This window comes from Diceros bicornis, chromosome 20 (assembly GCF_020826845.1).
Source record: "Diceros bicornis minor isolate mBicDic1 chromosome 20, mDicBic1.mat.cur, whole genome shotgun sequence".
Lineage (NCBI taxonomy): Eukaryota > Metazoa > Chordata > Mammalia > Perissodactyla > Rhinocerotidae > Diceros > Diceros bicornis.
In genome coordinates, this window is record NC_080759.1 from 61,948,455 (window position 1) to 62,020,543 (window position 72,089).

The 72,089-nt window shown below is 46.2% G+C and overlaps 2 protein-coding genes across 2 annotated transcripts in view; one reads left to right on the forward strand and one right to left on the reverse strand.

The window, feature by feature from the left end:
* Positions 1-1,309, forward strand: part of TPPP (tubulin polymerization promoting protein) — a 10,570-nt gene extending 9,261 nt beyond the window's left edge. Inside the window, exon 3 of the mRNA XM_058564413.1 lies at positions 280-1,309. Within this exon, the coding sequence (XP_058420396.1) occupies positions 280-474 (195 nt within the window). The 3' untranslated portion in view covers positions 475-1,309. The remainder of the gene's footprint in view (positions 1-279) is intronic.
* Positions 1,310-9,811: 8,502 nt separating this feature from the next.
* On the reverse strand, positions 9,812-56,200 carry CEP72 (centrosomal protein 72). Its single transcript, XM_058564411.1, is given in 12 exon segments — positions 9,812-10,345; positions 12,891-13,002; positions 15,909-16,035; positions 22,721-22,917; positions 24,389-24,527; positions 32,509-32,813; positions 35,341-35,553; positions 37,136-37,314; positions 45,080-45,188; positions 48,771-48,963; positions 50,024-50,151; positions 56,098-56,200. Coding segments are annotated over 12 exon segments (1,941 nt in total). The 5' UTR covers positions 56,180-56,200; the 3' UTR covers positions 9,812-10,188.
* Positions 56,201-72,089: the final 15,889 nt, after the last annotated feature.

A 72,089-nucleotide genomic window follows, 5' to 3' on the forward strand; every position in this document is an offset into this window, starting at 1 on the left:
GGGAGGCACAGCCGGGGGGCGGGGTAGGGGAAGGATGGCGGCATCAAGACTAGGCAGAAGCATTAACCCCCGGGCGTGGGCTGACCCAGGCCACCTCCCTAGCCAGGTGCCAGGAGGCAGAGTCCAGGACTATTAGCGCCCGCCATCCCCCAGGCCCTGCCACGTTGGTTGGAGTCTCCCCCTTCCCAGCTCACCTGGACACCCCTTCTTTCTCCTGCGGGACTGGCAGTTAACCCCTTCACCCCCACCCTCCCTGCATGCCCTGCTCTCCTCCTGCAGAAAGCCATCTCGTCGCCCACCGTGTCGCGGCTCACGGACACAACCAAGTTCACCGGCTCCCACAAGGAGCGCTTCGACCCGTCGGGCAGGGGCAAGGGCAGGGCAGGCCGTGTGGACCTCGTGGACGAGTCGGGCTACGTTCCGGGCTACAAGCACGCAGGGACCTACGACCAGAAGGTGCAGGGAGGCAAGTAGCCGGTCCCCAAGCGGGGCCTTCCTGCTGTCACCGAGGCCCCGCATCCTCGCACATCCTTACATTCCTGTGCTCACTTGGGCTGAACTCAGACGCTGGGCTGGGGCGGCTGTGGGGTGATGCCCGGGCTCCGGCGTGCTTCTCTCCGACCCCAGGTTTGACCCCCGACCTCACTGACCTTTTCTAACACACCTGCCCCGTCCAGTGCTGGAAAGTTGACAAATGACTGTTTCCAGTGTCTCCCAGGACCAGACTATACCTGCCACCTGGTTTGCAGGCGAAAGGGGAGTTTTAAAGGAGCTGGTGGGCCTTGGGGATGAGAGCAACAGACCCTGTGAGAGGTGGCGCTGACCTCCTGACCCGCAGACCCTCCCAGGATCCGTGAGGGCAGCATGCGCTAATGCACTAACAAGCAGCACCAATAAAACAGAGTGAACCCCAAAAGGACGCGGCGGTGTCTACAAGGGCACCGTGCAGGTGTGCAGATGGGACACGTGGGGACACGCTTGCACACTCATGCTCATGCGCGCACACGCTTACACACGTGCAGCCATGCACGCACACACACTCATACTTGCTCACATATGTTCATACACACATATGCGCGCACACACACACGCCTACAGACCAGGTCTGTGCTAAGGGCAGTCGTGTAACCGAAGGCTGATGTGCAAAGGAAGGTGAGCCAGTGAAAGAAGGTTCCTCAGTCAACCAAAGGAAAGTGATCTGAAGTGTGAAGTTAGAAGTGTTTATAATGGAAACTAAAGACATTTCATTTTGCTTTTCTAAGAAGAAATAAGAAATGGTGACAGTACTGTAGGCATGTGCATGTATGTGTGTGTGTGCACGCATGTGTGTGACGGCGCACGAGCACGTGTAAGGGAAGATTCCGAATCTCCTGTTTCTGCTGTCCAGAGTCTCCAGGTCAGGAAGACCCTGCTCGCTTTGAGGCCCTCCCAGGTGGGGGCAGGCAGAGCCCGCACAGCCCCTTTGCCAGCACGGGACTGGGCGTCTTCTGCCTGGGGCCCCTCTGGACTCGGGGCCTCGAGGCTGCAGGTCAAGGCGGCTGCTCCCTCTTTGCTCACAGCGCAGCACAAACCTCCCCGGCTTCGGCCTCTCGGGAGCCTTTTGTCAGCGGCTTCCCCTCACCTCTCCAGACCCTCAGGAGTGCAGGAAACCTCACAAAGCCAAGCCAGAGGAGGCCCTGCAGGCCTGCAGCCTTTGCAGGGGTTTGGTTTCTCTGCCAGGCCAAAAGCAGGGCAGGGTGGTGGGGGCCTCCTGCTGTCACAGCGGCCCAGCTTCGAGGCATGCCGTCCCTTTGCAGAAATGCAGCCACAGCCTGGCATGTTGACCTGCTGGGCCGTGTGGTCTCAGAGTCAGTCCTGTGAAAAGCCCATGGCCACCTCAAGGAAATGCTTCCTGAAGCCTGTCTGCCCTGGCCACTGTCTGTTGTGTGTCCAGGGCAGCGGGCTGTTTGTGGGGCACCCGCTTCCTGGACACTCAGCCTGGCCCGTAGCATAGACAGCCAAAATACAGACTGCCACTGCCGTGGCATGCACAGCCCCGCCTCCCTGAGCCCGGAGGGCTCACTGGTCATTGCTGGAGCCAGGGCAGCCCCCCCCCCCACCCATGCAGAGAGGGGCTCTGGGCCAGCGATCCCAGCCGACCTGGCCCCTTGCACATGGGCCTCCCCTCACCCCCGCAGGGAGGCCTCAACTCATGGATGGCGGTGGCCTCCGCAGGCAGCTTCATTCTGAGGTTCTGGGACTTCAGTGTGTGGCATTAAAACCGAGGAAATGATGGATGGCAGGCTTCGAGAGTCACTTTTAGGACCTAATCTCACTACTGTCTCAGAAGTTTCTAACTTGGGATCCTAAGCTGCCTGGCCTGGCTTCCACTCCACAGCAGGGAAACCGAGGACTGAGGGCTGGAGATAGGCAGGCAGGACGCCGGACCCCCGCCCTGTGCGCCTCTCTCCTCCCCCAGGCTGGACCTTCGTGTGACACCCGGAGGCCAGAGTAATACGTGGGAACGGGTCTGAAGACAACTCTGAACCTGCAGTGTTTCTTGACCAGAAGCTGATCATAAACCAGAAAGCCGTGATCCAATGCCAGAAAGTTTTTCATTCGTGGTCACAGAACAGGGTTCCTCCTCAGGGCCCCGAGCCATCTGCTCTGCCCTAGACCCTGAGAGGACCCACTGTGGAGGAACACCCAACACTGGAGGCCTCAGGTCTCCTGGTCTGAGGCTGCTTTGCTCCTTCTCCTGCCTGTGAACAGCCCAGTCCCCACTGTTACAGCTGAGTCACATAGCACAGACACTGGAATCCAGCAGGACCTCAGCCATGAGAGTGTGCACTGTCAGCAAGGGTAGAGGAACAGGGTCCCCATGCTGCAGCCCGTAGAGGGACGGATGTCACCTGGGCCCGCCATGGTTGGAGAGGACGCAGGCCATTCTCAGCCATTCCTCGCCTGCAAGACACTCGAGAGAGAGGTGTCCTGTCCCAGAGCGTCGTCTTCAGGCCAGAGTGGCCTCCACATGAGGGTTCCGACTCCAGTCAAGGGCTGGCCTGCCCGGGAGCACACTGGGGAAATGGGGACAGAGCAGAAGAAACAGCACCACTGCCTGTCCTCAGACACCCTGCCACACGCCTGTGGTGAGCACCCTTCTCACATGGCGCCTCCCCAGAACTGGAGACCCCATCTTCCCATGAGGCAGACCTGGCCTGTGGAGGCTCATGGAGATGAGCTCCTTGATAAACTATCAATTCCCTCCTGATGAAAATTTCAAAGTGCATTCATTGTAACAGCACTTGCTCTTTGGGTTTGTGAATGAAAATCAAGTGCACACAGCTGCTCCCCCTTGGTGGTCCTCCCCTCCCCAGCCCAGCACCTGCAGGCTCCTGGAGGGATGACCCCATGCCCTGGGCCCAGCCTCCCCCACGCGCTGGGGCCAGGGCGTCGGGGTCCCAGGGGCGTCCCCTGCCCGTCCTCGGTCAGTCTCAAGGCTTCCTCAGGCACACATGAGGGCCAGAACGGACTCCTTCCCCAAAGTGGGGGCTTTGAAAAAACCCCCTCCCCTCTCATCTCTTTCCGGGAAGCGGGAGGAGGTGCTAACATTCTGTCATGAGGACTTAGTGGTCACCATTCTGTCAGCTTAAAATCATCTGGGGAATTCATCATTGTATCTGTGTGTAGCCTTTGACCAACACAGAACACTTGTTTGGACTCCAACTTCACTGCACAAAACAGACACACACGTGCACGCTCCTCCAGCGGGTCCTGGGTGTTGTGAATATACAGGCAGGTGTGTGTCCTCGTTGTGTGTTTTATACAATGCCAATTCGCTTCTGCTCACCATGGTTAAAGAGAAAGTCAGTGTCTATCTGTGAATAGAAGAGACTGCACAGCATGGACCCAAGGAGACAGGACACGTCTGTCAGGGGAGGACAGCGCTGATGGTGTCTGAGCGTCAGGAAAGAACAGGAGAGGATTTGAGTACACTGATCATACCAGAACACTTAATTTATTTCTATTTAACGCTATAGGATAAGCAACTAGGCAGTGGTCAGTAACCCAGAGCTAACTTTACCAAAATTGACGTTCAAATTATATAAGTTTAAAATATTATAGCAAAAGATATATATTTATACTGGAGTATTTTTACACCTTTAATATCCTCAGTCTTAAGTTTTGAGGCAGATGAAAATAGTAGCAGAAGCCGATCAGTTGGGAAAAGGCATGTGGAGGCACTTCATGGGCATCGTTTCTTGTCTGTGCAGCTCCGTCGCCATGTCCCAGCGGCTGAGAGCTCAGGGCAGGCCATGGGTGTCCCCGTGGCAGCCCGGGGCAGAGGCCCACACCCTGGGCCTGCTACAGCCGCCTGTTTTTGTGAGTAAAGTTTTAATGGCACACAGCCACGCCCATGTGCTTACGCACCGTCTTTGGTGCTTTTGTGCTACATTGGCGGTGGGGAGGAGCTGAGACACAAAGGCCACGGGCCTGTGAAACCTAAAATATTCTCATCTGGCCCTTTAACGGGAAAGTGTGCTGGCCCTGCCCTTGAGGCCCAGCGCAGCTCATCCCCTCCTGCGGGTATTCACACACACACACACACCCCACCCACCCACACGCTGGCCACGCCCCGCCCTGCAGCACTGTGAAGTTATCAATAGGCTACAATGTCCTCAAAACACTGACCCTGAATAGCTTCCCTCCACTGTTTTACTACTGAACACTCCGTGAAACGGTGGTTCAGGGGCGTGGGCATATGGAGAGCATGGCCTCGGGGGGGTAGCCCCAGGCAGTGCTGGGAAGTAGTCACCCTGTGCTTTGAGATGCTTTAGTTAACTCTCTTACTTTAGACTCTTGAAAAACCAAATCAAGCCAAACAACAAAAGAAACCCGCACAACTTAAAAGAAACTTGAAAGGGATCATATACTACTAGTTTGTACTAAGTTCTTTTCAGGAAAGGGAAATAAATTTATATATATATATGCAATATATTTTTACACTGTTTATTAATGTTAGGGAGTACTGAGTATATCACTTTATCAGTGTGATGGGTAAAGCAATGTTGATGTCATGGGTGTTCTGACTCAGAAGGGCACTTCTGCTGATGTCCACACCGCACTCACCAGGAACATCTGTGGGGTCAGGGCGGCCTGCTCTCCCTCCCGCAGAGCGCGAGGCGCGGTGTCACCTCTCAGACTCGCTGTCAAGGCCTGGCTTGCAAACCTTTAGTGAAAGAGCTCATGTGTGTCTGCATATCGCTCCTCATGTGTTCGCTGTTGTTAACACTGTGTGTCCAATTGGTAAAGTGATAAATAAAGGTGTTAAATCGTGGATCTCGGTATCCTCAAAGTGCACTATCTGCACCAGCAGTCGCCCACGGGCGCTAACACTGCACACAGGACAGACCCTGGGAGGGGCAGCAGGGCAGAGTTAGAGCCACAGCTCACGGGGCTGAGAGCCTCAGGTCACCTCCTCACTTAGATGGGACAACTACTGACCCAGCCCCGTGAGGCGCAGGGTTTGAGACCTGGTCAAGTTCTTAGTTCTGGTGCCGCCCTTGGGTGGGGTCTAGATCAGGGGGACTGGGCATAAACTGCAGTACAGACAATCAGAGCAGCCCCAAAGACAGAAATGACATCATCAAATAAATGCCAATCTGAAATCCTACCCCAGGGAAATCGTTTCCAGAAATAAAAATAAAATAAAGGCATTTTTCAGACTATAATGGGAATTTCCACCATTATTAAAAGAAATTCTAAATGTAGAAGCAAAGTGATCACAGATGGAATGTCTGTGATGTGAAGAAATAAAGTGGAACAAAGAATAAACAGTAAATAGCTTACAAACAGTGACTATGTAATACTTTCTGTGGGATTGAAAACATTTCATTAAAATACTTGAAAACCATCACATGTGAGCCAGAAAGTGCACAGGGATTTATGTGCTTATGGCTCTTGTATGATATCAGAGGAGGGAAGAAGTACTGATTAAATAAACCAACATGTTGTAATAATACATCAGAGACAGAGTACACAGCTTCCAAACTAGCACAGGTGCAAATGTTGAATGATAAAAAGTAGTCTAAAAACAGCAACAGTAGAGAAGGAAAAAAATCATAGAAGAAATAGAACAAACAGCACAAAATGAGATGGCAGATTTAAACCAAAATATATCAATTACATTAAATGATAAAGCAAGAGAAAGAAACACAGAACAGGAAAATTGATAAGATAACATTTCTAAGCCAAATGTATCAGTAATTTCAGCATGGCTAAAAATAGAACAGAAATTGAAATGAAGAAAAGGAAACGAAGACCAAGGTTAGTTCTCTGGAAGGACAATCAACTTGACAGACTTCTGGTGAAACTAATGAAAGAGAAAGTTCCAACAACCCATAAGAAGAATGACCAGGGGATGAGAGCCACCCCAGGAAGCAGACACTGAGGCAGAGTCAGCTGTGTTACTAGTGAGTAACACCTGTGAAGGACAGGGGACAACGAAGAGCAGGGAGGCCTCCAGACCACGATGCGACCTGACAAAGTCTCAGTGACGGCCTGTTAGAGGAATTCCTGGCAGGAGGGCCAGGCCCCGGGGCCCCGCCTGCTTGGTCACTGGCCAAGGCTGCCTGGATGAGTGTCCTTGACTCGAAAGCTGAGGCAGAGCCTGATGCCACGAGCAGCTGGTGGTCGTCTCTTGCCTGCATCCCCTCCCTTGAACAGCAAGGTCTCGCTTGAAGGGACTCAACTGCCCCTACATCTCTGCCACAGGGACACAACCTCGAATGCTAAACCTATTAAAATGCCATTAAAAGATTGAGTGTTATGCCAAAAAATTTGAAAATTAGGCAATATGAACAAATTCCTAGAGATATATAACTTATGAAACTAACTCCAGAAGAAATGGAAAGCCTGCAGATCCTGTGATTTGGGTAGCTACCAACTACAGTGGGAAACCCCTGAGACACAGTGACTGGACACAACGCAACTTATTTCTCACTCACACAAAGTCCTACTGGGGTGGAGGAGGCATCTCTTCCAACACAGCAAGGCTTCCAGAGGCTGTGACAGGGCTGGCAAGGTCAGAGGGAAGGGAAGCCATCAGAGCGGCCCACCAGCTCTTCTCTGCCCTGACCCTGCAACGGCACACCTCAGCTCCATTCTCAGACTGTTGCTCAGAATTAGTCACATGACCCCAAACCAACTGTAGGGAGGCTGGTGAATGCAGAGGGGCATTTGGGTGGTCTGTAAGAACAGGCTCTGCCACAGCCTGTAACCATTAATTAAACTGAATCAATAGTCAAAAGTCTCCCCACAAAGAAAATTCCAGGCCCAACTGACTTCATCAGCAAGTTCCACCAAACACTTGGAAAAACTAATTACAATTTTATATAAATCTTCCTACAGAATAGAGAAGAAATGCAAAACCAAACTCTTAAGAGGAAAGCGTAATGACGCAAATCCTGACAAGAGCAGCATTATACAAGCAGATCCCAGCCCATAACACCCATGAAGAAAGAGCTAATTATTCTTACTAGAGCATACAATCCCACAGTGCTGGGTCAGACGCTGTCCTGAGACTTTATTTGTAATAACTCAATTAATCTTCACCACAACACTATGAGGCAGGCACTGTTATTACCCCGTTTTACAAATGAGGAAATGGAGGCCCAGAGAATTTAAATAATTGCCCAAAGTTAGACATTAAGTGGTGTACCTGGAATATAAAATCCTAAACAAAATATTAACAAACCAAATACAACAATATGTATGTAAAGGAAAATCCACCCTTACTAAGTTGTGCTTATCCCAGAAATTTAAGATTGTTTTTACATTAGCAAATTATTGCAATTAACCACATTAACAGAATAAAGGAGAAAAGTCATATGCTCATCCCAATAGTTGCAGAAAAAGTGTTTGATAAAATTTATCCATTCATGATGAAAAATTCTTGGTAAATTAACAATTGAGGAGCTTCTTTAACATGAGAAAGGCCATGTACAAAAAACCCCTCGCAAATTTTGTTGTGAAATGATGAAAGTCCCCTCTTATTTAAAATCCAGAATAAGACAAAGATGCCCCCCCCCGCCCCCACCACTTATAATCAACACTGTACTAGAGATGTGAGCCAGCATGGAAAAGCAAAACGCAAAACAAAATGAAAAACATAAAGCTAAAACCCAGAGTGAAGGAATGGAAAAGAAAACAAGAAAACCCATTACTCACAGGGAACATGACTGCGTGGAGAGGCTAAAATCACTATAGGTAAATTATTAAAGTTAATAATAGTTTAATAAGATTGCAGGATACAAAATTAATATATAAAAATCAATTGGGTTTCCATATAACAGCAACAAATAATTAGAAAAATGAAATCCAAACACATTTTTTAATATATCTTTTAGAAATGGCATCACAAAATAAGAAAAACCTCGGAATAAATATAACAAAAGATGCGTAAAACTTCTATGGAAAAAATTATAAAACTATAATAATGTACATTAAAGGAGATCTAATAAATGGAGATATTATATTCATGGTCTGTAAGACCCAATATTACCTATATGTCAATCCTTCCCAAATTGACCAATGCAATCTCAAACAAAATCCCAACTTAAGCAGCTAATTCTAAAATTTATGAAATGCAAAGGGTCAAAAATAGCCAAAACCTCCTGAACGTGAGATGGGAGGTCTTGCCCTACAGAGGGTGGTTCTGCACAGAGATGGGGAGCGAGCCCAGTGGGAAGAACAGAGACGCAAAGACAGACACACAAATCACTGATGACAGAGGAATCTTGTCAACAAACAATGCTGGGTAACTGGTCTTACAGACGAAACTGATGACATTGGATCCTTAACCATTGCAACATGCACAAAAAGTCAGTTCCAGGTAGAATATTTATCTAAAACCCAAAACAGACAAAACTGTAAAATCTTTTGGAAGTTAACATAGCAGAGTATCTTCAGGACCACAGAGAAAGATTTTTAAAAATTAGGATCTAAAATTCTTTAATCAGAATGAAGAAGAATGATAAATTGGACCATATTAAAGTTTAAAATTTCTCTTCATCAAAGCACACTATTAAGAAGTGAAAAGACAGGAAAAAGCCATTTGCAAATGTGATCCACAAAGTACTACTATCTAGAATTATAAATAACTCCTACAAAGAAATATGAGACAGACTATCCAATAGAAAAATAGCGAAAAGAATAGGCACTTTACGAAAAGGCAATCCAGATGGCCATAACTGTGAAACGGTGCTCAGCCCCCCTGACAACTGGGGAGAGGCCAATACAAACCGCAGGAGGTATGTTACACACTCTCTAGAAAGAAGACATGAAACACAGTGACAGTAAGTGCTGAAAACAGGGACCAACAGACATCCCCACAGACTAACAGGAGTGTGAGTCATCAGCCACTTGGGAACAGTTTGAGATCTACTATAGTAAAGCTATGAAGAATATAGTTAAGGAGTTAAATGAAACATGAACATAATGGGAAATAAAACCTTAATCAAAAAGAACCAAATGGAATTTTAGAACTAAAAATATATATAATTTCTGAAACTAAAATTCACTATACAGGCTTAACGGCAGATTACGCACGCAGACGGACAGATCAGTCAACTTTGTGGGGGAACCAATCAGATGGAAACCCTGAGAGAACAGGGTGAAGAAAAGGACCTGCGTTAGTGACCTCTGGGACAATGTCAGGTGCTCTACCACGAGTGTACCTGGATCCCCAGGAGGGGAGAGAGAAAGACTGGGTCAAATAGGAAATTTGAAGACATGGTAGCCAAAACTCTTCCAAATTTATAATGAGCCACTCTTTAGAACAATGTATTCGTTTATTAAATAAGAATTGCTTGTTACACAGAAAGTTTTCTTTAATCAGCAGGAAAAATACTGCATTTCCTTTATCTCCAGATATTTGATGAAAAATTAATGATTTGTTTGTCTCAAAATATGTCAATGTGTTTTGTCTCAAAACATGTGAAGGGCTTGGATTAATCCTGTCTTTTTAGGATGTTTTAGAAAACCGAGCTATAGGCCCTGAATACATTTCAAAACTGACAAGATATTACAAACAGAAGAGACAACTCTCACCAACAAATACACCGGGTAAAGAAATACAAATGCGTGAGCCACACAGCTCAAAAGCATAGGTTTAAGAGAAGTAAGGCTTCTTGGCAGGCGTCCAGAGGACTAGCAGCCGCCCAGGCCGGCGCTGCCATGCGGAAACAGGGCCATGGTCTTCTTGAGCTCCTTGTAGCTCCAGTGCAGCTGCTCCACCTCTGCCTTGTGCTGCGCCCGCACCTGGCGCAGCTCCTGCAGGAGGTGCTCGTTGGTGCTGACCAGGGAACTGGAGGGCACAGGGAAGCAGCGCCTCAGCTCTTCCCCCATCCCAGCTCTGCCACTGTCCCCTAAAGCAGCATCCTCCCTCTCCCGGCCAAGCCTGCCCATTGGCACAAAGCCAGCCCTGACTCCCCACAGAGGCCAGGCTCTGGCCCACACACCAGTCTCTGCAGCAAATCCCCTCCTGCTTCCCACTGGCTACTGCCCATCTGCCCCTCGCCTCCAGACTGGGTGGGCTGAGTGTGACTCAACCCCTTGGCCTGTCATGCCGCCCTGCAGGCACTGCTCAGCACCCAAGGACTGGATGGATGAACTGGACAAGTGAATGAACAGTTCCCTCAATACTCCAGCCATGCATGGTTTTTTGAGAAGACCATCATAATAATCTTGATCCCTAGCAAAACAATGTTCTAATTCTAGAAAAGATCCCAAGACTGAAGTATTTCTAATTCCTGGTCAAATATAAAGGAACCTCTTAGTAATTCTCACATAGTAACAGTATACTATAATTCAAAGTCCTGATTTTCTAATGTTGTTAACTATTTTTAATTTAGAAAGCGGTATTGTATTTTGCCAACTTTGTCATCTCCAAATTGCCCTGCTCACCCAGTCAGCAATGACTCATGGCCACTTGTGGCATCACAAGAAATAGACGAAATCAGGGCTGTTCTCTCCACAAAGATGGGTCACCCCACTGACAAATGTCCTGTGTGGGTGCCAGCCCCATTTGCTTGGACCACTGAAAGAGCCACTGGCCAGGCGAGGCTCAGAGTAGACAAAGTCGGTGTGAACCCCACCCCACTGCATTTGGAGGCTCTGCACGCCTGCCTTGTCCATATTAAGCCCATGGTGCCAACACATGTGATGACCTGCCAGAGATGGGGCCCCATCAGGTTCTGGGGAGTGCCTCGCTTGCTACTTCCCTACAGCCGTGACTGTCCCATTTTCCTTCCTTCTGCTCTCCACCATCCAGTCTCAGCTCACTCTCATCTCTCAGGAGCCCCTTCCCCTCTGTAACTTGTGCCTGTGATGGGCCCATGGGGTCTGTGGCCTTTAATTCCTGAAAGGTCATAGCCTGGCACCACCTGTGACCAGACTGCACCCAAACCCAAGGGTGCAGAGGAGAAGGGAAGGGTGAGGGACAGGGACGAGAGGAGGTGAGAGCGCTGGCCACAGGCCTGGCTTCCCCACTGAGGCCATAGGAACTGGGGCTCACACAACAGCACAAAGTCCAGACGAACCTGTCCTCACCTCACCCAGCAGCCCACCTCCTCCCCAAGGCTGACTTCCTCTCTGTGCCAGCCTCCACCCACTTTCCAGCACACAATTCTTTGAATAAAAACTGAGGTTCTGCCCGACCATTCTCTACACTCCTACTTTCCATCTCACACCTACCACACAGCCAGGGAGTAAAGGTGGAATCTCTATGTTTCTATGTGAACAGACATGAACCATGCTGAGGAGGAAAGAACAGGCCACAAGAACCACAGCCCTTGGGGACTAGCAAGCCACATCATCTCTCACCATCCCTCACATGCCCTTCACCCCTCATCTCCTCTGGTCACACCTCAGTCTCACCTCTCAGTTCACACCTCACAGCCGTACCTCACAGTCACACCTCTCGGTTCACACCTCACAGCCATACCTCACAGTCTCACCTCTCGGTTCACACCTCACAGCCATATCTCACAGTCTCACCTCCCAGTGCACATCTCACAGGTGTACCTCACAGTCTCACCTCTCGGTTCACACCTCACAGCCGTACCTCACAGTCACACCTCTCAGGTCACACCTCACAGCCATACCTCACAGTCTCACCTCTTGGTTCACACCTCACAGTCTCACCTCTCAGTTCACACCTCACAGCCATATCTCACAGTCTCACCTCACGGTGCACACCTCACAGGTGTACCTCACAGTCTCACCTCTCGGTTCACACCTCACAGCCGTACCTCACAATCACACCTCTCAGGTCACACCTCACAGCCATACCTCACAGTCTCACCTCTTGGTTCACACCTCACAGTCTCACCTCTCAGTTCACACCTCACAGCCATATCTCACAGTCTCACCTCGCGGTGCACACCTCACAGGTGTACCTCACAGTCTCACCTCTCGGTTCACACCTCACAGCTGTACCTCACAGTCACACCTCTCAGGTCACACCTCACAGCCATACCTCACAGTCTCACCTCTTGGTTCACACCTCACAGTCTCACCTCTCAGTTCACACCTCTCAGCCATATCTCACAGTCTCACCTCGCAGTGCACACCTCACAGGTGTACCTCACAGTCTCACCTCTCAGTTCACACCTCACAGCCGTACCTCACAGTCACACCTCTCAGGTCACACCTCACAGAACGCGCCAACAGGAAAATACTTGCTTTTCATTAAGACAGGGAAGCTAATGGAAGTCCTAAGTCAATGTGACGACACATGTGGGTCCAGAAGGGTGACGGCTGGGACACCCCAGCTGCTCCTCTGTGCCCTCCCTGTGCCTCGATCCTCCCCACAGCCCCTCCCACCACCATGCCTCCTGGGAGAGCCGCACCTGTGGCTCTCCTGCAGCATCTGGGTGAGCTCCTGGATCTTGTCATAGTGCTCTAGATGCTGCTTTAGTTCCACAATCTCACCAGAGAGCCTCTTCACACTTGTTTGAAGCCCTGAAAGAGAAAAGAAGTAGCATTAGTGAAATTCAATACTACATTTTGAAAACTAAAATAACTCTCAAGTTTAAACTGGATCTGAGATATAAGAAAAAGAATATAGCTTGGGAAAGGTCAGTTTCTGCAAGCAACTCAAAGACAGAGGTGAACAAAGAAGGTCCCACTCTATACACCCAACTCGCTTCTGCTCCAGGGCCCACCTCTGGCTCCCTTCCCTGGGGTTGAAGCCTCAGGAATCTGCCCTCCAGACACCCCTGAGGAACCACACCCCTGCATGGAGGGCAGAGAATGTTGACAGAGGAGGCCTGGCACCAGCTGGAGGCTCCCTCTACTGGACCTGCCTCCTGGCAGGGAAGGGCCTTCAGGGCTTCTCTTCCAACAAGCAGTGAGCTCTGCCCCTGAGGGGAGGGGCTGCAGCTCTGGGGAGAAGCCATAAGAAGCCTGTGCTGGCCACACGTCTCTGATGTGCCCTCTGGTCCTATGTCCATCAGTGACAGAGCATGTGTTTGGATTCCATCTACATGACTCCTGTCTCTCTCTGTGTTTCCAACTCGAGAGGGGAAGAAATATATTATTGACTGGCTCCCAAATCCAAAACTAGGATCCAGATAAATCCACATGTAGACACACCACTGCAAAACCACACAACACCAGAGACAATGAGAAGCCAGGGTGGGAAGGTAATGGGCAAAGGGGTGACAATGACACTGACAGCAGGCCCTTCTCACAATAGCAATGGAGGAGCGCCCTCAAAGCGCTAAGATGGGAAAACACTGCTCAGAATCTACGTCCACCTAAAATTCCCTGGAGGGCGTGAGTGAAAGGAATTCTGGGGAGAGGGCAGTGGCGGCGTGGTTTCAGGATCTCCCAGAATCCCCACCTTAGTCAAACACCAAGAGTAACTAGATGACAAAACTAGAACCCCACAGACAACATTACAGCACCTGGTGATAAGGTAGCCTCAAGGCCCCAAACCTAAGACAGCCACAAGCCCTACATGGTGTCCACACCTGTGCGGGTGAAGCAGCAGTCAGCAGTGGGGCAGCTGACAGACCTGAGGATGGGAGAGCCCCCAAGTGTCCCCATTTTCACAGGAAACCCCAGAGGGCCAACTACATAACCACGGCTGAAACGAGGGAGGATTAGCCTCCTCTAATGAAGTGAGACTGGGGACTCTGTGCAGTCTGAAGGGGCTAGAGCAACCCCATGACCCTTCGAGGCTCACCTACCCAAACCCTTCAAAACTGCAGAGAAATGGCTGGTGAGGGGTTCAGGTCAAGCAGGACAAGACAGCAGAGAGAAGTGGGGGAGGGAACAGGGCCTGAAACCCCCAGAGGAAGCCAGCACATTTATCAGTGAAGTTAGAAAAGCCGCCTGACCTGCTCCTAAAAATTCAGAACGAATTTCATGTGAAAACGAACAACAGAAAAGTAGTGAGGTCACATGCCACACAGAGTTACTGTAAGAGCACAACAGCATCCCTGCGGACAACAAAAGCCCCGTCCCATAACAGACCACAACCATCACCGAGTATTTCAAAAGGAGCTAAAGACAAAAGGGAAATGATACAAGAAATGAAAGAACCATGTAAGTCAGAATCCAGAACGTCAGAGAGGAGGGGGCTGAACTCAGGCAAGATTCGCAAGAAAAACTTGATGAGAAATGAAGGCTAAGCTAGAAGGAACCCAAGAGCAAGTAAACGTGACAATGACGTCTCAAAGAAACAGAGGGTGAAAAGGGGAAAGTTTTTAAATGAAAACAAAAAAAGAAGACTATAGGGCCCACTCGGTGGCATAGTGGTTAAGTTCGCACCCTCTGCTTCAACCGCCTGGGGTTCACGGGTTCGGATCCCAGGCACGGACCTATGCATCGCTCATCAAGCCATGATGTGGAGGCATCCCACATACAAAATATAGGAAGACTGGCACTGATGTTAGCTCAGGGCCAGTCTTCCTCAAGCAAAAAGAGGAAGGTTGGCAACAGACGTTAGTTCAGGGTCAATCTTCCTCACCAAAAAAGAAAAAAGAAGACTATAAAGAACTCTTACCACTCAATAAAATAGCCCAATAAGCACAATGGGCAAAGATCTGAGGAGATGCTTCACAAAGACAAACCAGGACGACTTGTCCATGGCTGCGTTCACATGAAAAAGGCCACAACGAGTACTTGGGACAGAGGCCATAAGACCTTGAAATATTTACTATCTGGCCCTTTAAGAAAAAGTTTTTGGACCCCTGAGAAGCGTAGGAAAAGATGCTCAACCTGTTCGTCCTCCGCGAAATTCAAACCTTCAAGAGCCCCCATGTCACCCCCAGAGAAGGTGGTAGCATGGAACACAGACACCCCAACACCTCCTCATGCAAAATCCCAGTATCTGAACTTGAACTACCAAGGGTACTTCTGCAACAATGGCAAAACAAAATCAAAGACAGTGAAGAGAGGGAATGAACGTTACCTGGGTCTGGAAGGAGCAGTGACCAAAGAGGATACCAGGCCTCCTTGGCAGAGACAGGCTGAGCAGAGGTGTGATCAGAGTCTGCACCCTCAGAGGCAGACAGGCTAGTTCCCCACAGTCCAGGCGCCAGGACCACAGACAATACCTGAGGTTTCTATGGAGTCAAAGAAATCCAAGCAGGGAGGGTGGACCTGTCTGGAGCTCATGTAGGAGGCTGCCTCTTCCCTCAGTCTCAGCTCTCCTTCCACACACACCACCCTCCGGGCTTGCTCCAGGCAAACAGGAGTATCAACCATGAGCCAAGATGACCCTCACAACAACCAGGGAGTGGGGGCTCCGACCCTCAGTTTATAGTACTTGCTGGTTCTGAATTCTGTGAATAATTTAAAACAAAAGTCTATATATGAATGTTCAGCAAGTAATAGTACCAAATAAACTATAAACTCACCAGTGACCTGCAAATTTAACGTAGCTGAAGCATCCGCATTTTTTACTTCTTTCTTCATGCTGAACAAGAGAGACTTTAAGCTACTGTTCTCCTCCAAAGATTTGTCTAAATGTTGCCGCAGGTCATCCTAAGGACACAGAATATAATTAAAATAGGGAAGTCAAATTCAGTAAAATGTATGTAGAAAATTAAATGAAACCTTCTGAAATCACCAGATATTAGTCTCCTTTTACATATCATAATTGCTGAATCATAATGTGAAAAGCAGTAATCACATTTCACAGCGCATCACCCTGCCAGCAGGCTACCCCATGCTGAGCACCACAGTGACCCTCAGAGGGGACAGGGAAAGCTGTGGCCCAGCTGACAAGGGAGCACCTACCTTCCACGTCCCCTGCTGAGGGGCGTGCTTCAGCAGGAGCCCTGATGCTGAGGGGAGATGTGGTGGCTATTCAAGCCTTGCCTCCGCCAGGAAGGCCCCGTGGTTGCCATAGCCTGGTGCCTTCTCCCTTCCTGAGGAGCAGGAACAAGGGCCAGGCAGCATGCCAGCACCAAGCAGCCCCTCCAGACTCGCTTCCCAGGCAAGAGCACAGGCAGATCCCAGGCCTTCCTGGTCGCTGCAGGAACCCCCTCTGTTCTTGCTCCTCCATCTGTAAGCGCACGGGAATCACACCGGCCACCTGGCATCCCAGGCAGAAGCAGTGGCATAGGCTCCTTACCTATCCTCGAAGAACAGAGGAAACACCCAGCACGCTGATGGGACAGTAAAGTGGAAGGAAGGGAGACCGAGGCCACGATCAGAGCCCACAACACAGCAGCCTCTGCCTGAGGCTCTTCGAGCGCCTCCCACAGGCCACCCCATGCCTAGGACTCTGGTGGCACATGGGCCATCAAAGTGGCCTGCTGCCAGGAGCAGGGACCCCATAGATCCACAGGGTCTCACCCATCAGCCAAGGAACCTGACAGGTACATCCCCAGCAGTGGGGCCAAGGACTTCCACCAGGAGAAAGACTGTCTCTGTCTCAAGCCAACAGGAGCCCTAGTTTTCAGAACACTGTTATGCTCATTCTCCACTCCAGCATCACCCCAGCTCACCGACCCCACTGGGCTGTACAGAAACCTCTGCGTGGCCAGTGATGTCTGATGGTTTTTCTCCCAAGGACATGGTGAGTTGCAAAAGGGCAGGGGCAGGGCCCCAAGTCTTGATGAACGTCTCAGCCGAGGCGGGTGCAGGTAAAGTAGACTGACCACACTCAGACACAGCACAACACTTCTGCTCAGAGCCACACCAGAAAGCCTTGGGGACAAGGCCACCACCTTCAGTTTCCTGGGCATCAGTGTGTCACTCACACCATTGCCCGTGCCACACAACACAGTCTACACACACACGGCCAAGCAATCAGTCTCACTCACGCAACCACATAGGCCATACAACACAATGTACACACGCATAACTGTGGAATCACATGTCTTTGCAACGAGGAATAAACCAGGCTTGGCGATGGACCCTTCAGGACTAAGTGACTTTCCACGAAAAGCAGCACCTGCCATCCACGCATCCCAGCTCCTAGCTCTCTCTGGTGGGCTGATCCACTGCAGGCCTCCTGACCATGCTCCACTGACCACCCCTCCCTCCCCTGGGCCCGGGTCATCTAGGGGTAGATCTGAGAAGGCACCAAGCAGGGCTCTGGGGCTGCCAGATGGTTGCAGATTGCTCACCCAGACAGGGCCTCTCAGCTGCCCGTCCTGTGGCCCAAGGCCACCCTGTGGGACAGGGTCAGTCAGACTGTCCACAGAGGCGAAGGAGCGGGCACCCACCACAGCCACACTTCTATGCACATCTATGCTAGACTGCATCGGTACAGAGTTGACATCTGGGGCCCGTCTGTCTCGACTCAACTGGTCCCAAACGCAGCAGTGTAAGGGGAAGGGGTGCTACCTACTCATCTGCACCAAACCCCAAAAGCCGCGGTCCTGCTTCCATGTTAACAGGCTGTGCCATGTCCCACAGGGTTGACACTGTCTCACAGAAACAACATTCTGCATGGTGACTACAGTCCAGGCTTGGTGGGGGCTCCATGCCCTTTCTGGATGTAGAAGCTATTTGTATGTGCAGATATCCACAGTGTTTAATTACCAGAGGTTGCCAATACCATTTCACTATTTTTCATTTTTTCTCTAAAAATGAAGCTTTGTATGGGATCTCTGAAACAGCAGGTTCTTATACAATAAAGACAGTAAGTATCAGACATTTCAGATACTTGTTTCCCAGCAATCCTCTGGCTACTTTTACTCCCATTTTACAAATGAGGTGACTGATGCAGAGAGGGTGTGGCAGGCTGCTGCTGAGATGGCTCAAGGGTGTTCCCTGACTCGTGTGGTGCCCTCCCCTCTCATGGGCTGGACCCAGTGACTGGCTCCTAACCAACATAATTCGCAGAAGTGACAACATGTCACTCTCAAGAGTGGGTTACAAAAGACAGCCTTCCATCTGGGTGCTTCTCTGGCTCTCTCATCAGCAGCAGCCATGTTGTAAGGACTCCCGGTGGCCTGTGCAGAGGCCCATGTGGCATGGAGCTGAGGCCTGTAGGTGAGCCTGGAAGAGGCTCCCTACCCTTCAGAGGAGACTGCAGCCCTGATCAATAGCTTGATGACAACCTCACAAGACCCCGAGTCAGACGCACCCAGCTCAGCTATGCTGGGATTCTGACCTGCAGAAGGCAAAGATAATAAAGGTTTGTTGTTTAAAGGTGCTACGTTTTAGGGCAATTTGTTATGTAGCAATAAATCACTAACACAGAGGGGTTAAGTAACTTGCTCAAACAACCCACAGCCACAGCCACCCTCTCAACCACATGACAAACTGACTTTTTAAAAGGAGAGCACCCTAAAGAGATTCCATACAATAAAATCCAAACATAATGATTAATGAGCTTAAAATTTCAATGTGCCAAATGCACAATGGTCTTTTTTTTTAAGTAAAAATTGTATATATTTAAGGTGTACATTTGATGATTTGACATACACATACACAATGAAATTACTAGACAATTAACATATCTTCTCACATAGTTACCACTTTTTTTGAGAGTACCTAAAATCTATTCTCCTAGCAAATTTCCTGATTCAATACAGTATTATTAACTGAAGTCATCACGCTGCACATTGGATCTCTAGACTTATTCACCCTATACGACTGCAGCTTTGTCCCCATCAACCAACATCTCCCATTTCCCCACCGCCCCCAACCCCGTAACCACTGATCTACTTTGTTTCTATGTACTCGACTTTTTTAGATTCCACATTTAACTGAGATCATGCGGTTTTTTTCTTTCTGACTTATTTCACTTAGCATAATGCCCTCGAGGTTCATCCATGTTATTGCAAATGACACGATTTCCCTCTTTTATGGCTGAATAATATTCCATTGTATACATACCACATGTTCTTTATCCATTCACCCGTCACTGGACACTGAGGCTGTTTCCACGTCTTGGCTGCCTCAATGCTGCAGTGAGCATGGACTGCAGATATCCCTCCACGGTACTGATTTCACTTCCTATGGAGGTGTACCCAGAAGGGGAACTGCTGGATCATGATAGTTCTATTTTTAATTTTTTGAGGAACTTCCACACTGTTTTCTGTAGCGGCTGCACCAGTTTACATCTCTACCAACAATGCACAAGGGTTCCCTTTTCTCCACATCTTCTCCAACACTTGTTATTTCTTGTCTTTTTAATAATAGCCATTCTAACAGGTGTGAGGTGATATTTTTGTGTGGCTTTGATTTACATTTCCCTGATGACTAGTGATGTTGAGCATCTTTTCATGTACCTGCTGGCCATCTGTATGTCTTCTTTGGAAAAATGTCTATTCAGACTCTCTGCCCATTTTTTAATTGGGTTGGTTTTTTTGCTATTGAGTTGTATGAGCTCTTTATATATTCTAGATATTAACCCCTTATCAGATGCATGATTTCCAAATATTTTCTCTCATTCCATAGGTTGCCTTTTCATTTTGTTGATAGCTTCCTTTGCTGTGCAGAAGCTTTTTAGTTTGAGGTCATCCTACTCGTCTATTTTCACTTCTGTTGCCTTTGCTTTTGGTGTCAAATCCAAAAAATCATTGCCAAGGTCAGGTCAAGGAGCTTTTTCTCTATGTTTTCTTCAAGGAATTTTAAGTTTCAAGACTTTAGCTGTTTAAATCTTTACTCCGTGTTAGGTTGATTTTGTGTATGGTGTATGATAAAGGTCCAGTTCTCCCCAACACCATTTACTGAAGAGACTAGGTCCTCTCCTCATTGTGGATTCTTGGCGGCCTTGTTGGAAATTAGCTGACCATAGATGCTTAGGTTTATTTCTGGGCTCTCTATTCCGTCCCACTGATCTACAGTCTGTTTTTATGCAGTACCACACTGTTTTGATTATTATAGCTTTGTAATATAGTTTGAAATCAGGACATGTGATGCTTAAAACTTTGCTTTTCTTTCTCAAGATTGCTTTGGCTATTCAGGGTCTTTTGTGGAACTAGAAAAAGAAGAATACAAGTTATAAGAAAAATGATCACACAAATTTTAGAATTGTTTTTTCTATTTCTGTGAAGAATGCCATTGGAACACGTATAGGGATTGCATTGACTCTGTAGACGACTTTGGGCTGTATGGACATTTTAACAACATTAATCTTCCAATCCATGAACATGGGATGTCCTCCCATTCATTTGTGTCTTCTTCAGTTTCTTTCATCAATGTTTTAGTTTTCAGTGTTAAGATCTTTAACATCCTTGGTTAGATTTATTCCTAACTATTTTATTCTTTTTGATGCTATCATAAATGGGATTGTTTCCATGGTTCCCTTTCTGGATAAATCACTGGTGTAAAGAAACACAACTGATTTTTATTATGTTGATTTTGTACCCTGCAACTTCTGAATTAGAACTAGAACTGAATTTATTAGTTCTACCAGGTTTTTTGTGGAGTCTTGAGGGTTTTCTACACACATGATGATGTCATCTGCAAACAGAGATACTGTTCTTCTTCCTGTCTGATTTCGATTTCTTGTCTGCTTCCTCTGGATAGAACTTCCAGACTTCCAACTATGTTGAACAGAAGTTGAGAGAGTGGACATCCTCATTTTGTACTGGATCTCAGAGGAAAAGCTTTCATTTTCCCCATTGATCACATTAGCTGTGGGCTTTTCATAAACGGCCTTTATTGCATTGAGGAAATTTTCTTTTATATCTATTTTGTTGAGAGTTTTTTAGCAAGAATGGACGTTGAGCTTTTCAAATGCTTTTTCTGAATCTATTGAGATGATCGTGTGGTTTTTATCTTTTAATCTGTTAATGTGGTATATTAATTTGCATATGTTAAACCAACTTTGCATTCCAGGGAAAAATCCCACTTGGTCATGGGATAATCTTTTTGATATGTTGTTGAATTTGGTTTGCTAGCATTTTATTGAGGATTTTTCTATGTTTATGAGGGATACTGGCCTGTGGTTTTCTTCTCTTGTGGTATCTTTGTCAGGCTTTGGTATCAGAGTGATGCTGGCTTCATAAACTAAGTTTGAGAGTATTCCCTCTACTCTTGGGTTCCCTCTATTTTTGGAAGAGTTTAAGAAGAAGTGATATTAATTCTTCTTTGATTGTCTGGTAGAATTCAGCTGTGAAGCCATCTGGTCCTAGGCTTTCTTTGTTGAGATGTTTTGATTACCGCTCAGTCTCCTTATTTGTTACTGGTCTGTTCAGGCGTTATTTCTTCTTGGTACAGTCTTGGTAGGTTGTATGTTTCTAGGAATTTATCCATTTCTTCTCCGTTACCCAATGTATTTGCATATAATCACTCATAATAGTCCCTTATGATTCTTTTTATTTCTGAGGCATCCATTGCAATGTCTTCCCTATCATTTCTGATTTCCAGTCTTCTCTTTTTTTCTTAGGTAGTCTAGCTGAGGGTTTGCTGATTTTGTATATTTTTTCAAAAACTCAACTCAGTTTTGTTGATTTTTTCCACTGTTTTTTTAGTCTCCATTTGATTTATTTATTGATTGATCTTTATTATTTCCTTTCTTCTGCTAACTTTGGGTTTAGTTTGTTCTTTTTCTAGTTCCTTGAGGTGTAAAGTTTGGTTGTTTATTTGAGATCTTTCATCTTTTTTTAACGTAGGCGTTTATGTGTGATAGTCTTATGGCGAGGTTACAAAGAATGAGGGCAGCCCTGTCCAGCCAGGAGTCTTGGGCTCCGCTGCCAGATCCAAGCTGTGCTGCCTCTGGTTGCCCTTGGGTGCCACCTGGTGGCAGAAGTTCCCTCAAGTCCAATAGGACACCTCAAGGCCTGTGGCTGGCTGGTGCATCAGTGACCCTAGGATCACTCAGCTAACCACAACCTCTCTCGCCAGTAATCTGGGAAGCCTTGCCCAGGGAACACTGGGGCCACAAAAACTCCACCTCAAGCCTGGCTTCATCCTCTCTCTGTCTCTCCCACTCAGCCTCTCTCAGAAGAGAAGGCAGCCATCCAGGAGAGGCAGAGCTAGGACAAGCGGCAACACTGCCATCTGCAAATCACTGTTGCCATGGGGAGCGACACAGTCAGGCAGTGCCCCTGGGGGGCAGGTGGAGTCCCCGGGGATGGGGAAAGCCTGGTGGAGGAGGGGGATTGTGGTCCTGGAAAGGCAGGAAGGAGTCCCACTGCTGTGGCCAAACAGCAGCTAAGGGAAAGTGTGGAGTCGAGAGGCTCCCCTGGTTCTGTGAAGTTGAAATGACATTTTCACCCTATCTGTGAACAAACAGAAATAACACAAGGGGCCGGCTCACCATCTCCTTCCGCGTGCTGCTGAGTTCTGACACCGCCTCACTCATCTTCATGCTATACTGCTGCTGTTGCTCAGCAAGGTGCTTTTGTAAAGATTTATTTTCGAGAGTCAGGTAACTGATTTCTTCATTCACAATTGTTGAATTGTCCTGAGTTGCTGTAAATTCTTGAGCAGATGACAAAATATGTCTTGCCTGAGCTAGGAGTAAAAATCAAATACTATTATACTATTTATGTTGACAGGATAAAGTATAAACAAAATATGTTCAATCCGTTTTGAATAATACAGACTACATGCCTCAAAAACACTGACCACTGAAGTGACCTCACTCAGGTTTCTTTACATCAGTCATGGATGGGAGGTGGAGAAGAGCAGAAAAATAGTTTTATTCTAGAGCAAAGGTGCCCCTTAAGAGAAGGCCACGACTAGGATGGTGTGGCTGCATGTCCTAGCAGACCATCATGTGCTCGTCAACAGCACTGCCTGCTCCTGCTCCTGGCCGGGGGCCTGCAGTGCAGTCTGGCAGCACCACAACTGGGGACAGCAGCTGGTCTCACAGACCAGTCCCACTACTAGCCCTAACAAGAGGGTGTAGGTCCACGGGGTCAGGATCCAGGGGCTCCAGCTTCTTGGGGCATCCTGACTCCAGAGGAGACGCTGAAGGGCCACAACACTGAGTGGAGTGCTTAGGAGCCTCTGGGCAGGGCTAAGATGGCAGCTCCAGGCAGGGGCCAGGGTCTGCCAGAAAGGAGAGAGCTGGCAAGTCCCGCTCCCCTGGGACTCTAAAGGCTGCACCCCAGCCTGCGGGAAAAAGAGAAGGCAGCCCCCTGCGAACGCAGCATCTCCTTGCCTCACACCCAACTCTGGATGAAAGGGTCCCCAGTGCGCTCCTGCACCCAGGCAGCAGGCAGAAGAAAACCCAAGTCCTCTCTGGGGAGGGGCCATCCTCCTGGGCCTCACATCATTTCTACCAAAAGCTCAGCAAATCCAAGGCCCTGCACATGATCAAACATTCAGAAGATTCAGAGGAGACAGCAGCAGCTTTTTTTTTTTTTTTTTTTTGTGAGGAGATCAGCCCTGAGCTAACATCCGCCAATCCTCCTCTTTTTTTGCTGAGGAAGACGGCCCTGGGCTAACATCTGTGCCTATCTTCCTCCACTTTATATGGGACGCCGCCACAGCATGGCTTACCAAGCAGTGCGTCGGTGCGCACCCGGGATCCGAACCAGCGAACCCCGGGCCGCCGCAGCGGAGCGCGCGCACTTAACCGCTTGCGCCACCGGGCCGGCCCCAGCAGCAGCTTTTTAATCTCTCCAAATCCCCATATAAAAACAGGGCAAAGTGAAGCACACACTCAAGAAAGCACTTCCAACAAAACCAGGTGACAAGGTTCGCTCCACGAACCCCCAGCACTAGCAAGAGGGAAACCAACAGCCACAGGCCCACATGGTGCCTGTGTCTCACACCTCACAAGGGCCCCCGGGCTGCAAAGACTATCAGGATGCTCCCTGCAGCACAGCAGGGACAGTGACAGGTGATGAGGGGGGTCCAACAGCATACAGGGCCCAGCACCCAACAGGAGGACAAGCACCTGCAGGCAGAATGCACCCTGGAGGGCGGGGCCACGCATGGATCTGTGCCGACCGGTGACTGGCCCTTCCTGACTCACCTATAAACACCTCGTTGCCATGCAGGGACTTGCAGCCACTCCAGTACCTGTCCACCAGGTCGAGGAGCGCTTCCAGGAGCACCACCTCCAGGGCGGCCTTCTTCCCAGGCAGCACAGCGGTGTGGGATTTGGGAGACACCTACGATAGACACAAAATCATGACATTGGTTTTCATGCCTGAAACCAGTAGGTTACTATGTAAACACAAGGCTTCTGACCCCGGCACACTCGTGTACCCACCACACATCATGCTGACGCCCTCGTCCCACGGAGACTTGGCACGAGGGGGCCCTTCACACTTCACAAGTTAAAGGGGTAATAGGTATAGGGTTATGAGTGCATTTTCTCATGTAAATGATGGTTTCACATTAATATGATAAGCATATTTGCCTCATCGTGTTACGATTAATACACAGAGGGAATACAGAGCAGTAGTAATAATAATGTCAATTCCTATTAGGATAATGGTAGTATCAGATCATGAGAATGATGACATTACTACGAACAGTTCTCTGATTAGGTTAATCATTGTGGGGGTAAGGCTAGATGGGTGAGACTCACTAACAGTCATCAAGCTGCTATCAGTGGGAGGAGTGTTCATAATCTGAAAGGTAGAAGCATAGTTCGGCCATGAATTCATTCGTGCTTTGAATTTGCTAGACAGAATAACATTGAAGAGGTGAGGCCGTGTGCAATTATTGGGGCTTTGGCTCCTCTACACCTTCATGGTGTTCAAATAAGAATCGCTACAGTTACTAGGGCTGTGTGGCTGACAGAGGAGCACAGAAGGAGTGATTTTAAGTCTGTTTGATGTAAACAAATGGATCTGGTTATAATCATTCCTCATAAAGATGACATGAGGAATGGATATGCCATAGGATTTGTTTAGGGATTTATATTGTTGTGATTTGTAGTATTCCGTACCACCTAGTTTTAGTAGAACAGCTGCAAGTGCTATGGAGCCGGCAATGGGGCTTCTATGTGTGCTTTTGGTAATCAGAGGCAAAGGCCTCAGAGAGGTGTTTTTACTATGAGTGCTATCATGCATGCCAATCACAGGGAAAAGTTGGATCAGGAGTTGGGTGTTATTTAGATTCAGTATTGGATTATTAGGAAATTTAATGAACCTACAAGGTTTTGGATGAAGGTCAGTGCAACAAGAAGTGGAAGTGATCCTACTAATGTATAGAATAGGAAATAGAGTCATGCATTTAGTCGTTCTGTTTGATTTCCTCAGCAAGTAATAATAATTAGCGTTGGGACTAACGTTGCTTCAAATAGAATGCAGAAGAGAATTAGTTCTGAGGCAGTGAAAGTTATAAATACAAATGTTTATAATATAATTAGTACTGTACTATATAATTATTTCCAGATTAAAGGTTCTTTGGATAGGTGACAGTGACTAGCCATAAGTATTAGTGGAAGAAGTCATGTTGTTCATGCCAGTAGGGGTGCTGATAGGGAACTGGAGAAGAATATCAGTGAAAAACTAAGGCTGTTCTCATTAAGTTGATTTAGAAGAGACAGGCTAACAAGGCTAATAGACTATAAGTTGTGGTAGTAATTCAGATTATGTTATTTTTTGTGTGTGTGTGTGAGGAAGATCAGCCCTGAGCTAACATCTATTGCCAATCCTCCTCCTTTTTTTCTTCCCCCAAAGCCCCAGTAGATAGTTGTATGTCATAGTTGCACATCCTTCTAGCTGCTGCATGTGGCATGCGGCCTCAGCATGGCCGGAGAAGCGGTAGTAGGTGCACGCCCGGGATCCGAACCCGGGCCGCCAGTAGCGGAGCGCACGCACTTAACCGCTAAGCCACGGGGCCGGCCCAGATTATGTTATTTTTTGATAGTCACGTTAATGGTATTAATATAATAGTTGGAATAATAATTTTTAGAACTGGAGAAGGTTAAGGTTTTGTACATAATCAGTATCGTAAGTACTGGATACTATAACTAGTAATGATAGTCCTCGTGCAGCTTCGCAGGCTGCAAATAACAATAAAATAATAGGTATCACGTTGGCTAATGTAAAATGGGTATTTAGGATTATTATGGTTGCTATAATAAATACTGATAATATACCTTCTAAGCATAGTAATGAGGATATTAAATGGGATCAATATATTAGTAATCCTATAAGAGATACTATAAATGCTAAGAAGATGTTAATATGGACTAGGGACATTTGATAATTATTTAATAAATCATAATTCAATGAGTCAAAATCATGTTTTAATTTAAATTACCATATTCAGTTCATTCTAGTCCTTTTTGAGTTCATTTGTAAGCTAAGCTAATGGCTAGTAATGAAATTAGAACTAGCGCTACAGTAAGTATAGTTTTTAGATTGTTTGTTTGGGATGCTCATGGTAGGGGTCGGAGGAGAGCAATTTCTAGATCAAATAATAGAAATATGATGGCTACAAGGAAAATTTTATGAAGAAGGGCAGTTGTGCTGATCCTATAGGATCAAATCCACATTAGCAAGGGCTAGATTTTTCTGTGTGGATATTTAGTTGGGGTAATCAGAATGCGATAAATGCAAGTAATAAGGCTAATAGTGTATTGATAAATAATGTCAGTATAAGGTTTATTATTCTTTTTCGGGTTATACCAAAACTGACTGGAAGTCAATTGTACTATTTAAGACTAAAGAACAAGATCCTCAACAATAAACAGAGACATATAGGAACAATCATACCACATCCACAAAATGTCAGTATCAGGCAGCAGCTTCCAATCCAAAATGACGGCTAGATGTGAAATGAAATTTTAGTTGATGCAGAAAGCAGACGATAAGGAAAGCAGAGTTGATAATTACGTGTAGTCTGTGGAGGCCTGTAGCTATGAAGAACATTCATAAGTGACATCTGAAATTGTAAGTGACGTTTCAGAGTACTCTGAGGCTTCTGAGAGAGTAAAGTAAACCCCTCGTGAGACTGTAATAAATAGGGCTTGAAGTAGACGCTTGCAATTTCCTTCTATTAAGCTGTGCTGTGCTCAGGTGACGGAGACTCTGGATGCTAATAGTACCGAGGTCTTGAGAAGAGGTGCTTCTAAGGGATGCAGCGGGTGAGAGCCTATGGGTGGTCAGCAGCCGCCCCATTTGGGTGTTGGAACTAAGCTTGAACGTAAACGGCTCAAAAGCTTGAACACTTTCTTAATTGGTGGCTGCTTTTAAGCCAACTAGCTGGAAAGGAAAAACTTCTGAAATAATAGAAAGAATTACACCGTATCGGAGTCCTTTCTGGATGACTGGTGTGTGGTGGCCTTGAAAGGTACTGCTCCACTGAAATCCCGTCATCATTGATATAGGGCTAACACGTTAGTTAATAAGCCTGAGAACACTAAGAATGTTGAGTTAAAATGGAATCGTATTACTAATCCAGATGTTATGAGGAGAACTAAAGAGCTCCTGTAAGTGGTCAAGGACTGGGATTTATAGTGTGATGTGCACGGGTCTGGTGGGTCATGAGGTATTATCACACATAAACAGAGGCTCACCAAAAGAGTCAATGCATGGGCTTGCATTGGGGCCCCTGCAAATTCAAGGACAGTAAGCAAGAATAATAAAAGTAATGAAAGCTATAGTGGGACTAATATTTATCAGGGCTAGGGTTGCTCCTCCATTTAGGTGAATTAGGAGGCATCCAGCAGTAATGTTAGCTGTTCATCGTATAAACTAGTAGTTTCAATAATTAATAGTACAGGAACAAGAAAAACAGGTGTTCCTTGAGGTAAAAAATGAGCTAAGGATGCTTTTGTTTTATGTCGGAACCCTGTGATCACTGTTCCTGCTCCTGGGGGAATAGCGATTCCTAAACTGATTGATAGTTGTGTAGTGGGTACGAATGAGTGTGGTACAAGGCCCAATAGGATGCTGAGCCCATAAACAGGACGAGTGATGTAAGTATTAGGATTGAAGGTAGTGCTATATGACTGTGAATAAATACCATTCATTTTGATGTAAGCTGAATTAATCATTGTTGAATAGAAATTAGACAGTTATTAATTAGTCAGTTGGATGTAAGAAATATAATGCTTGGAAATATAATGATCAGAATAAGAGGTAACTCTATTGTTGGGGTAGTGAAAGAGGCAAATAAATTTTTGTTCATTTTGATTCTCAAGGGGTAATATGTTAATGATTTGTTTTTAGTTCTGGGTTTGAGGAATAAAGTTTTGCAATTTTTAGTTGAAATACAATAAATGAAGTTATAATTACTGATATAATAGTAATAAATTATATTGATGTGTCTAGCTGTGGCATATCATTTAAGAAGAGATTTCAGTCTTTAACTTAAAAGGTTAATACTGTACAGCTTCTTAATGATTCTATAGTATGGATACAGATCATTTTTCAAAACATTTTAGCGGGAGTAACTGAAGAAAAATAGGTATAAAGCTCTGATTTGATCTGCAAATTTCTGAACGCTGTCCGTAGTATAAGCCTGGTCGTGTAGATATGAGGGTTGCTTGGTTTAGGGGTCTCAGGATAGCATCTGCTTTCAGGCCTAGACATGTAATGGCTCATGAATGTAGGACATCCTCAGATGAAATTAACATTCGGATTGTTCTTTCTATAGGTAAAACCACTCGGTTAGCAACTTCTAGAAATTGTAGTTCTCCTGGTTTTAAATCTGATGTGGGAACTACATAGGAGTCAAAATTTAAATCTTCATAACCTGTAACTTCATAGCTTCAGTATCATTGGTGGCCTATAGTTTTAACAGGTAGGGAAAGATGATTAATTTTGTCTACTATATAGAAAATTCATAATGATGGTAGAGCAATTAGAATTACACTAATAGCTGGTAAAACGATTCAAATTGTTTCTACTGTGCATCTATAGTACTTGTATGGCTTAATTTAGTTAACATTAATGAAATAATGTATAATACTAAAGAGCTAATTAGGAAAACAGTTATTAGTGTGCAGTCGTGAAAGTGAAGTAGTTCTATAACGGGATGTTGCATCTTGAAAGCCTAGCTGAAATGGATATGCCAGAGACCTGAAGGGATTTAACCTATAATTTAACTTTGACAAAGTTATGTAACTTCTACTAATATCTCATTTATTGAGAAAGACATAATGATTATGGTTTTGGTTTGAAATCAGTTAGAAGAGGTTCGATTCCTTCCTTTTTTATTTTTTTTTTTTATTTATTTTTTTTTTTTTGTGAGGAAGACTAGCCCTGAGCTAACATCCAATGCCAATCCTCCTCTTTTTTGCTGAGGAAGACTGGCCCTGGGCTAACATCCATGCCCATCTTCCTCTACTTTATATGGGACGCCACCACAGCATGGCTTAACAAGCGGTGCGTCGGTGCGCACCCGGGATCCGAACCGGCGAACCCCGGGCCGCCGCAGCGGAACGTGTGCACTTAACCGCTTGCGCCACCGGGCTGGCCCCTTTCCTTTTTTATTTTGATTATGTAAGGAGGTTCTTGAAATGTATGATTATAGTGGGGGACATCCATGCAGTCACTCAAGGCTGGTAGTAGTTAATTCTACTATTGATATTTCTCGTTTGGATGGGAACGCTTCTCAAATTATGACAATTATTAACTTGTAAGTGAAATAAATGACCTGATAAATGCAATGGTGTTTCATGTTGTATATGCATCTGGAGAGTCAGATAGCGTGTGGTATCCTGACAGGCCAAATCTACACGGGGGTGGCCCATGGGATTCACCTCCCAGCCCCCTGGACGAGTGACCCTGGGCAGGTTATGAGAGCTCAGTGCCCTGAGTGTCCACATCTGTGGGGTGGGGATGACATGCCACACCAGGAGGAACGGCTAAAGGAGGACTTGAGGAACCTAAACCATAAGGTGTTACATGAAACCCACATCACAGTTTAAGGGCTAAGGCTGTGGGAACTCCAGCTCCTACAGTGACGGCTTGCTCTGGGCCCTCCTGAACCAGTCCACAGTTACTCCTAGAGGGTGGGGACCCTCAGAGCTAGTCTCAGCCTGAACGGTTACTGGTGCCCAGAAGGCCCAGAATGTAATGAAGTCACACACTGGACCAGATGGAGGTCAGGTGGGGATGGTGCAGGCAGGAGAGGCTGCCAGGCAGAATCGTCAAAGCTGCACCCAGTACCTGACCACACCAGTGCCCCAGGGGCCTCGACACACAGTCAGCCGTCATTGGTACTCACATCAATGCTCCCTCTTTTCCTCCCTTTAGAAATTATTTTACCAATTTTAAAGAATTACGGAAGAAAGAGAGATGGTTCCTACTCTCCTGCCCACTTTCTAAATGTCTAGGGAACACTTACCAGGAGTTGGGGATTTGGGGAGAAGGGAATAAAGGCTGCATCTAACTGTCCCCAGACAGTGACCACAGTGGGGACACAGGCCTGGTGCCAGGTCCCCAGGAAGCAGTTCCAGGCAGTAGACCTGTGAGAGCCCCGCCCTTCACAGCCCAGTGCTCCTTACTGTTCCTTAACACAGAAGGCTTTTCCACTAAAGAACTTCTGGAACAGCAGTGAGACCCTGAGGTGTGTGACAAGGCACGTAAAGCCACCTCAGCTGGGACGGCCTCACCTCCCACCACCACCACCCACCCCATGAGAGTCCCATGAGCACCAGGGAGCACAGGGTGGGGGATGCACCCTTGTGCCCCTGAGGAGCAAGCCCAGCGAGGGAGCACTGCTCTTCCCAAGGTCACACTAGGGCTGGGGTAGCCCATATCCTGTGACCAGTCAGCATGGTAACACTAAGGCCTGGCTGCTTGCCCCAAAAAGCTGAGGCTGAGAGCATCCCAGTGGGCGTCTGGCACAAACACCTCCATCAGAAGATGTGTCTGGACACTCAACCTCAGGTACAAGTGCAGAGCCGAGGTCCCCAGAGCTGGACCCCACTCCCCACTGCGGTCCCTCAGGCTTCTGTCTTCCACCTGAGGAGCACAAGGTAGCGCCTTCTCCGAGCGCACAATCACCATGAGGTCACGGCACCGAGCCGAGAAGAAGGGGCGCTCCAGGCAGCACCCCCTCCTACAAAGTCCCAACCCCACAGTGAGTGTGCAAGTTCGCCAGGCAAGGCTCTGCACCTGACAACGTCCAGCCTTGACGAAGGAGGCCTGGCTTCCAGGGGACAGGAAAGGCTCAAATACATTCCCAACTCAAGCAAATCCCCATTTTCCTTCCTTCTCTCAATCCAGACAGTGAGAGACTGAGTATACAGAGGGACAGAATATACAATGGCCGGACCACCTATAAAAGCAGAACTCTGACCCACGACCTGCAGCCACCAGCCCGGGAAGCCAGCTCACGATCGACAATAACCAGCCAGAAGCCCAAACCATAACCCCTATAACAATTAGCCCCAAACAGCCAGGAGTTGACCAATAACTGACCACTTCCCTCATTTTTTTCCACTTCCAACTCAGGGCCAACCACAGAAAGCCACAATGCTCCCCTAACCAACCACACGGGACGCCCCCTTCCAGTGAGCCGCCCCGGCCTGGCCTCCCCAGGCCCACAGGCCCACCAGGGCACCTGTGCCCCGCTCTGTCCGCCGTGACGCTCTTCCCTACTCAGCCTGCCTGCGGGTCTCTGCCGCACGCAGCACCACAGCCAGCTCTGCGGGCACAGCCTCTGCCCGTCGCGCTGGGGAGTCTTCACTTATTCCCACAACTTGGAGTATGTCTCCAAGTCTCCAACTGGGCCAGTGAGAAAGCAATGGCGGCGGCGTCCATGTGGCTAAGGGTCACTCTGAGGGTGGGGAAACTCGCACTCCCTAACCAGGACAAGTCTTTGGAGAACTGTGGACTGCACATCCAGGAACCCCTCACAACAGGGCCACTGGCGGCTCCAGCTAGCCAAGACGACGGATTCCCACTCTGGAGCCAAAGGCCCTTGTCAATAAGCATGACGAAACCACCTCTCCCCTCTGCAACTACATACACCTCCCCCTCAAGGCGTCAGCAGTGGAGGAAGGGGCACAAAGCACGGAAGCACACCCCTAACAAAAGAGAGAGATGACAGGCACTAAGGAAAAATACATTTAAAAGCCATACTTACCATGGGATCACAGTCAACGCTGAAAATAGTGGCATTCCAAAAGACAGCAGTCCCTCGCCCTAACATCTGGTGGCACCCAGCTCCCCCACTCACCTCTCGGGCGCCGCTCACGCTGCGGGGCCTCTGCTCTTCCAGCTCCGATGCCCCCAGGTGAGAAAAGGCCCTCTCGCTCCCGCCCTCGGAGCCGTCCTGCCTGCTCAGACTCTCCTCGGGACTTGAGGGCCCGCTGGCCCTCTCCAGGCAGGTCAGACACACTTGGTCTGCAGGCGCCTGGAATCTCCCACCAGCCGTTCTTTGCTTCCTGTACTTTTCGGGAGCAGTTAAAGGATTTAACACCTTTTGTGCTGACAAGCTTGATTTCTGAGAAGAGGAGGCTGAGTCCTCGATGCCTGTGGAGTCTGTAACAGAGGGGAGAACAGAGCCCTCCTCAGACCAAGTTCTTGGGGCTCAGCGACCAGCACTGTAATTTAAAAGGGTGTGTGCATGCACGTGCACACTCAAATATGGAAAATCCATCAAAAAGTGACAAGACTGAAGTAATAACTTTAACAATGAATCAACCAATTGCAATTACTATGTTTTCTTGCCAAAATTATGTATCACAAAGATGAGTTAAATGAGTAAAAACTTAAAATTTGGAAATTACAGAAAATGTAACAATTTGTTCCTACATGAGAGTGTGTTAACATGGGTACCTGAAACCTTCCCTCCCCCCAGCTGCTGAGCCACTTCCCCAGGGTGGGCTTCCAGCAAGCACCACCCAGTGCCAGGAGGTGAGGGTTCTGCAAAGGCAGGCACTCTCTGGGTCTCCAGGGCCCAGCCCACCCTGTTCTCCTGTTGAAGCTCCTCAGTGCTGGGCCCTGGGACCCTCCTCTGTCTGGACTCTGCACGCCAGCCTAGGGACACCTGCCCCACGCTCAGATCCACCTCACAAGATGGCCCTCCAGCCCAGGCTCCTCCTCTGGGCTATAGCTGCTGGGCTCTCACACCAAATCCATGTTCCCATGCCCTCAGGCTCACCTCAAGCAGAGCCCAGCCCAGGACGTCCCCAGCTGACCCGGGCCTCAAGTTCTTGTGACCTGAATGGATGACACCAAAGTCGTCTGGCTGCCTGGATCAGAGATCACTTGGACACACCCCTCCTTCAGCTCCATATCCATCACCAAACTTCACCAAGTCCACTCGACCACCACCAGCAGGGCCAGGCCACCTCCACCCCTTGCTGGGACTGGTCTGCCACCTCCACTCAGATAGGCCCTCCCACTGCTCTCAACAACCCAAACACACCTCAGTCACTCCATGCCCCTGGGACAGACAGCTCGTTGCAGCTCACGCACTGCCACGCCACCTCACCTTCACTTGCCACCTGCACTCTTCTTCCTTCTCCCCACTCTGGCCCCACAGCCTCTGCATGAACCCACCCACCAAAGCACACGGCTGAGTCTGGCCACCAGGAACCAGCAGAATAAGCTATACTGGGGGTCACCCCACAAAACTAAAGCGTGAATGCTTTAAAACCCCCAAGAATGCAAAGGACAGAAAGATTGAGAAACCGTTCCAGGTCCCAGGAGTCTGATGAGACATGACAATTAGATAATGCTGTGGGTACCTGGACGGGATCCTGGACCAGAAAGAAAAGGACGTCATTGGAACATTTGGCGAAATATGAACGGGGTCTGTGGCAAAGTTCACTTCTTATTCTAGTGAATTAAATGCTAATTATTCAGCAGAGTGTCCTTGCTTTTAGGAAACCACACTGGAAGGAGTGATAGGACATCCTGCTCCAAGAAGGTTCTGAAAAAGACCAATGACAGAGAGTGTGTGTATGTATGCATACGGACATATGTACACACACACGAACATCCATATGTACATGCACACATGTACATCTACCTGTAGGGACACGTACATACATGCACACACATGTGCTTACATACACATGTGTACATTCCTATGTAGCGATATATGTACATTCATACACACGTGTGCATACATATATGGAGACACTCACACAAAGACACACACACAGAGCGGGGAGGAAGGGTGGGGAAAGGGGCACACCAGAGCAAATATGGTAAATGTGAACTTCGGGGGAGTCTGGATGAAGCAGATAGGAAACTTGGTTTTTCTGTTATGGCAGCTTTTCCGTGTTCACTCTGAAAAGTCATTGGGACCACACATCAATGAAGAGGTCTAAACCTCAAGTACATGTGTGTCTGTGAACAGAGGTGAAGTGATGAATTCTGACCATCGATGGAAATGGGGATCCCGTGCACTTCACACACCATAGCACCACTGTGAGGTCTCAGGATACGGGGTAAATAAGCAACTGGTGCGGGAGCCGATGAAAGCAGAGGGGACGTAACAGGGTGATACCGGCCTCAACGCCACAACCTGCTCTGCAGCGGCCACGGACAACCTGGTCAGGTCACCACCACAACCCATCCCGCCTCCAAAGCCCCCAGGAACTCACCTGAACAAGCCTCAGCAAAGTGCTAGGTTCACTCATATTGGAAGATTTTCTGACACTCTTGCCACATACATACATACAACACTCTCAATTAACTTATTATTTAATTTTCCTCATCTTTAATTTTTAAAATGTAGCTACTGTCATAACTTGGGCCCAGGTTACGTACTTAGAAGACAAATGTGTGTGTGAGTGAGAGAGAGGGAGAAAAAGAGAGTGTGTGAGTGTGTGTGTATGTGTGTATAGAAAAGCACCAAAGTACCTACAGACTAGGAATCTAAAATATTGGATGTACTGTAGATTTCAGTGAACAAAATTCTCTCCTGAGACATTTTAGAGAGTCCCACAAACAAATAAATATAAGAAAGAGAACAGGAGAAACTGCATAGTATCAGCAAACACAGTGAAAAACATTGACCCACTTAAGAGGGAGTTACGGGAGGTTGTGAGATTACCCGGCTGTGGGGTGAAATGTGTGTGCTGCCCGAAGGAGCGGTGGGCCTCAGGCCCATCTCTGCACTGCAGCGGAAGCTCTCCACAGCACTGGTTCTAAAGCCTCTTTTCTGGACAACACCCTCTGGGGTTGCTTTTCCTCTTCTCATGGCCCTTCTTTATGGAGTCCCCACACTGGTGCTGTACTGACTGAGGACTCAACAGATGTCTGGATTCTATTTTACTAAAAAAATTTTAAACATTTTAGTTCATTAAAAATTACATTTTAAGCTTCTGAGATTAAATAAGAAAAAGATGACTGAGTGGGTTAATAACGCAACAGCCAACCCTGTAGTGAATCTGTAGCCCTCACTGCAAACAGCGCTACAGGTGGGAGGACCGACACTGCCCGACTTGAAGACTCACTGTGCAGCTGAGGAATCAGGACAGTGCGGGACTGACAAAGACAGACACGACAAGAAAACAGAATCCAGAATCAGACTCAGGTCAGTCAACTGATTTAACAAATGTGCCAAGGCTATTAAATGAGAAAAAAGAGTCTTTTCAACAAATGGCATTAGCACAACTGGATACACGTAGGGGGCGACAGACACCCTGACCTATTACCTCACACGTTACACTCACAAATTCACTCGAAAGAGTGGATCACTGACCTCAACACTGAAACCACAGAACATCTCCATGTCTATAGGAGAAAATCTTTACAAGCATGGGGCAGACAAAATTTTCTTTACAGGGCACAAAAAAGCACAAACCATTAAAGAAAAAATTTGATAAAATGGACTTCATTGAAATTAAAACTTCTGCTCTTTGAAGCACTGTGAAGAAAACAAAAGGCAAGCCATAGAATGGGAGAAAATTTGCAATACTGTTATCTGAGAAAGGGCTGGTATTCAAAAACCATAAAGAACTCCCATGACTCAATACCAAGAAGAAAAAAAGGAGAGGGGTACAGACTTGAATAGAAACACCACAGAAGAAGAAAGACAAACGGCCCATAAGCACATGAAGCGATTTTCATCAAGAGCCTTCAGGAAAATGCAAATGCATGATGCAAAACCATAACGAAATACTACTACATACACAGGAGAAGAGACAGAATTTAAGAGTGACAATCCCATGAGGTGGCAAGGACATCCAAAGGGCAGATGTCCTCATGCCAGCAGTGAATCCTGGGATTTGAGCCCAAACTTACGCCTCAACCTGTTGTTGTCTTCATGAAAAGCTCTCAGAAACTCATAACGGAAGAAGAAATGAAGCTAAAGCTTATACTTTAGCTTTATACAAGCTTTATACTTGTGTATAAAGTCCTAGTGGAAAACAGACTCCCTAGCAAAGTATGTGAAGAAGTTCATGCACTGGAAAGACTTCATGACATCCTTGCTGGGTGTAAAGTTCTCAGCGTGGCAGCCTGAACTCTAAGTGCTTCCTAAAGCTAACTGAACAGCCCCTCGTGGCTGACACGAACGTCGGTCCCACGAGCCACAGGACACACCACCTCCTGTCTGCTTTGACGTTTTACAAAACTCTTCCCTGTAACTGTAATTGATCTGAGGAAGAATACAATTTAAACAACCACACAGTATGACTACACTCAACTTAAATACATTGCCTTTTTCTTTTATAATTCTATGATCCAAATTACTGATATTTACAAGTACACAAAGACTTCATGAAGATTCTAGATTTAAAGGTATGTTTTCTAAAAAAGGCAACTGTGCATCTTGAAGCCAGTGATGACTGACATCCAGAACAAGCTGGACCTCCCAAAGCCCTCACAGTGGAGTGGCAACATACCTTGGGAATTAGGCAAGTCAGCCTCTCGCTCCTTCTGGCTGGAACTTGTGCTCCCAGGAGGGTTGCTCAAGTCCCACTCGCACTCGGCAATGAGGTTCAAGACCGCCTCATCATCCGCGTCCATGACCAAGCACTTCTTGGCCGAGGAGTCAGTACATTTGGCTCTGGAGTGGCACCGTCTGCAAAGAAAAGCAAACTCATTTCTGTCGCTCAAACCAGTGGCACGCTCCAGCTCACACAGAACCTGTGAAGGGAGATGACTGCACTGCCAGCATGGTCACAAGGTCTCTGAGGAGGAGGAGTTGGTGCAACCGCAGAACAATGGCTCTTGGTGCCTCTAATAAAGTGAAGTCAAAGTAGGACTCACCCAGGACAAATGGTAATAGAAAGGAAGGTCACAGAATGTCACCACGCCAGCATGTACAGAACCCCACCAGGATCTGTTCAAGAATGAAAGTTCCAGAAAGTTCCTCTGTTCTACAGTCTTCTAAAGCGCTCTTTTCCTAGCATATCCACAATGTGATACATGTGATCAAAAAAAGGATGTGGTGTTCCAAATTTCTATTTTTACATTAAGTGAAAAAATGTTTCCACACTGACTGAAATGTGAGGTGCTTTAGAATATGACATCCCTCCCAATGATGACCCTCCACATGAGGGTGACCCTCCACTCAAAGGGAACCTTATTTCCAACAAAAGCAGCTTAAAAACACCACTCTTCAAAATAATACTCAATCCACATACTATGAATATTGACTTTATGACACCTGATCATACTTGAAGAGGTTTATTTTCTGCCACTGAAAGTGTTCCAGATCACTGCAGGAAGGGGACCTGGGTTCTCTTTCCAGGTCTGCCCACAGAAACCTTACATCCGACCCATTTCAGCCCCTTTGGGTCTCCACTGTCACCGATGGATAATAAGGAGGTTGCACCAGATCTATAAGGATCTCTTAGGTCCCTTGAACTCTAAACTCAATGATAATTCAGTCTTGAGATTATCATGGACAGGTAAACTCCAAAACATTGCTAAAAGATATTAGAGAAGACATAAATAAATGGAAACATATTCCACATTCATAGACTGGAAGACTTAACACTGTTAAAAATGTCAGTACTGCCCAAAATGATCTACAGAATCAGTGCAATCCCTATCAAAATCCCAATGATGTTTTTTGCAGAAATAGAAAAACCCACCCTAAAATTAATCAGGAATCTCAAGAGACTCCAAACAGCCAAAACAATCCTGAAAAAGAAAATCAAGCATTAGAACTAGAATCAGATATGGCAGAAATGCTAGAATGATCAGAACAGGCTTTAAAACAACTATGATTAATATGCTAAGGGCTGTAGTGTAAAAAGTAGGCAACATGCAACAATAGATGGGAAATATAAGCAGAGATGGGAATTCTAAGACAGAATCAAAAAGAAATGCTAGCAGTCAAAAACACTGTAACAGAAAGGAAGAATGAATGCCTTTGATGGGCTCATTAATAGACAGGCCGTGGTTGAGGAAAGAATCTCTGAGCTTGAGGATATCTCAATAGAAACCAACAAAACTGAAAAGCAAAGAGGAAAAAAGCATGAAAAAAAAAGAAAAGCAGAACAGAATACCCAAGAATCACGGGACAACTACAAAAGGTGTAACATACGTAATGAGAATACTAGGACAAGAAAGAGAGAAAGGAACAGAAAAAATATTTGAAGAAGTAAAGACTGAAAATGTCCTCAAATTAATGGCAGACACTAAACCACAGATCCAGTAAGCTTAGAGAACACTGGCAGGACAAATGCCCACAGAAAATTACACGAAGGAATATCATCTTCAAACTGGAGAAAATCAAAGACACAGAAAAAAATTTTGAAATAAGCCAGAGAAAAACACACTTTACCTAATGAGGAACAAATATAAGAATTGTTTCAGAAACCATGCAAGCAAAAAGAGAATGGAGTGAAATATTTAAAGTGTTGAGAGAAAAAACTACCAACCTAAAATTTGATCTCCTGAAAATTATCCTTCAAAAGTGAAGGAGGGGGCCGGCCCGGGGATGTAGTGGTTAAGTGCCTGCGCTCCACTTTGGCGGCCCAGGGATCGCACGTTCGGATCCCAAGCGTGGACCTATGCACGGCTCATCAAGCCATGTTGTGGCAGCATCCCATATACAAAACAGAGGAAGACAGGCACAGATGTTAGCTCAAAGCTAATCTTCCTCAGCAAAAAGAGGAAGATTGGCAGTGGATGTTAGCTCAGAGCCGATCTTCCTCACACAAACACACACACGCAAAAAAAAAAGTGAAGGAGAAATAAAGACTTTCTTAGATAAACAAAAATTGAGAGAATTTGTCGCCAGTAGACCTGCCTTGTAAGGAATGTTAAAAGAAGTTCTTCAGAGAGAAAGAAAATGATACAAGCGAGAACCTTGGGTCTACATAGAGAAAGGAAGAGCACTGGAGAAGGAATAGAGAAGGTAAAACAAAAACTTTTGTTTTTCTTCTTCATAATTGATCTAACAGATAACAGTTTGTTTAAAATAACAATAGAAACAATATATTCAATTATGTATGCTCATGTTTTTTACATGCATGATTATAGCCTAGGTATAAATGAAATAAATGACAGCAATGATATAAGGGGCAGGAAGGAGGAATTAGGAATATTTTGTTATTATAAGTACTTGCACTATCTGTGAAGCAGTACAGTGGTATTTGAAAGTGGACTTGGATTAGTTGTAAATGTACACTGCGCACTCTAAAGCAATCACTAAAAAAAGTAAAAATATAACTATATGCTAAGAAAGGAGAGAAAATGGAGTCATATAAAATACTCATTTAAAACCACAAAAGGGGGCCAGCCCCGTGGCTTAGCGGTTAAGTGCACGCGTTCTGCTACTGGCAGCCGGGGTTCAGATCCCGGGCGCGCACTGATGCACCACTTGTCTGGCCATGCTGAGGCTGTGTCCCACATACAGCAACTAGAAGGATGTGCAACTATGACATACAGCCATCTACTGGGGCTTTGGGGAGAAAAAGGGAAAAAAAAAAAGGAGGAGGACTGGCAATAGGTGTTAGCTCAGAGCCAGTCTTCCTCAGCAAAAAGAGGATTGGCGTGGATGTTAGCTCAGGGCTGATCTTCCTCACAAAAAAATAAAAAGAAAAAAAAAAGAGAGAGAAAAAAAAATAAAACCACAAAAGGAAGAAAAAGAGCAGAAGACAAGAACAGGAACAAGGAACAAGGGCAATGAGTAGAAAACAGTAACAAATATTGTAGATATTAATTAATCCAACCATATCAATAATCACTTTAAATATCAATGGTCTAAATACATCAATTAAAACACATAGATTGTCTGTCAGAGTGGATCAAAAAACAAGACCAAAATATATGGTGTCTACAAGAAACCCACATACAAAGACACATGGATTAAAAGTAAAGAGATAGAGATAAATATACCAGGCTGACACTAATCAAAAGAACACTGGAATAGTTATACTAATTTCAGACAGAGCTGATTCCAAAGCAAGGAAGGTTATCAGGGTTAAAGAGAGGCATTACATAATGATAAGGGGGTCAGTTCTCCAAGAAGACATTACAATTCCTAACGTATATGCACCTAACAACATTGCATCAAAATACGTGAGGCAAAAACTGATAGAGCTACAGGAGAAACAGATGAATCCACTATTACAGTTGGAGATTTCAACACCCCTCTAATAGAAATAGACAGATCCAGCAGGCAGAAAATCAGTAAGGGCATGTTGAGTTGAACTCAACAACACCATCAATCAATTGAATGTAGTGACATGTATAGACTACTTTATCCAACAACAGCAGATTATACATCCTTCTCAAGCTCACATGGAACACTCACCAAGATAGGGCACATTCTGAGCCATAAAACATATCCTTACAAATTTAAAAAAAGAGAAATTACACAATATCTGCTCTGAGACCACAATGGAATTAAACTAGTAATCAATAACAGAAGGATAACTGGAAAATCCCAAAATATCTGGGATAACATACATATTTCTAAATAACACACGCATCAAAGAAGAAATTTTAAGGGGAATTAGAAAACATTTTGAACTAAATGAAAAAGAAAATATATTTTATCAAAATTTGTGGGATGCAGTGGAAGCAATGCTTAAGAGGGAAATTTATAGCATTGAATGCATATATTAGAAAAACAGTAAGATCTAAAGTCAATAATCCACCTAAGGAAACCAGAAAAAGAAGAGCAAATTAAATTCAAAGCAAGCAGAAGAAAAGAAATAATAAAAATTAGAGCAGAAATTAATGAAACTGAAAACATGAAATCAATAGAGAAAAACCAACAAATCCAAAAGCTAGTGCATTACAAAGATAAACAAAATCGAAAAACCTCTATGCCAGGTTAAGAAAAAAAGAGACATAAATTACTAACATCAGAAATGAAAGAGGGGGCACAACTACAGATCCCATGGACATTAAAAGGATAACAAAGGAATACTATGAACAACTCTATGCCCACAAATTTGATAATCTAGATGAAATGGACCAGTTCTTAGAGAGACACAATCTACCAAAACTCACACAAGGAGAATTGGACAATCTGACTAGATATATTTATTAAAGAGACTGAATCAATAATTAACAGCCTTCCAAAACACCAGGTCCAGATGGCTTCGCTGGTGAATTCTACCAAACATTTAAAGAAGAAACTATACTAATTCTCTAATCTCTTCCAAAAGACAGAAACAGAGGGAATACTTTCATTCTATGAGGTTACCTTAACACCACAACCAGCAAAGACAATATAAGAAAACAGACCAATATCTCTCATGAACATAGATGCAAAAGTCCTCAACAAAATATTAGCAAATTGAATCCAACAACATATAAAAAGAATTAAACACCACGACCAAGTGGGATTTATTCCAACGGTATGCAAGGCTGACGTCTGAAAATCAATTAATGTAATCCACCCCATCAACAGGCTAAAGAAAAGAAAAATCACACAATCCTATTAATAGATGCAGAAAAAGCATTTGACAAAATTCAACATCCTCTCATGATAAAAATGGTCAGTAAACCAGGAATAGAGAGGGACTTCCTAACCTGATAACACCTACAAAACACTACAGCTAACATCACACTTGGTGGTCAGAAACCTGAAGCTTTCCTGCTAAGATCAGGAACAAGGCAAAGACGTCCCTCTCACCACTGCTTTTCAACATCATACTGGAAGTCCCAGCAAATGCAATAAGACAAGAAAAAGAAATAAAAGGTATACAGATTGGCAAGGAAGAAATAAAACTGTCTTTGTTCACAGATGACATGACCGTCTATGTAGAAAATCCCAAAGAATCAACCAAAAAAGGAAGAAAACCTCCTGGAATTAATAAGTGATTATAGCAAGGTTATAAAATGCAAGGTGTTACGGGTCACACTGTGTTCCCCAAAAAGAGATGCTAAAGTCCCAACACCTGGTACCTCAGAATGTGAACTTATTTGGAAACAGGCTCTTTACAGAGGTAATCAAGTCAATATGAGGACATTAGGGTGGGCCCTAATCTGACTGGTCTCCTTATGAAAAGGGGAAATTGGAGACAGAAATAAACATGCACAAAGGGGAGACTCTGTGGAAGGACACAGAGAGAAGACAGCCATGTGAAGAAAGAGGATTAGAGGGAGGAATCTACAAGGTAAGGAACACCAAAGATTGCCAGCAAACTACCAGAAGCTAGGAGAGTCACAGAATGGATTCTCCCTCACAGCCTCCAGAAGGAATCAACCCTGCCAACACCTTGATTTCAGACTTCCAACCTTAAGAACTGTGAGACAATAAATTTCTGTGATTTTAAGCTGCCCAGTTTGTGGTACTTTGCTACATCAGCCCTAGGAAACTAATACACAAGGTTATTATACAAAAGTCAAATGCTTCCTTATATACCAGCAATGAATAATTTGAAATTAAAATTTCAATTAAATTTGAAATTAAAAAACACAATAACATTTACATTAACATCAGAAAAATGACATACTAAGGTATAAATCTAACAAGATATGTACAAGATCTATATGAGGAAAACTACAAACCTCTGATAAATGAAATCCCAAAGAACAACTAAATGAATGGGGAGATATTCCATGTTCATAGATAAGAAGATTCAACAGCGTCAAGATGTCAGTTCTTCCCAACACCATCTGTAGATTCAGTGCAATCCCAATCAAAATCCCAGAAAGGTATTTTGTGGATACTAACTGTTTCTAAAGTTCACGTGGGAGAGGCAAAAGACCTAACACTGGCAACTCAATATTGAACGATAAAACAAAGTCAGGGAACTGACACCATCCGACTCAAACTCATAGGAAGGAAGGTGCTAAGAAGCTCTGTGGGGTCTCTTTTATAAGAGCACCAATGCCATTCATGAGGGCTCCACCTTCAAGACCTTATCACCTCCCAAAGGCCCTATCTCCTAACACCATCACATCACTGGTTAGAATTCCAACATATGAATTTGGGGGGGCAAAAAACCTTTCAGAACATTGCACAGGGTACCAGGTGCAGCTGTCTACATGGCATTTAGTGTGGTTTTAAATGGAGAAGTAAGGGGAGGGGTGCTCCAGGGGAGGCATCTGAGGGAACAGGAGATCCCAAGGATTTAGAACTGATGTTGAAACATTAGAACAGAAGTTGGCAAAGTATGGCCTACAGGTCACATCTGGCCCACTGCCTTTTTTTTTTTTATTTCCTGAGGAAGATTGGCCCTGGGCTACCATCCATGCCCACCTTCCTCTACTTTATATGTGGGACGCCCACCACAGCATGGCTTGATAAGCAGTGCGGAAGTCCGTGCCTGGGATCCAAAACTGAGAACCCCAGGCTGCCAAAGTGGAGCACGCAAACTTAACCACTACACCACCGGGCCAGCCCCCACTGCCTATTTTTGTGAATAAAGTTTTACTGGAACACAGGTATGCATTTAGGTATGGCCTGTGGCTATACAGACAGAGTTCAGAAGTTGAACAGAGATCGTATGGTCTACAGAGCTAAAAACATTCACTCTCCAGCCCTTTACACAAAAAAGTTGGCCAATTCCTACATTAGAGGACTTTATAGATGAGCTAAGGCATATAATGTAAGAAAAAGAAAACTATTAAATGCTTCAGACTTTTATACAAGAAAGAGTACATAACTGTAGCACATTACAAGCAATGTAAACACAGTTTTATTGACTTCTGCCCTTTATAATCAAGCCATGCAAAAAGCATGAAGACTCTTTATGGTTTCAGAACACATTTAAATACTACCAACCCCAACAACCTAAACTTAAAACTTAAAGAGGCAGATGGCAGGAGCTGGGAGGTGGCATAGATGTAGGGCACAGGCAGGCACTTGCTCCCACAGCGCAACCAGAGCAGAGCCAGGAGCACTGGCCACAGGGCACCGAGGAGACCACAGGAAGGAGCACATTCCATGAACTGTCACCACGGGGATGGGGGAAGAAGGGGCTATGGCAGCAGTCAGGTCACACCCAGAAACGGCAATGTGGTTGTATTGTTTGGAGATGAGAAAGTAACTCAATCAGAACCTGGAGGCAGAAACAATTACAGAGGTGAAGAGTGGCTGCCTCCGAGGAACCGGCCAAGGAGTGGGGAGAAGGGACTGTTGCTTTTCATCACAAGGCCTTTGTGCTATTTGATTTTACATTACTTTAATAAATATCTTAAATATTAAAAAATAACTTATAGAAAATGTGGACAACAGGAAGAGAGACACCATCCAATCGTCTCCTTGAGCCCCAGCTGGTATCAGTGTTTCTCCTTCTCTCTTCTGCGTTTCTGCCCTTTAGGTGGCCATCAGCACACACAAAGTAGTTTACATGTTTTAGTCGAATGTTCTATCAATAGGCAAGTCTGAACAACCTCTCTCAACGTTCAGATACCACTTCTGTTCATACCTTCCAACGCTGAAAACAGCTGGGAAGCTCTGCTGTGAGTTGAACGACTCCTCTGAAGCAAAATGCAGCCAGGAAGCTTTCTGCTCGCTCGATCTCACGGGGCGATCATCTAGGGAGAAAACGCCACAGAGGAACTAGCAGGACCCCAACAACCAATCCCTTGCGTGCACCTTCCAGTATCCCTGGAGCACATCACCTTCCCCTCGGGAGCAAAGGCGCCCCTGTCTCCCGTCCTGCTGCACACTACACATGACCAGGACCGCCACTGCTTGTTCTAGGAGCTTCCAGCCCCTTGGGGCTGATCCTGCCACACCATCCCCCCTATAAGCACTGGGCAGACCCCGTAAAGGAATGCTGGGCTCTGGTGGCTCCACTTGGTTCCCAGAGATGCTGAGCAATAATTCTGAGAGGGCCAGCCTGCTTGTACAAAGCTCGCTCCTCTGACACCACTATGGAGGCAGGCTGCTGCCGCAGGAAAAGAAATACACGTCTGAGTTCACACACAAGCACGACCTTTTCATCTCCCTTCTTTTAATGCACATTCTGGGTGCTGGATGAGGTTCTCAAACCACACGGAGCGCACCTGAGAAGTCTCCATGGATGAGAATCCTGAACACACTAAAGAGAGAGGACACCCTAGCCAGGTGTTTATGCCTAGAGTTTGCATCCTCAGATCCCTAGGACTGGGAAACAAGAGAAGTTTCAACTGTCCCCACATGTGTGCCCTGGGCCTCAGAAGGCCTCTACTCAACAACCCCTGCCACTTCCCTCAGTAAATACCTGAACATAAGATGATTCCCAAACGCTGAAAGTCAGTGCTTTGGAACTTGCCATGCATTTTACCATATAAATAATGTCACAAATGCTGGTTAAGTTCTGAAGCTGCCTCCCAAAGAGTATTTAACCTATGGCACAGCCCGACAAGTACATACAGTCATGCATCACTTAACGACGGGAATGTGTTCTGAGAAATGCCTCATTAGGGTATGTCATCGTTGTGCGAACATCACAGCGTGTACTTACACAGACCTAGATGGTACAGCCTACTACACACCTAGGCTATGTAGTACTAATCTTATGGAACCACCCTACATCGTATATGTGGTCCATTCTTGACAGAAACATCATTATATGGCGCATGACTATAATTACAATAAGAAATAAGTAAAAGAAGGATAGCAACTATAACCACTTTCAAAGCAAAAAAATAAAGGAGTTGTGAATATCATACAGATACAGAAGTGCCTCTGTGAGCTGCAGCTCCTCCCCACTCTGCTTGTGGGACACCCCCCAGGAGCTCCTCCTCGAGACACAACTGCCTTTGTAATCCTGCCCCTATTATCTCCTCAGTGACCCCTTGTCATCTTACACCTGTCTGGGATCTTCTGGCCTCTGTTCTTCCCTTTCCCCAAACATGGCACCTGCTCTCACGGCGTGGACACTCCTTTGTGCTAACACCACACAACTCTACTCATTAAGCCGTAACTTCACTTTTGAATCAGTTCCAAATCCCTACTCTAAAAATATTTCTCTGGACTGTTCCACTACAAATTCAAACTCAATATGGCTAAAATCAAATGCAAACTCACATTCCCCCAAAACTATACCTTTTCCTGACTTTGCAACATTCTCCCAGACCACACAACCCCTAGACACATATGGGGTGTTTCCTCTGCTCCCCGACCCTGCTTCTACCCACAGCCCTCCCCCCATGTCACCTCTAGATGCCTCCTCGCTGTTCTCTTCCTCCACATTCCTCCAGGGCCTTTCAGCTATTCACTGGGAACCAACGACTGAGTTCTGATCTGATGGGCACCCTGCTAGGTAGAGTGGGCCTTCTAAGAGTTCCACGATTCCTGCAATGACCTTGACTTTCTTTTTTTTTTTTTCTAATTTTTTAAAAATTTATTTATTTTTTTGTGTGTGTGAGGAAGATCAGCCCTGAGCTAATATCCATGCCAATCCTCCTGTTTTTTCTTTTTTTTTTTTTTTGCTGAGGAATACTGGCCCTGAGCTAACATCCAGCCAATCTTCCTCCACTTTATATGGGACGCCACCACAGCATGGCCTGACAAGTGGTACGTCGGTGCGCACCTGGGATCCAAACCCAGGCCGCTAGTAGCAGAGCGCGTGCACTTAACCGCTACGCCACGGGGCAGGCCTGACCTTGACTTTCAATTATGCTCCTTTTTCACAACTGAAAATATCTTTCACATGTGGAAAGACTCTCATATCCCTTCTCTATACAAACACTATAAGATTCTGAATCTAAAACTTTTATGACAAAGGGAAAGTAATGATTTAAGACTGATGGTTGCAAAAATTTCCCATAAGGACTGTAATCCTTCTGAAAAAGAGCCAAATTCACTGTTTATAAGTTATGTAAACAGTCAAATAAGTTAGAAACTAAAGTGTGCTTTTGGGGGTCAGTCATTAATACCCACAGCCCACCCCTGCCCCCAGCAGGTGTGGCCCACCAGAGCAGCCAGGCTGCCCAGAACCCACCACCCACCAGTGTTGGGGGAACCAGGAGGTAAGCCAACACACACGTGCGGCTGAGATGTTCATGCGAGAAACTGCTGGCAGCTGAGGCAGAACATGAGGTTTCCACCGATACTGAGAGGACAGTAGCCATGCTCTGTCCACAGCCCAGCATTTACCACATGGACACTGCTGGACCATGTCTTCTCCGACAAGTGCTGCCGTGATCTGGGTCTCATTTTGGTTTCCTTAGGTCAGTACCCAGGAGATGGAGATGCCCAAGATTGCCCCCTAGCCTTGCCAAGCTGTGAATGGGCCCTCAGGATTGAGGACACGCAGGGATCGGCAGGGACACAGAGAGACCACTGTTCTTCAATCAGACGTTCCCACACCACCGCTCCTCGGCACTTATCACCCCCCTTCACACAGTAGGACAGAGGGTATGAGACCCCAGGCCCACTCCTTCCCCACGGTCTCCACTGCCAGCCTGCCCTCGGGCTCACGCTCCAGCTCTCTCCCCCGGAAGTGCAACATGGGGGCATACCAGTGATGCCACTGGCCACACTGCTCATGGTAAACACAGCTCCTGGTAGTTGGGGAAGTGGGTGGGAAGGTGCCACTGTGGCTTTCCCAAGCGTGACCCTCCCAACTAGCATGCCCAGTGGGCAGCCTTGAAGCTCTGCCTGCAAGCCTGTCACAGAGATCCGTTTCTTTTAGGAACATGGGCTACTAAGCCAAGCTGGTGGCTGCACCCACCAACAGAACCTCACCCTCTCTCATCTCTGTCACCTGGGAGAGGGTGTGGCATGACGAACTTCTTGTCCTGTATCCTTCCAGGTGGATGTGAAATCAGGTAGACTCCAGTTGTCTACCTGAGCCTGAGATGATGCCCGGGGGGCCATGCAAGGAAACGGCACCAGAAGTTCAGTAACGTGCCCAAGTCAAACAGCTAGAAAGCAGAGAGCCTGAATGTGACTGAGCAGCCTGGCCCATGCCTGTGCTCCCAGCCTCCCTGGCAGTTATCTGTCCCTGCCACCTTCCCAAGCAGCTCTCCTACAAGACCCATTCCACGAGACACAGGGACTCACACCATCAGAGCAGAAAATCAACTTCCCTTTTCAGAAAGATCGACAGCATGATTGCTCTGGGAGCAAGAAACACCTATCATGGCTCCACTGAGCAAGGGTGTGAGCACGGCCAAGGCACCTACCCAGCTGCCTGAGCTTCGGGAGCATGTGCACAACAAAAAGGCGGTAATCAGACTCATTCTTCACCACAGGGTTCAGCCGGAAGTCCACGTCCGAGAGTTCAGCCAAGGAGTGAAGTCGAAACACTTCTGCTAACGAGGAAATGCAATTGTAGTAGAGATTGAGACTCTCCAGTGCAGTCAGGTACTGAATGCCCTGTTCACAGGACAAAATGCTGAATTAGTTCACGCTTTCAAAAATAAACACATAGTAAAATGGGGCATCAATACGAACTGATCACCCAAATTAACAAACGCACTTGTAACGAATACATACCGTTACCAGGACGAGCATGACGATAAGTTGTGTTCTATCAATGAGGTTCTCTGTCTTCACACATGAAGACAGATGCAGAGAAGTTTGAAATGCCACATGTGCAACAGTTGCAACAGTACTGAGGACAGCTGATAGCTATTGAGTTCTCAGCATGCGCCAAGCTAAGTAACTTACACAATTTCATTCAATCCACATACACCCTATAGGGTAAGAACTATTGTTGCTGCCATTTTACAGATTAGAAAATAGAGTCTTAAGAAGGTTGAGCGATGAGCCAGCCCCAAGTACAGCCTGGACTGAAACTCGCAAGTGACTCTGAGCAGGCCGCTAATCCCCATGTCAGGGGTGCTGAGAGTATCATGTTCCAGGGCACTGATGTCCTGCCTTTCTTTCAGGGCAAGAACCCCCTCTCTGTATCAAGCCACGAGCAGTGTTTACACAATTTTCCCACTGCCATCACCTGGGTGATGTCTCACTCACTCACCAAGACCAAGCACCTGCCATGTCAAGCACGCTGCAGCAAGCCCCACATTCGAGGCGCTGCCATTCAAGGGCCCGAGGCCACCAAGAGTCAGGCTATAAACAGAGGTGAAGTGCAGACAGTGGAAGAGGGATAACACAGCTGATAAAGGGATGGAGAGTGACAGGCACACACACATCAGTCTTTTTGGCCTTGTTTTATTTCCTTTGAAGATACAACCATCTTCATCAGACAACTTTTGGTTGTCAAAATAGTTTAAAGATGCAACATGATGGGTAAGAAATCTAGCTCATAGTAAACACAAGGAAAACAACACAACACTTAGAATCATTTTTCATATACTGTTTACAAGTATTATAAGCATAGTTATAAAACAGATTGTATTTTTTACAATAAATGTATTTTCCACTGCTGTTGATAGCAATAAATTTTATTTTAAGAAACAAACCTAAAACTTACCTCTAGACTAACCAGGGAGTTGCGCGAGAGATCTAAAGATTTTAGACCTGTTAAATTCATCAAAGAATTTCCTAGGTGAGTAATCTTTTCTTGGTAAGTCCCAGGAATAGATAATGACTGAAGTTCAGCTAAAAATAGAAAATTATGAGATTTTAACCTTAGTTTTTAATTGAAAATAAATTATTATAATAAAAGTGAGATATAGTAACCTCATAATCTGAAAAAGTCACAAAAATAATGCAACTCACTCAAAGTCTGAATATCAATATTAAAGAACAAGAATTGCATTTAAACTTTTAGCTTATGTTTACCTTCGAAATGTCTCCAAGCCCACCCCCTGCTCCCCACTCCTACGGCTTCCCCTCTGAAACCCTCTCTCACCAGGAATACCCTCTAACTGGGCACCCACTTCCACTCTTGGCTGCTCAACTCCATCACCTGAGTAGCCCCCGTGCCGCGATCACAATCTGAAACCCACAAGTTAGCTAACCTGACCACTCCATGCCCGTTACACATGAGGGCAGACTGCACGCTCTGTGCACCATATGCCTCTACATGGCACACCCAGTAAGCAGCCATTAAATAAATGTCACTACAAAAATAACTTTCTGTGATCCAAAAGACAGTTGGGGCCTGGATACACCAATACTTTCCCAGGAAAATTTATGTTTTAAAATACGTCTTGATTAAATTTAAAATTGGGCTTCCAGTTCCAGACACGACAGAGTAGACACATTTCACCCTATTCCTCCCCACTTGTGATACCTAAAAACCGTAGAAACAATACAGGAAATAAGCACCAGATGACTCTGAAGGGTAGGGAACAGAAGGGCCAATGGTCTAGGGACCTCAAGAAAACAGTCAAGCAGTGAGTGCTCTGGGTTGGTTTTGGGGTTTTTTGTTTGTCTCCTATACATACCAACCAGAGGGCCAAAGAAGCTGGCAACTCAGAAACTCATGGACACTGGGCAAAATATAAGGGTAAGCCTGCTGTCCACGGTCAAAGGACAGACTCCTGACAACATTAGCCCCACTCCAACCCAACACCAAGAAAAAATCACACTTTGTACACCTGCCTTGTGCAGTGGCCAGCACCAGGACCATGTAAGTGGACCCTGACTACTGTCCTGGCCTGGCTGTTACGAGGCACTGCCCTTCCCCTCCTGGCACACAGGGGTCTGCAGAGGCTGTGTGTGTGACAGGAGCCTGGCTACCACCTCAGCAACAAAGCAGTACCCACTGAGTGCCAGTAATGAGTAATGAGATTTAAATACGAAGCAGTCTTATAATACCGCAAATTTCCACAATAAAAAATGACCAACAAGTAGGAAAATTTCATTTGAATAAGAAAAAACAATCAATAGACACCAACACTGGGATGACAAAAGTCAGAATTAGCTAACGAGAATTTTAAAGCAACAGTTATAAAAAAAATTTCAATGAGCAATTATGACACTCTTGAAACAAATGAAAAAATAGGAAGTCTTGGCAAAGAAACAGAAGATAAAGAAACAAACAGAAACTTAAGAAACGAAAAACACGATAACTGAAACGAACAAAAAAAAATGTCAGGAACAGCTCAATAACCGCTTGGAGATGACAGAGGAAAAAATCCAAAAAAGAACAAATGTAAAGAGAGATTGATCAAAATTGTCCTATCTGACCAACAGAGAGAAAACAGACAAAAAAAAAAAATGAACAGTGCCTCAGTGGCCTGTGGAAGAAGAAAAGGAGATCTAACATTCAAGTCATTGGGATCCCAATGGAGTTCCAATTATAGTTCCAAGAAGAGAGATAACATGGCTAAAAATAAAAAATTTTAAAAACTAAAGAAACGATGGCTGAAAACTTCCCAAATCTGGCAAAAGATATAAATTTGGCAAAAGATATTCAAGAAGACGAGAAATCTCTAAACGGAATAAAGGCAAAAAATGCCACGCCCAGGGGGCCGGCCCGGTGGCACAAGTGGTTAAGTGCACACGCTCTGCTGTGGCGGCCCAGGGTTCGCTGGTTCGGATCCCTGGTTCAGATACCAGGCGCACACCGACGCACCGCTTGTTGAGCCATGCTGGGGCGGCGTCCCATATAAAGTGGAGGAAGATGGGCACACATGTTAGCCCAGGGCCAGTCTTCCTCAGCAAAAAAAAAAAAAAAAAAATGCCATGCCCAGACACACAAGAATCAAACCACTGAAAACTAGAGACAACAAAAGAATCTCGAAAGTAACCAGAGAGAAAAGGCATTACCCCCAGCGGAAAAACACGCACATGGCAGGGGATTACTCTTAGGAAACCACTGAGGCCTGAAGGAAGTGGTGTCACATTCTTCAAGTGCTGTAAGAAAAGAATTTTCAACCCAGAAATCTATATCCACCAAAAACAACCTTCAGGACTGAAAGCAAAATAAAGATACAGATCTTCTTCAACTCATGATGGGGTTACATCCCAATAAACCCATCTTAAGTTGAAAATATCGTAAATTGAAAATGCATTTAATACACCTAACCTACTGAACATCATCGCTTAGCCTAGCCTACTTTAAGCATGCTCAGAACAATTACATTAGCCTATAGTTGGGCAAAATCTTCTAACATAAAGCCTATTTTATAATACAGTGTTGAATATCTCGTAATTTATTGAATACTCTAAGAAAGGGAAAAACAAATAGTTGTTTGGGTACAAAACAGTTGTAAGTGTATCAGCTGTTTACCCTCGTGATGGCACGGCTGATTGGGAGCTGCAGCTCACTGCTGCTACCCAGCATCACAAGAGAGTATCCCACTGCACATCGCTAGCCCAGGAAAAGATCACAATTCAAAATTCAAAGTACAATTTCTAGTGAATGCTTATTGCTTTCACACTTTCATAAATTGAAAAATCATAAGTGAAACCATTGTAAGTCAGGGACCATCTGTATTCTCAAATGAAGAAACACTAAGAGAATACGTCACCTGCAACACCTGCCCTAAGACAATTGCTAAAAACAACTTTTCAAACATGAAAAATAAAAGAAGGAAACCTGGAACATCAGGAATGAATAAAGAATAATGGAACAGGTAAACGTGTGTAAATGTTTCCTCTTCAGTTATTTAAAATGTCAGATGACTGTAAAAATCATATCACTAATGTAGTCCTCAAGGAATGTAAATATTTAAGACAACTAAATTATGAAGGGAGGGAGGATAATGAAACCTATGTTTCACCTGAAGTGGGGTAAAAGGTCCACATAAGTAGACTGTGTTAAATTACACAAATATACTTTAATTTGTAGAGCAACCACTAAAAAAGCCATACAGACATATGCTCAAAAACATAATAAATCAAAATGAAACACTAAAAAATACTCAAGTAAACCACAGGAGGACAAGAAAAAGGAAAAAAAGGAGACATAAAGGGAACAAAATAATAAAACAAATAATAAAATGTCATACATCTACCATATCAATAATTACATTAAATGTAAAGGGAAAGACTGGCAGAGTTGATAAAAGCAGTGAACTATACGCTGTCTACAAGAAACTCATGTCAAACATAATGATATAGGTAGATTAAAAAATTAAATAGTAAATAGATGGGAAAAGATATGCTCTGCAAACACCAATCAAAAGAAAGCTGGAGTGGCTTCACTAATATCAGATAAAGTAGATGTCTCAAAAAAGACAATTATTAGGGACAAAAAAGAAAACTTTTTTTTTTTTTTTTACTTCTGCTACAAAGGTCACTCCAACAAGAAGACATAAAAATCCTAATTATGTATGCACCAAACAGCACACCTTCAAAACACATGAAGTGAAAAAAGAAACAAACAAATCCACAATTATAGTTAGGGGTTTCAATACCCCTCTCTCAGTAACTAATAGAATCACTAGACAGAAAATCAGGAGGGTACAGAAGAATTGAACATCGGCAGCAGCCAATAGGATCTGACATTTACATAACTCCAATCAACAATAGCGTGCACATTCTTTTCAAGCGCACTTGGAATAGTCACCAATATAGACCAGATCTTGAGCCATACAAAAACCTCAACAAATTTTAAAAAACTAAAATCATACAAATTATGTTCTCTGACCATAATGGAGTCACCTTAGAATCAATAAAAGAAAGAGACAAAAACAAAAAACAAGGAAAATCTCCAAACACATGAAAATGAAAAAACACATTCCTAAACAATCCATAGGTAAAAGAGGAAGTCTCAACGGAAATTAAAAAATACAGTGAACTGAATGAAAATACAACAAAACTTGTGGATGCAGCTAAAGTTGAGCTTACAGGGAAATTCATAGCACTCAATGTTCATATTAGAAAATTAAAAAGTCTCAAATCAATAATCTAAACTTTCACCTCAAGAATCTAGAAAAAGAAGAGTAAAATAAATGCAAAGCAAGCCAAAAGAAGGAAATAATAAAGAACGGAATCAATGAAATATGAAACCAGAATAACAATGGAGAAAAACCTATCAAACCAAAATTGGCCCATTGAAAAGACTAATAAAATTCATAAACCTCCAGCAAGACCAATAAAGAGAGAGAAGACAGAAATGACCAACAGCAGGAATGGAAGAAGGGTCTCACTACAGACCCCAGAGACATTCATAGGCTAATAAGGGAGTACTACAAACAACTCTATACACGGAAATCCAACAACTTGGACGAAATGAATCACTTTCCCAAGACCCCAGACAACCACAACTCACCCAAGAGGAAGCTGATGATATGAATAGTTCCATAACAACTAGAGAAACTGAATTTGTAATTTAAAAGCTTCAAATATAGAGGCCAGCCAGGTGGCGTAGTGGTTAAGTTCACGCACTCTGCTTCAGCACCAGGGGTTCACAGGTTCAGATCCCGGGCACAGACCTATGCACCACTTACCAAGCCATGCTGTGGCTGTGTCCTATATATAAAAAAATAGACAGAGATGGGCACAGCTGTTAGCTCAGGGCCAATCTTCTTCAGGAAAAAGAGGAGGCTTGGCAACAGATGTTAACTCAGGGCTAATCTTCCTCAGGAAAAAAAAAAAAACTTCAAATATAGAAATTTCCAGGCCCCTAAGGTTTCACTGGAAAATTCCATCAAAACATAATTCGCAGTAATCCTACACCTCTTGTAGAAAACAAAAAGGAGGCAACACTTCCCAACTCATTTCATGAGCTGAGCATTACCCCAATGCCAAAACCACACAAAAACAAGACAAAAAGAAAACCAGTGACCAATATCGCTCATGATCATAGACACAAAAATCCTCAGCACAGGGTGAGCAAATACAGTCCAGGAATACACGCAGGGAATCACACAACCAGCAGCAAGGACACTACTCCAGGAACAGGCCGGTTCAGCTTGTACAAAAACCCAATCTAATCCGCCTCACAAACAGGGGAAACAACACCCACATGACCTTATCAGTGACCACAAAGACGCGTCTGCAGAAACCGCTCAGCAAACCAGGACTGGAGGGGGTTCCCGGCTGCAGACAGCATCTAGGGGCCCAGGTGAACCCTACCTGGCATCCATGGGGCCCCCCCTCCTCCCTTCACCTCACCTCCTCGCCCTCCCCCTGCCCCACCCCTCCTCCTGCACCCTCTCCCCCCTCCCCCGCCACATCCTCTCCCCCTCACTCTCCCCCCCACCCCCATCTCCCTCGCCTCACCCTCTCCCCCTCTCCCTCCCCTGCCCCACCTCCCCCTCTCTTCACCTCACCCCCCCACATCTCCGTCCCCCTCCCCCTCCCCTGCCTCAACTCCTTCCCCTCCCCCTCTCCCCTGCCTCACCCCTCCCCACCACACCCCCCTCCTCACCCCTCCTCCTGCACCCTCTCCCCCACCTCCCCCGCCTCACCCTCTCCCCCTCAACCTCACCCCCTCCCCCTCCCCCATCTCCCCCCACCCCTACCTCACCCCTCTTCCTCCCCCACGGCTCATGCCCGCCCCGTCAGACCCCGCCTCCGGCGCCCCATCCTGGCTGCGACCCTTCGCGCCGCGCGCAGTCCGTGTGCCGGCGCCTCTGCCGACGCCACGGGGGAAGCTCGGGCCCTCAGCCAGCGCAGCCCGCCGCCGCCGCCGCCGCCGCCGCGCACCCAGGTCGCGGTGAGGCGCCAAGCCGCTCTTCTCCCGGATCTTCTCCTCACACAGCACCAGCCGCACGCCCAACCGCGCCATGCTTTCAAACGGCACGCACGGACGCCCGCGCCTGCGCAGTGGGGCCCCGAGGGCCGCAGGGCGGGGCCAGGGGCGGGGCGGGGCCTAGAGGGCGGGGCCAAGGACCGCTGGGGCGGGGCCGAGGCCGCGGGGAGGAGGGAAGCTGGACCGGCGGGGCCACTGGCAGCAGGTTGCGGTGAGTCTGAGCCGCCCAAGGCCCCAGGCGGCGACCCCGGCCTCAGCTCCCGCCTGCTCTGCCCACACTGCCTGTGGGGCGCTGCTGCCTCCTGGGCACAATGCCCTCTCCGGGAAAGCCTGCGTGCCCGTGGGGGCCCCGCCCCGCCTGGACACCCACCCCACCTAGAAACCCTGCCCCACCTGGGGACCCGCCCCACGTGGAGACCCCCCCTCCCCACCTGGACACCTGCACCACCTGGCGACCCGCCCCAGCTGGACACCCGCCCCACCTAGAAACCCTGCCCCACCTGGGGACCTACCCCACCTGGGGACACGCCCCCGCCTGGAGACCTCCGCCCCACCTGGACACCCCGTCCCACCTGGAGACCCCACCTGCCCCAGCCTTGCCGGCGCTGTGGACGCCAGGTGGTTCCACCCTGGACCCCTGCACATGGGGTCGCAATGGTCTCCCACCGCGGTCACTCGGCACAGCCGGTTCTCCTCTGTCCCTGTCCTCAACTTCCCCGCGACATCTGGAGTCCGACCTTGCGTCTTACCCTCTGACCAGGAGATTCGTGGCCTTTCAGTCCCTCTGGGCCCTTTATGGAGCATCCTGAGCAGCATCTGAGATCTGCAGGGTTTGGGGAAGTCCTCATTCCAGATCTAAATCTGCCCCACCCAGCAGGAACCCTGGGGGTACTCCCTCCCTCCTCCGACTCCTGGTGTCTGGGGTCCGCTGCTACCCCTCACCCAAGATTTGACCAGCTTGTTGGTAACGTCCTCCCTGGTATGTCATAGCCTAGGTGGTGGTAGCACGGGAGTGAGCGTACCAGGTGTAGACAGGGGATGTAGGGCAGGGGCTGTAAGACAGCGGGTTTACACAGGGGGTATAGGGGAGGTATAGACAGCAGGTGTAGACAGGGGATGTAGGGCAGATGTAGACGGGGTGTAGGGCAGGGGGTGTAGGGGAGGGATTGGGAGTCTACACAGGGTGGTGGGGTGCAGGGTGGAGCATGCAGGGTACCCAAATCTCTCCTGAGCATTGCTGAGCTTCAAGCCTGAGGCACCAGGCCTCACTGGGCCCCTGTGCCAAGTCATTTATTGAGGCTGGCGCACACTCAGTAATACTTTAAGATTGCCATGTAACTGACACAAACTTCCAGTCCAGTACCGCCCGGCGTTCCCCTTCCTGGAGACCGTGGAGGGGTACGGGCACATCCCAGGCAGACGTGTGGTCACCACACTTGGTGTCTGCCAGTGATAACCTTGTGCAGCCGGGAGACTTGGAGGCAGAGAACAAATATCCTGGCTTCTCAGAAGCAAACAACCACAAACAAAAGCTTCTGTCGGCCACCTCCGAGAAAAGGAGCTTGTCAGGGCACAGCCCACACTCCAAACACCAGCTGCTTCCTCCTGCCCAGCGGGGTCACTCAAGGTCAGGCAGCCCAGTCTGGAGGCCACTGGAAAGCGAACCTCCATGCATGTCCTGTGGGACAGCTCCACACAGGGTCGGTGTTTCTATTGTAACGGAAGTGCCAATAAAGGCTTCAAAAATCATGGTTTCTCCTTACTAAAGTATTGCACATCCATTGTAGAAAAGATGCAAAATACAGAAGAACTAAGATTATGTATTCTACCACACAGACATAGCCAATGTTAGCATTTTCACACATGTCCTTCAAGTATGTTTTCTAAGCCTGTATATATTTTACAATAATGAGATTACGCTAGGCATTCTCATATGTATAAATACACTTTTTTTACTTTTTATGAACATTTTCTTATGTTACCAAATATTCTTCAACATCATCTGTTAAACATCATTTTTAATGATCACATTAGGTCATGAACTAAACCCAGATTTGTTTAACCCATCTTCTGTTGCTGTACCTTCCTTCTGTTTCCACTTTTTTGTAGTACTAAGTATGGTTGGATTTTGTTCTGAAGTTCCTTTGGAGCTAGGCGGGAGTGTCTGAGCCTGGAGCTGGGACCAGGAAACCCAGAGCAGGAAGGATTGACGTGAAGTGGAGGCAGGGAGTGGGGGCCCTGAGCGGGGCCGCAGCAGGGGACGCTCTGGGGAGACAGCAGGAACTGCATGTGCGTCCTCTCCCGAGTCCAGTCACATCTGACTGCGTTGGGTTGGGCTTCGCTGAATCGGGTATTGGACAAGCGTGTGAGAGGGATTGATGAGACTCACAGAAGGGACCTAGCCGTCCAACCTCAGCACTCCACCCAAGGGATATCCCCAGGAGTGCTGCCTTTCCAAGGCTGTGGAGGCCTCTGTCCAGCTCCTCACACACTTCCAGCCACCCAGGGAGGTTAAGACCTGGAGAGGCGCTATGGGGCCAGCAAGAGGAGGAGGGGGCTTCATTGGAGAAGCTTTGGGGGAGCCCGGGCCACCGTGTGCCGGACTCGGGAGTGGAGAGGCCCCCTGTGCATGCAGCAGCCCTCCACAGAGTTCTAGAACATTCCACGGAGGCTTCCAGGCTCCTCAGCCTCCATCCTCAAACCTGTGGGAGTCAAACCACAGGGTCAATCCATCCCTAGAGGTGAGGCCAGGGGAGACAGGGAGACCAGCGGACCGGCCCACCTTCTGGGCGCTGGTGGCCTGGGATGTCTCTGGACTTTTTCTAAACTATGACTGTCCTTGGCCAGGAAGGGGTGGGGGTGGGAGGAGACCTGCAATATGCTCAGAAGGAAAACGGGCGGTTTCCCAAATGCACACTCACTCTCACATTTACACACACATTCGCACAACACTCACACACACTCACACCGACATGCTCACTCTCTCACCCCAACACAAACCTCCAACGCCAGCGCACAGCCAGAGCTCCAGCTCCATGGCCTTTCCTGGCCAGTCACAGGAGCCCACCCTTGTTCACTCGGGAGGCACCTCTGAGCGGCCAAGTGCTCGGTGGCTCAGCCCCTACACTGGACACAGTGGATGCTGTGTGAGCTGGTCAAGGACAGCTGCTGGCTTTGCTGTGGTTACACTTCCTTCTTGTGCTTGTCCACTCATAAATGTCGAACAAAAGTGCCCTTTCCCCAGCCATGTTTGTCAGAACATCAACATCAATACAGTGGTCCCCTCTTATCCACAGTTTCACTTTCCACAGTTTCAGTTACCTGTGGCAACCTCTGTCAAAAATAATAAATGGAAAATTCTAGAAATAAACAATTCATAAGTTTTAAATTGCATGCCCTTCTGAGTATCGTGATGAAAACTCGCACTGTCCGGTTCCATTCCACCCAGGACATGAATCATCCCTTTGTGCAGCAGGTCCACACTGTATACACTACCCACTGTGAGTCACTTAGGAGCCTTCTACGTTATCAGATCGACTGTGGAGGCATCGCAGTGCTTGTGTTCAAGGAACTCTTATTTTCCTTAATAACGGCCCCAAAGCACAAGAGTAGTGATGCTGGCAACATGAATCTGCCAAAGAGAAGCCACCAAGTGTTCCTGTAAGTGAAAAGATGAAAGTTCTCAACTTAATAAGGAAAGAAAAGCCCAGCCCTGTGGAGTAGTGGTTAAGTGCGCACGCTCCACTGCTGGCAGCCTGGGTCCAGATCCCAGGTGCACACCGATGCACCGCTTGTCAGGCCATGCTGTGGCGGCGTCCCAAATAAAGTGGAGGAAGATAGGCACAGATGTTAGCCCAGGGCCAGTCTTCTTCAGCAAAAAGAGGAGGATTGGCATGGATGTTAGCTCAGGGCTGATCTTCCTCACAACAACAAAAGGGGGCGGGGCCTGCCAATGGCTTAGGGGCTAAGTGCGCACGCTCTGCTGCCGAGTCCCAGGGTTCAATCCTGGGCATGCACCGACGCACCGCTTGTCAAGCCATGCTGTGGCGGCATCCCATGTAAAGTGGAGGAAGACGGGCGCGGATGTTAGCCCTGGGCCAGTCTTCCTCAGCAAAAAGAAGAAGATTGGCAGATGTTAGCTCAGGGCTGATCTTCCTCACAAAAAAATAAAATAAAATAAAATAAAATAAGGAAAGAAAAAAAACGTATGCTGAGGTTGCTAAGATCTATGGTAACTTTTATTACAGTATATTGTTATAATTATTCTATTTCATTATTAGTTATTGTTAATGTCTTACTGTGCCTAATTTACAAATTAAAACTTATCATAGATATGTATGTATAGGAAAAACACAGTCCACAGAGGGTTCTGTGCTATCTGCGGTGTCAGGCATCCACTGGGGGTCTTGGAACAGATCTCCCTCAGATAAGGGGGGACTACTGTATTTGTAAATTGTCAATACATCATTTTGCCAACTAACCTCTTTCCAAAGTGTGAGATTAGTTGGAGTGTGAGGCCCTGTCTGCATCTCTTTAAGATGAACACTATCGAGGGTAGGTTTGGGGGCTCATGTTAACATCTTAACATCATCACTAATCTTAACACAGAGCACGGGGTCGTGCTTTCTCTGCTTTGTCCAGAATAACAGGGCGTGCCTCACGCAGCTCAGTCAGTGATGTGGATGAGGAAGTGGGAGATCTTAAGGCAAGCTAGTGGGACAGGCTGTGGGGTGGCTGGGCCCTGTGGCTGGAGAAAGTTTGAGCTGTGTCTTTGCTTTGGGTTGAAGCAGGTCCATCGGCGTCTCGGTAAGCACTCACTGCACGTGACTCTGCTCCTTATTCTGGGAAGGTGAGATTTCAGAATGAGTGGGACAAGGCCTCCACTTGCAGGACCCACAGCTCTAGCGGCTTCCCTAGGCGACAGGGGCCTGGTCTCTGCAGGCAGGAGTCCCCTTCCCCTGGTGATGGAAGGCACACGCTCAGCCTGGAGACATGCCCTCATGGGTGATCACCACAATGGATGTCTCCAAACTCTGAGCCAAGACAGGACCACAGCATCGATGTGGAGAAGGGAAAAGGGCAGGAAGCAGCCGCGGGCCTACCTGTGGAGCGTGGCGGGCAGGGGGTTGTTTCACCTGTGAGTGTTTGCAGACATTTTTATCTGGTTGAAGTATCAGTTAAGATGCAAGTAAAACCCAGATGGAATGGGCTTGTCATGAGGACACACAACCAGAATCCCCAAGGCAGGGTGGGCTCTGCCTTGCTGATCAGCAGCCAAACCTCCGTCTCGTTTTCGGCCACTCAGTCTAGGGCAATTTGTTACAGCAGCCACGGGAGGCTAACACACGTACCAAACTCAACACCACATCAAAACACAAAAAGACCTGAGCAGTGGTCTTGATCAGTCCTCTTCTGCACAGAAAGCTGGTGTTCACTGATGTTAAGTGTCCTCCCAAAGCTCCCAAGGCCATCAGTTGTTTTTATTTGCAGAGGACCGCTGCTCACAGAGCTCTTGTCCAGGGTGCCTGTCCGTGTGGTGACAGCGAGCCTGCGTGTGAGTCGCCAAGAAGACAGTTCCACAGGGTCCTGCGTCCCCTCACATCTCAGGGACCGGTCCCTCCCCAGGTCCAGCGGCATTCTGCTTGCCACCCACACCCCCGGGGGAACGTCCAGGACACTGGGCAGCAGGATGCACTGCAGGATGGGGTGCAGTCTTCCTGAGAGGAGGGCCGCGTCCACATTGCTGAGAAGCAGGCCCTGCCGGGTGCAGGTTCAGCCTCCTAGAGCCACGGCAGGCAGGCACGTTGCAGCTCTTGTCTCAGTCAACAGCCACGAGGATCCCACGGGAGAGGGGCATCATTCTCTCATGCCCATTTTACAGCTGAGTGAACCAAGGCTCAAAGGAGCCTCACAACTTGCCAGGATCCACACCCAGTTCTGCCCCCAGACCTCAGCTCTTCACCACTAATGGAGACCACCTCCCGAAGAGACACAAGCCTGCAGTGCACAGAGCGACCCCTGGACCCCAAAACAGAGGGAGAGGGTCACGTCATCACCAACCTGCAGCAACTGGCCCACAGTGTACACTCTCTTGTGGTGTATTCTACTGCTGGACACGTTACTCCAAGGGGCATCCACCTTCCAACACCCGGGTAAAAGACCAGGTTGTCTCCTGTGGGTTATGTGCTATTTTCCGTACTTATTTAACCTCCAGTAACAATTTTAAGAACACAATCCCTGTAAATGATTTTTTTCAAAGGCACCTTTTCAGTCTCAAGGAGCAGGAAGCAATATCCTTTTAAAAACCAATTAGCCACACATTTTTGCTCATTAAGTAAATATTTTTACTTTGGACCCAATTGATTTTCCAGATACGCGGACAATGGCACTGACTCACTGTTTGCAGCTCTGCATCCCCTCTCCTCCCCAACCTTTGAAGTCCCCGTGAGGCGGTGACACCTGGGACACGGGCGGGGCCCAGCCCTATCCCACAGGTACGCACTGAATTCCCGCCAACTTCACGGATGTCTAGAATTTAATCTGCTCACATATCCCTCTCCTTGGGACCCCAAGGAGGGATGCACAGCATGACATGCCCTGCAGAGAAAAATGCCAAAATGATGAAAATGAGTGGGAGAGAGCGCCAGGAACGGTCTGCGTGGAGTGCCTCGCATGACCGCTCTGCTCTTGCCAGCTCCCTCCCAGCAACTCTCCACCCAGCTTCCAGCGTCTGCATCAGCCCCTTTGTTGAGCCCCTGACTCCCTGGTTTCCTGCTCTCTCTTTCTCTGTTTCACAGCTGCCTGTAGGATGGGATGCAGGCGAGTGAGGCCAGGACTTTGGCACTTGTTCACTCTGTAGAAGGGGGCTTCGCTCCTTCATTCGACAAATGTTTGTTGAGTGCCTGCTTACTCCAGGTCCTGTTCTAGGTGCTGGGCTTGGAGTGGACCCTGGTTTCCAGTGAGGGGAGCAGGAACGCAGGCGTCAGTAAACGCTACAGTGCACTGGCTGGCGAAAAGCACTACGGGAACAAGAGTGGAACAGGCGGGACACAGCACCTGGCAGGGAGGCTGTGTCGAGCAAAGACCTGACAGAGCTGAGGGTCAGCTGTCCACTCTAGGCTCTGGGGAAAGCCTTCCGGGCAGAGGAGAGAGCCGGGTGAGGTCCTGACACAGGAGCTGCGGGGCCAGGTGGGTGGTGACCGTGGCAGCCTTGCAGGTGGGGATGGTGCCTGTATTCTCCTCCGCACCGAGGCCGCCTGCCCTAACCCACACCAGCCACTCTGGCAGCCAAGATGCCAAATCAGTTTGTCTTGACCCTCTCCACCAGTCATTTCTTCTCTCTTGGAGTTGTTTTTCTGCTGATCTCCGTTCAGTCCTCTTCCCCACATAATGTTTTGTGCATTTGGTCTTTCTCCATTTTTGTGTGGATCCATAGCATACCAAACCAAACAGCAAGTTTTAAACAAAAATGTGTTTCATTTAGTTTTTTAAAGTAAACGTCATACCAGTTATTTAAATAGTGAAATGGTTAGTTTAATACCCTTGAATAGAAACAGCTGTAGGTAGTGCAAGAATAAATAAAGATTTGGAGTAGAAGTCCAAGGAAGCAGAACAAACAATTAAAATATGTAAACAGTTATCTTTCAATTTTTAGTAGTTCTCAGTTTTGTTGTTTACACATTCATAAGTTGATTTAATATTTTTGGTGAATATTAATTGGATTCATTTAAGTGGTTCATTTTCTAACTCTTGAAGTGAACTTAGAACCGGTTTATGGGATGATTTCTAACCCACACTAAAGGCTGTGTGTCACTAAGTTCAGGAGGCACATCAAAAAGATATACTTGAGGGCCAGCCCCAGTGGCCTCGTGGTTAAGTTTGGCGCAATCCGCTTCAGCAGCCCAGGTTCGGTTCCTGGGCACAGACCTACACCACCCGTCTGTCAGTAGCCATCCTATGACGGGGTCTCACATACAGAATAGAGGAAGATTGGCAGTGGGTGTTAGCTCGGGGAATCTTCCTTGGCAAAAAAAAAAGATAGATAGACTCGAAAATAGATGAAAACCATAACTTAATATTTCAAAAGGAGCTAAAAAGAAACAAAATAATAGAAGCTACGAAAGAGCAACATAATTTAGAATTAGGACAACTTAGAAGTGAAGTGATTGGAGAAAGTGAATATTTGAAAACACAAATGACTGAACTCAGGAAAGAAATTAAAATATTTTAAAAATTTAAAGGAAAGAAAACTAGTAGGAAAACAACTATGAAAAATCACAATGGCTATTGCCTTAAGAAAAATAAAAAAGTGAAGCAAATTTCTGAAACTGAAAAATGAAGGAAGAGGAGGAAAGAGTTCAGGGGGGAGCAGTACAGAGGACCCACATATGCACACGTCCCCCAGGAAGAACTTGAGGCATGACAGAACAAAGTATATTCAAGAAAACTTTCCTGGAAGAAGGAAAATCACTTGAAAATATATGTCGAGAGAGTTCATCAAGTACTGGAAAAACATCCCAGAGTGATCGGCATTGAGGCATTTATTAACACAACTAGTGAACTTTACAGAAAAAGAGAAATTATTTGGTCACCAAGACAAAAAGACCAAGTCATTGATGAAGGAAAGGAAATCAGTGTCACCTTTTGGTCAGAAGATAATGGATGACATATTTATGATAATCAAGGAAAGAGAATATAGGCTAGGGACTCATATCCAGCCAGACTGACCTCAAATTGTTCACGGGAGGCTGCAGACAGACCCTGTGAGCTCTCAGAACTTGGGGAGTGTTGTTCTCAGGAGCCTGTCCGAGGATCCACTACCGCCATGCTCAGCGAACAGCTCCCTAAGGGCCAGATGGAAAATATTTTAGGCTCTGTGGGCCAAGAGGCAAATGGAGGACATAATGTAGGGACTTACATAACCATTTAAAATATAAAAACCATTCTTACTTGGGGACTCCTAAAAACAGGCATTGAGCTCGATTTTGCCCATGAGTCAGTTTGCTGACCTCTGTACTGGAGAACGAGCCTCAGACAACCAAAGTGACTAGGGAGCGTCAGCATCAGGCTTGTGAGGTCGAGATTAAGATCTAGAATTTGGAATCTGGTTTTGGATTCAAGATTCTAAACACAGAACTTGGAATTCAGAATCTGAACCCAGAAGCTAAACTGATAACTTAGAAACAGGATCCAGAATAAGGACTTGAAAGTGTAGGCTGAGCAGTTAGTTGCCAATATTGACAATAAATCTTAAACTTCTTAAATTAATCTACATGCACATCATAAAATTCACTTTTTCCTTATAACAGCCACCATGATCAGGACACAAAACAGTCCCATCACCCCAAAAACTTCCTTCAGGCTTCCCTTTTGTGGTCACTTCCCTCCTCCACCCCAAACTCCTGGAAAACACTCATCTGTTTCTCCATCTCGCAGTTCTGTCTTTTGCAGAATGTCATGTAAATTTAACCTTTGAAACTTGCCTCTTTCACTCAGCTGGATGTCTTTGGATCCATCCAAGTTGTTATGTGTGCCAAGTTTGTTCCCCCTTGTCACTGAGGAGTTCCCATTGTGTGGATGGACATGCTGTGTCTGTCCGTCCTCTGCTGCAAGAGACCAAGGTGTTTCCAGTTTGGGTGGTTAGGCCTAAAGCTACTATCAATAGCCATGTGCAGATTTTTCTGTGAAATAAGTTTTCCTTTCTCTAGGTTAAAGTCTAGGAATGGGATTGCTGGATCACATGGTAAGTGAATGTTTGGCCTTAAGAGAAACCGCCACACCATTCCATGTGGCCGTGCCGTTGGCATTCCCAGCAGCAACGGAGAAAATCTCGGAGTTCTGTGTTCTCACCGGCAATGGACACCATCAAACGTTTTCTTCTTTTTGTCTCTTTTGCACTCCTCTAACAGACGCAGAGCACTGTCCCATTGTGGTTTTAATTTGCATTTCCCTCATGATTAACAATGTCAAACATCTTTTTAGGTGCTTATCTGCCATCTAAAATTCTTTGGTGAAGTATCTGTTCAAATCTTCTGCCTTTATCGGGTTGTTTGTTTAAGAGTTCTTTATATATTCTAGATACAAGTTCTTTGTCAGACATGTGGCTCACAAATATTTTCTTTCTGCACCTTGTCTTTTCATTCTCTTAATGGTATGTTTTGCAAAGCAAAAGGTTTTGATTTTCATGAAGTCCAATTTACCCATTTTTTCTTTTATGGTTTGCACTTTTGATGTTACATCTAAGAACTCATTTTCTAATCCAAAATCGAAAACATTTTCTCCTGTGTTTTCTTCTAGAAGTTTTATAGTTTTACATTTGCATTTAGATTTATGATCTATTTTGAGTTAACTTTTATAGATCAATGTAGATATGTATATCAGTGTTCATTTTTCTGCATATAGACGTCCAATTGTTTCAACACCATTTGTTGAAAAGACAATCCTTTCTCCATTGAATTGCCTTTGCATTCATTATAAAAATCAATTGACCATATTTGAGAGGGTCTATTTCTGGACGCTCTCTTTTTCCCCACTGGTTTATGTGCTATCTTCTTGCTAACACCACACTGCCTTTATCACTGCACCTTCACAGTGAGTCCTACAGTCAGGTGATATGGGTCCTCCAAACTTGCTGTTCTCTTTCAAAACCGATTTGGCTAATCCAGTTCTTTGCCTTTCCATATAAATTCTAGAACATGCTTCTCTTTAGCTAGGAAAAAAACCTTGCTGGGGGGCTGGCCCAGTGGCGCAGCGGTTAGGTTTGTGCGTTCTGCTTTGGTGGCCCAGGGTTCACCAGTTCGGACCCTGGGCACGGACCCACTCACTGCTCATCAAGCCATGCTGTGTCAGCGTCCCATATAGTAGAGCTCCCACTCTACAACTATGATATACAACTGTGTACTGGGGCTTTGGGGAGTAAAAAGGGAAAAAAAAAAAAAGAGGAAGATTGGCAACAGATGTTAGCACAGAGCCACTCTTCCTCAAAAAAAAAAAAAATCTTGCTGGGATTTTTATTGAAATTGCATTAAACCTATAGATCAATTTGGGGAGAACTGATGTTTTTACTATGTTGAATCTTCCAGTCAAGGAACGCATTATGTCTTTCCATTTATTTAAGCCTTCTTTGATTTCTATCATCAGTATCTTGTAATTTTCAGCATACGGATCCTGTTTACGTTCTGTTAAGTGGATATGTGTTTCATTTTCTTTGGAGCAATCGTGAATGGTGCTGAGTTATAAATTTGTAAAATTTAAAAGTGGTAAAAAACACATCCATTGTTAGTGTATGAAAATGTGATTGATCCTTATGTGTTGATCTCGTATTCTGTGACCTTGCCAACTTGTTTATTAGCTCTTCATGTTTTGTTTTGTTTGTAAATTCCTTGGGATTTTCTACATAAACAATTATGACATCTGCAAATAGAGATGGTTTTATTCCTTCCTTTCCAGTCTGTGAGTCTTTATGTCTTCATCTTGTTTTATTGCACTAGCTAGGGCTTCCAGTGTGATGCTGAAGGGCAGGCGAGGACAGGCATCGTTTCCTTAATCCTGATCTTAGGGAGAAAGTAATCAGCTTTTTGCTGTTAAGTATGATGTTAGCTGTAGATTTTTTAATAGATGCCCCTTATTAGGTTAAGGAACTCCCTTCTATTCCCAGGTTGCTGAGAGTTTTTGTCTCGAAGGAATCTTGAATTTTGTCATTTTTTTCCTGCATCATTTGAAAGGATCATGTGGTTTTTCTTCTTTTGTCTGTTGACATGATGGACTGTCTAATTAAAGTTCAAGTGTTTAACCAGTCCTACCTCCCCCTTGTCACAGTGTGTTATTGCTTTTACATGTTGTGTAGTTTGACTTGCTATTATGTAGCTGAGTATTTTTGCACCTGGGCTTACGAGGGGTATTTCCGTGTAGTTTTATTTCTTGTGCTGTCACTTACCAGGCTTTGCTCTCAGGGGAAAGCCTCCTCTTCTATCTTCTGGAAGAGACTATAGAATTGGTAGTGTTTCTTCTTTATTCATAAAATTCACTAATGAAACAGGCTGTATCTGGAATTTTTATCTGCAGGTTTTTCACTATGAATTCAATTACTTCAGTACAAATAGGAATATTCAGGTTATCTATTTCTTCTCAGGTGAGTTTTGGTAGTTTGTGGCTTTCAAATAATTGGTCCATTTCATCTAAGTTGTCAAGTGTATGTACACAGAGCAGTTTATAATGTTCACTCACTGTCCTTTTGATGTCTGTGATGTCAATAATGATACTGCCTCTTTCATTGTCATTTATATCTTCTCTCTCTCTGATCAATCTGGTTAAACATTTATCAATTTTATTGAACTTTTCAAAGAACCAGCTTTTAGTTTCATTGATTTTTTTCTATATCATCTTTCTGTTTTTAATGTCATTGATTTCTCTTATCTTTATATTTCTTTCCTTCTGCTTGCTTTTAGTTTAATTTGCTCTTCATTTTCTAATTTCTTAAGGTGGAAGCTTAGATTGTTGATTTCTAGTTTTCTTCTGTTTTAAATATAACCATTTCTTTGCTCTTTCTAATTAAAGCCTTCTAATATAAGCAGTCAATTCTATAAATTTCCCTCTAAACACAGTTTGGTTTTGCTTTATTGTATCTTTATTTTGTTCAATTCAAATAATTTCCAATTTTGCTGAGACATCTTCCTGGACACATGGATTTTCTAGAAATGTGCTATGTAATTTCCACATATTTGAGGAATTTTCCAGATATTTTTCTGTTATTGATTTTCAGTTTAATTTCATTGTGGATTTTTTTTCATTTTAAATTTATTAAAGTGTGTTTTATGACCCAAGATACAGTCTATCTTGGTGAATGTTCCATTAGTGCTTAAAGGAATGTGTATTTTGATGTCATTTAGGGCAGTATTCTGTAAACGTCCAGTTTAGTTTGTGGTGCTGGTCAGTTCTTCTATAATCTTGCTAATTTTCTCTCAACTTTTGTATCAATTGCTGAGAAAGAAGTTGTTAAGGACTGATTTGTGCCTCCCCAAAATTCATATGTTGAAGCCCTAGTGCCCAATGTGACTGTATTTGGAGATGGGGCCTCTAAGGAGGTGACTGAGGTTAAATGAGGTCATAGGGATGGGGCCCTGATCCAATAGGACTGGTGTTTTTGTAAAAAGAGGAAAACACCAGAGATCAGTACCTCTCTGTCTCTCTGTCTCTCTCTCTCCACTCACACAGACTAAAGGCCCTGTGAGGACACAGCAAGAAGATGGCTGTCTACATGCCAAGGAGAGAACTCTCACAGAAATCAGCCCTGCTGGCACCTTGACCTTGGACATCCAGCCTCTGATAGTGAGAGACAATGAACCTCTGTTGTTGAAGCTGCCCGTCTGTCATGTTCTGTCAGAGCAGCCGAGCTAACAAAGACTTGGACGTCTCCGACCACAACTGTGGAGTATCTATTTCCCCTTTCAGTTCTACCAGTTTTTCTTCCTAGATTTTGAAGCTCTGTTGTTAGGTGCATTTAGGATTGTGATGTCTTCTTAGGGAATTGATTATTTTATCATTATGTAATATTCCTCTTTATTTCTAGTAATTTTCTAACTCTAAAGTCTACTTTGTCATTTCAGTTTTTTCAGTTGGTGTCTGCTGGGTGTATATTGTTCTATCCTCTTATTTTTAATCAGCCTATATGCTTTATTTACAGTGGGTTTTGTGGACAGCACATACATAGGTCTTGTTGCTTTTGTCCAGTCTGACAACTCCTATCTTTTAATTGGTATGTTTGGATCATTTGCCTTTCTTTTAATTACTGATGTGTTTGAATTCAGATCTGCCATTTTACTGTGTGTTCTCTATTTGTCTCCTCTACTTCCTCCCTTTTTCCCCCTCTCCTGCCTTCCTTTGGATTATTGAAATATTCTCTATTGTTTCATTTTGACTTACCTATTGACTTTTTTTTTACTATATCTCTTTGCATAGTTTCTTAGTTGTTACTCTAGGGATTACAATACACACATTAACTTATCACTCTACTTTTCAATCTGCTTAGAATTACTATTTTACCACCACAAGAGAGACCCTGAGACAAACCACCCAGCTAAACCATTCCGAGATTCTTCACCCACAGAGACCGTGGGTAGCTCGGGCTTGTTGTTTCTCGCTGCTCAGCTTCAGGGTAATTTGTTATGCGGCAATAGGTAACTACTACTGTTCTCCGTGAGAGGGTTTGGGTGGAGCTCAGGCGGTGGCTGAGTTGTGCGGATGGCTGCCCTGGTCCTCTCTCTCTCTTGCGTACGAGTGATGACAGGAGTTGTCTTTCTTCAGAGCCATATTTATGACTTAGCAAAGCAATGACATGGCTGCAAAACAAGGATATAGATCAGAGTGTCCTCAGGAGGAGCTGTGAGAGCACTGGCTCAAAGTGCAGTTAGAAAGCAGCACCCTGCTCAGCCCGAGTCTTCTGAAAACACCTTCCTGGAGGCTCAGGACCAGGTGATGTGGAGTTACACCCTCTCTTCCTGGAGGTGGAAACCTTCTGAGCTGGGGACCACAAGGAGAACCCCCAACATGTTGACGGTGGGGAGTGAGGTGGGCGCCAAACACAGCGCTTTCCCTCTGCCTTCTGCTCTGGAAGGACTGCGGTCCACCGGTGACTCTGCTGGTGACACAGACCAGCTCAGCCCAGCGTCTCCTCTGGCCACCCCATAACGTTTCTTGTCACATCTCACTCCTTTATTTCAGGGTTATGGACTGAAAACATCATCATTATTTTTAAATCCAATATCCACAAACATTTCACGGCACTTCTAAAGTAGATAGGTCACAGAGCAGTGGTCATGTTCTCCTCTCTTTGTCCACAAAACTGATAGAGATGACAATGGGGATCCTTCAAAACAGAAGGGAAGGGATGGGGAGGTTGTGTGGTCAGTGGGGTCTGGGAAGCTGGGCACTAGGGCTCCTTCTGGAAAGAAGCACAGCACACATCCAAGAAGGCCTGAGCAAAGAAACTCACTCAGCTTTGCTCAGTCCACACCTAGCTGATGCCAAACTTCTCTCCCCAAAATGCCTGGGACCACTAATTCCAGAGAAAAAAGTTGAGAATAATTTCTAGAGGAATGGTTGCTATAGAAAGGATTCCATGCCCGTTTTTTTCCTGATATCTAGTTAATCAGGTTGGAGAAAGAAGCTTGAATGTTTCCCTTGGTGGGAAAAAATAGAGACAGAGATAGATGGAAAGACCCCCACGAGAAGAAGAGCGTCCGGGCTTCGGGCTGACGAGGGGTCATCCTAACTCTGTCTTTTCCTGTCTTCTTTTCCTCTTGGAGACCAGGGGACATCGAGGCCCGCTGGAACCTCAGGTTATCTCGGGTCGGTTTCAACTCCCAGTTACCGTCCAGGGCAAGTTGCAGGGATCAAGCCTTCGGGGTTGGTGTGGACCAAGCTGGGCAGATCAGGCGGTGCCAGCAAGAGGACGGCATCTGGTTGTGGCCCCATGGCCCTTGGCCATCCTGGGTGGCATACCGCAACTGGGCTGCCTTCCTCTCAGGGGCCTGTCTCGTGTGGCCTCTGTACCTCTTCGAGCTTCATGGGGAGTAAACAAGGTAACACAGGGAGCTCTGAGACAGTGCCTAACACAGAGTACCAATATGTTAGCTGTCATGTGTGTTTCTTTAAATTTTCTCCAATTGATATCTTCTTTTCAAGAACAATAATTAAGCACACACACTACAATTGAGATCACACGGAGAAGGCTGGCACCGCCCGTACAGTATGGTGAGCACGTTCATGAGAGCCCTGTGTTTCCTCTCCAGCCATGTCCAGTCCATGCCTGTGGGATAACGTCCACTTCGAGAGGGTGAACCCAAGCAGGGCATGCCCTTGGTTCCTTGGAAGTTATACCTTCCCTGTGTACCTGTTCACTGTGTAGCTGAGTGCTCACGACACCCTCAGGCCGTCACCAGACACAGAG